Source organism: Triturus cristatus, chromosome 3_2, assembly GCF_964204655.1.
Source record: "Triturus cristatus chromosome 3_2, aTriCri1.1, whole genome shotgun sequence".
Lineage (NCBI taxonomy): Eukaryota > Metazoa > Chordata > Amphibia > Caudata > Salamandridae > Triturus > Triturus cristatus.
Genome location: NC_140584.1, coordinates 64,016,263 through 64,088,351, shown reverse-complemented (window position 1 = coordinate 64,088,351; position 72,089 = coordinate 64,016,263).

Below are 72,089 nucleotides of genomic sequence, written 5' to 3'. Positions count from 1 at the left end.
ACAGACTGACACATTATGAAACCACTTTTTTTGATTTATTTAAATGCACATGTCCAAACTGTTTTTTCAGACCACCACCATGTGTATTCTCGGTGACTGCCTACACTTCAGCAAGGGCAACCAGCCTTAGTGATGCTGAATGTATTTGCATTACAGACTGAAACCTGAAAACCCCACTCGCTTGTAAATACTGTGCATGATTATACATGGCAAGCACATTGGTGTGTGCTAAGAGTCTGCTTCTTCCCCCAAAAATTCGCTCCCCCTTTCCATCTAATGCAACTGTGAAATCACCAGAGCAATACGCAATAAATCTCTGCCTATAATTCCTCTCTGCACACAGAGTCATGTTTTCACATTAGTCCCAAAACGAAATTTCTTTGCCAATTTGAAAGCACACTTACTGCTCTTTTTTTTTCGGGGCAAGTGAAAATCACTTTTACAGACTGACACATTATGAAACCACTTTTTTTGATTTTTTTAAATGCACATGTCCAAACTGTTTTTTCAGACCACCACCATGTGTATTCTCGGTGACTGCCTACACTCCAGCAAGGGCAACCAGCCTTAGTGATGCTGAATGTATTTGCATTACTGAGTCCAACCTCAAACCCTTAAACTATTCTTTTTTTTTCCAGTACACCTTAATTTATTGTGAAAACATACTCCATATTATTTTACATGTTCCTCACATTTAAATTTCTCCCAAAACAGAAAATGATAAACGCAACTACAACAAAAACAATTTCCATTTCTATTATTCATTTCTTAAGTTACCACATACATCCCCTCTCAAACTGTAAACTCACCTTTAAAATTAGTTAGTTGTGAAAGAAATGTGACACTCAAACAGCAGATTATCAGAGCCAGGATCTCTGTTGTGTTCACCTCTCTCCTCTCAGCAGAACCAGATAATGGCAAACTTTCCCTCTATTTTTCCACACATATACATGTAAGTTTCAAATCTCAGTGCTTCCCCCTTTTTTTCAAATGTAATCACACATTTCTATTGGTTGAAAACCAACCCTTTTCCAAAAGTACCCTTCCCAGAACTTGACTTCTGCCTAGTACCCTTCCCCCAACTTGACTTCTGCCTGCTACCATAGCAACAGCTCATGGAACACTGCTGTGTTGAGTTAGGTCAGAAGTTCGCCAAACAATGTTTCAATTCCACAGAGCAAGAGTGCTTGACTTTTCAAACCTAACAGCAAATCCATAGTACTGTTCTTTGGTTACACATTTTTTTGTACCAATACAAAACATGCTTCTATTAATTTACACATACAGCCTAGTTTTTATTCTAGAATGGTATGAAACAGCCAATCAGTTCTTTTTGTTTTGAAAAAAATATGTATGCCTCCATTTCCAAACTGTCTTTCTTTTCATATTGCCATTCTACTGAAAGACACCTCCTGAGTGCATCCAGATCTCCTTTGAAGATGTTCACAGTGTGGATTGTAGGGCACAGCTATGTCTTCTGGAGTGAAAAGTTTGCAGAGAAAACAGATATGGTGAGAGACCTTGCTTTGCCAAATGTAGACATTAAATGGATTGGTCAGAGAGGGTTAAAGTGGCACCAATTGATGCCATTGGTGAAATCCTTCATGCAAATCCAACACCCTGACCTCATAATAGTGCACTGTGGTGGCAATAACCTAGGCACTTTGACTGGGGTAGGTCTGGAAATGCTTATGAAGGACACCTTTGCACAACTGTTTTCACTTTTCCCTAAAACTGCCTTTGTGTTTTCCAACATATGCCAAAGGCAAAAATGGAACTGGTCCAATCATTTCTGTCCACAGATTGACAAAGCAAGAAAGCACGTCAACAAATCTGTTTCTGCTTTCCTCCGTGACTATGGTATGGGTGCCATTTACCACAACAACTTGCGTTATGACATGCAAGACATTTATAGAGGAGATGGTGTGCACTTCAATGATGAAGGGAACAGAGTCTTCCTTTTGAACCTTAGACTCTGCATCGGTACTTACTTGTAGGTACCACTAAAAAAATGACTTCATAAACACAACAGCTCTTTTTAGAGCTCCCTAATATCTAAACTCTTAAATCTGCTTTTCATTTATTTATTTTTATTTTTTTTACCGTACGCTTACCGTAAGCTTACCGTACGCGTACCCCGTGATTTTTTTAAAAATCAATAAATGTTTTTTTTGTACTTTTCTGTCCTTCTTTGACCCCCTTACAAATGTTAGGGGGTCTGTAACTCTCCTCATTGCCCCCTTTTCTTGTTTTCACTCTTTTTTTTCAGAGTGAAATACACAAAATGGCGGCCGCCGCTTCCTGGTTTCGACCGATTCGAATGTTTACTAAGATCTAAGAGCCAATCAGAATCGCGCTCGCGCACGCCACCGTACGCTTACGGTAAGCATACGGTAAGCGTACCGTAAGCGGGCTCAGATATATATATTGATTTAAAGGCTATTTTCTCAGAATCTACTGAACAGATTTACACCAAACCTACAAAAGGCACTTCCTTGACCTAGGGACTACCTCTCTGCCAAATTTCGAGTAATTCTGTTCAGCCGTTCGGGCTGTAGCTCGTTCTAAAGGTCCTATGGAAAAATGCATGGGAAAAACGCGTTTTGGGACCCCCCTTTTATCTCAGCCCCCGCTTGACGGATCCCCCCGAGACTTTCAGGGTAGGAGCGGAGCGTAGCGCCCCACCTATTTTGAGAAATTCGCGAGGATTCATCGACCGGCGCCAAAGTTATTCAAAATAGAATGTTGCGGATTTCCTATGGAAAAGGGGTCCTAACTATAACTACCTACTGGCGACCGCCAGTAGGTAATACATATATATATATATATATATACATATATATATACATATATATATATATATATATATATTCACTGAAAAAAACATAGGTTTCAGGCACGTTATAGTTAGGAATTAGCATTTAAAAAACCTTAGAAATTCACTGAAAAAACCATAGGTTTCAGGGGCGTTATAGTTAGCTGGACTTTTCACTCGTACAAAACCATTGAAATTCCCCCGTTATAATTAGTTCAGCTAACTATAACTCGCGCGCCCGCAATGCACTGCTGATGACGTCACATATTACATCACTCATGACATGGTCAGTGACATCACTCATGACATCACTGATGACATCTCAAATGACATCACTGATGACATCACTGATGACGTCATCCATGTGATAAATTAGTGCATCTTCTCACACCCTAATATAACCTTTGATACACCGACTCAAACCAAGTCAAAGTATCATTAAAGTGTGCAGACAGACCTTGCTATGGCTACTTGTGCAAATTGCACAACAATGTGCTGCAGTGCACTGATGGCATTTAATATACAGTTAATACAGGCCCTGGGCATATGGTATAGCACTTTAACCTCTTCAGTGCCCATGACGAGATAGTCTCGTCATGGAGCACGGTTGCGCTGTGCCCATGACGAGACTATCTCGTCATGAACCCCACCCACTAGCGCCGTGGGGATTGCACCGCCATATGAAAGTAAAATGGTCCGGGAGCTCTCGACGAGGGTAGCTTCATCGGTCCATCTGTTTGGCAGATATTAATGATGCAACGCAGTCTACAGCTCACGTGGAGCCCACTTATGGCTGGATTGATTTTAATATTGGAGATGGCAACATGAGTTCCAATACGAACTATGGTAATATTATAAATGACTACGGACCCCATAATGCAATCTGAATTTGAATATCATGTGGCCTCACCTGTGGCCAATAAAAAAAAAGGGACTTGCAATTTGTCCGAGTCTTTTACCAGTTAATTTTGTTGCTGCTCATGCCTGTGAACAAGGATGAAATATCTGAAACGCGTAAGGCTTTGTTATGTACCCGTGCGCTTGTTGGCTGCGCTGCTGCCGTATGGAACTAAGGTTTACAGATGGAGAGTGCATCCTAAGCCAGTGGCACTTGTGAAACAGTTTGTAAATGCGCGGCTGCCTCGCCGTGGGGATTGCACCGCCATATGAAAGTAAAATGGTCCGGGAGCTCTCGACGAGGGTAGCTTCATCGGTCCATCTGTTTGGCAGATATTAATGATGCAACGCAGTCTACAGCTCACGTGGAGCCCACTTATGGCTGGATTGATTTTAATATTGGAGATGGCAACATGAGTTCCAATACGAACTATGGTAATATTATAAATGACTACGGACCCCATAATGCAATCTGAATTTGAATATCATGTGGCCTCACCTGTGGCCAATAAAAAAAAAGGGACTTGCAATTTGTCCGAGTCTTTTACCAGTTAATTTTGTTGCTGCTCATGCCTGTGAACAAGGATGAAATATCTGAAACGCGTAAGGCTTTGTTATGTACCCATGCGCTTGTTGGCTGCGCTGCTGCCGTATGGAACTAAGGTTTACAGATGGAGAGTGCATCCTAAGCCAGTGGCACTTGTGAAACAGTTTGTAAATGCGCGGCTGCCTCGCCGTGGGGATTGCACCGCCATATGAAAGTAAAATGGTCCGGGAGCTCTCGACGAGGGTAGCTTCATCGGTCCATCTGTTTGGCAGATATTAATGATGCAACGCAGTCTACAGCTCACGTGGAGCCCACTTATGGCTGGATTGATTTTAATATTGGAGATGGCAACATGAGTTCCAATACGAACTATGGTAATATTATAAATGACTACGGACCCCATAATGCAATCTGAATTTGAATATCATGTGGCCTCACCTGTGGCCAATAAAAAAGGGACTTGCAATTTGTCCGAGTCTTTTACCAGTTAATTTTGTTGCTGCTCATGCCTGTGAACAAGGATGAAATATCTGAAACGCGTAAGGCTTTGTTATGTACCCGTGCGCTTGTTGGCTGCGCTGCTGCAGTATGGAACTAACGTTTACAGATGGAGAGTGCATCCTAAGCCAGTGGCACTTGTGAAACAGTTTGTAAATGCGCGGCTGCCTCGCCGTGGGGATTGCACCGCCATATGAAAGTAAAATGGTCCGGGAGCTCTCGACGAGGGTAGCTTCATCGGTCCATCTGTTTGGCAGATATTAATGATGCAACGCAGTCTACAGCTCACGTGGAGCCCACTTATGGCTGGATTGATTTTAATATTGGAGATGGCAACATGAGTTCCAATACGAACTATGGTAATATTATAAATGACTACGGACCCCATAATGCAATCTGAATTTGAATATCATGTGGCCTCACCTGTGGCCAATAAAAAAGGGACTTGCAATTTGTCCGAGTCTTTTACCAGTTAATTTTGTTGCAGCTCATGCCTGTGAACAAGGATGAAATATCTGAAACGCGTAAGGCTTTGTTATGTACCCGTGCGCTTGTTGGCTGCGCTGCTGCCGTATGGAACTAAGGTTTACAGATGGAGAGTGCATCCTAAGCCAGTGGCACTTGTGAAACAGTTTGTAAATGCGCGGCTGCCTCGCCGTGGGGATTGCACCGCCATATGAAAGTAAAATGGTCCGGGAGCTCTCGACGAGGGTAGCTTCATCGGTCCATCTGTTTGGCAGATATTAATGATGCAACGCAGTCTACAGCTCACGTGGAGCCCACTTATGGCTGGATTGATTTTAATATTGGAGATGGCAACATGAGTTCCAATACGAACTATGGTAATATTATAAATGACTACGGACCCCATAATGCAATCTGAATTTGAATATCATGTGGCCTCACCTGTGGCCAATAAAAAAAAAAAAAAAAAAAAAAGGGACTTGCAATTTGTCCGAGTCTTTTACCAGTTAATTTTGTTGCTGCTCATGCCTGTGAACAAGGATGAAATATCTGAAACGCGTAAGGCTTTGTTATGTACCCGTGCGCTTGTTGGCTGCGCTGCTGCCGTATGGAACTAAGGTTAACAGATGGAGAGTGCATCCTAAGCCAGTGGCACTTGTGAAACAGTTTGTAAATGCGCGGCTGCCTCGCCGTGGGGATTGCACCGCCATATGAAAGTAAAATGGTCCGGGAGCTCTCGACGACGGTAGCTTCATCGGTCCATCTGTTTGGCAGATATTAATGATGCAACGCAGTCTACAGCTCACGTGGAGCCCACTTATGGCTGGATTGATTTTAATATTGGAGATGGCAACATGAGTTCCAATACGAACTATGGTAATATTATAAATGACTACGGACCCCATAATGCAATCTGAATTTGAATATCATGTGGCCTCACCTGTGGCCAATAAAAAAGGGACTTGCAATTTGTCCGAGTCTTTTACCAGTTAATTTTGTTGCTGCTCATGCCTGTGAACAAGGATGAAATATCTGAAACGCGTAAGGCTTTGTTATGTACCCGTGCGCTTGTTGGCTGCGCTGCTGCCGTATGGAACTAAGGTTTACAGATGGAGAGTGCATCCTAAGCCAGTGGCACTTGTAAAACAGTTTGTAAATGCGCGGCTGCCTCGCCGTGGGGATTGCACCGCCATATGAAAGTAAAATGGTCCGGGAGCTCTCGACGAGGGTAGCTTCATCGGTCCATCTGTTTGGCAGATATTAATGATGCAACACAGTCTACAGCTCACGTGGAGCCCACTTATGGCTGGATTGATTTTAATATTGGAGATGGCAACATGAGTTCCAATACGAACTATGGTAATATTATAAATGACTACGGACCCCATAATGCAATCTGAATTTGAATATCATGTGGCCTCACCTGTGGCCAATAAAAAAGGGACTTGCAATTTGTCCGAGTCTTTTACCAGTTAATTTTGTTGCTGCTCATGCCTGTGAACAAGGATGAAATATCTGAAACGCGTAAGGCTTTGTTATGTACCCGTGCGCTTGTTGGCTGCGCTGCTGCCGTATGGAACTAAGGTTTACAGATGGAGAGTGCATCCTAAGCCAGTGGCACTTGTGAAACAGTTTATATATATACATATATATATATATATATATACATATATATATATTCACTGAAAAAACCATGGGTTTCACACACGTTATAGTTAGGAATTAGCATTTAAAAAACCTTAGAAATTCAGTGAAAAAACCATAGGTTTCACACATGTTATAGTTAGCTGGACATTTTACTCGTAAAAAACCAATGAAATTGCCCCGTTATAGTTAGTTCAGCTAACTATAACTCGCGCGCCCGCAATGCACTGCTGATGACGTCACATATTACATCACTCATGACATGGTCAGTGACATCACTCATGACATCACTGATGACATCTCAAATGACATCACTGATGACATCACTGATGACATCATCCAGTGAATGTGTGTTTTTCTGAAAATTAAATATGTTTTATATATGTATATCTCAAGGTCGATGGAAGAATAAATGGGTATATAAGTGTCTAAATGGATGATTTGTTTTTGAAAAATTGATTGTGTAACTGACTGATTAAGTGTATCTCTCACTTTGTGTATAAGTGGCTGCATGGGTTGGTGAGTAGCTACATGGGTGTCTATATAGGTTATTAGTTGTTTTTTTGAGTATCAGTCTGAGTGTCTGTATGGTACGGTGGGGGGTATTACGTAGTGCAAAGATGCGTGAATGAGTGACTCACTGTTTGTATGTGTTGAAGACAGTATGTGTGCAGGACTGTATGGGTGGATGAGTGTGTGTATGGGTGTGTTAGTGAGTGAATGACTGTCTCAATAGTGTCTTCAGGAGTAACTACATATGTTTTAAACTAGTATATGTGACTATTGGTGTATATATGTGAGTATATGTGAGAGGGAGAGATTGAAAGAGTTCCTGTATGAATAAGTATGTGTTTCTGTAAGTGATTGTTTAAAAGACTAAGTATGTGTAAGTTTCCGTAGAAGTAAGTATGGTGGTGTGTGTATTACTGTATATGCAAGTAAATGTATGTTTTATTCTTTATTAGCATGAGTGACTATGTGTGTGAGTAACTCTATGGATGAGTGGCATTGTGTAACAGGATGTATAGATGTATGAGTACATATGATGAGTGAGTACATGTATGAGTGACTGTATAGGACTGTTGGTGAATGAGTGGATGTGTATGTGGATCTTAGAATTACTGAAGAGGTTGTTGTAACTGGTATTGGTATGTCCATTGTTTTGAAATTTTTAGTCTCTATTTTTGAATGTGTGTATCAAAGCTTATATTAGGGTGAGAGGAGGTCTGCCACTCTATCACAAGGATGATGTCATCAGTGATGTCATCAGTGATGTCATTTGAGATGTCATCAGTGATGTCATGAGTGATGTCACTGACCATGTCATGAGTGATGTAATATGTGACGTCATCAGCAGTGCATTGCGGGCGCGCGAGTTATAGTTAGCTGAACTAACTATAACGGGGCAATTTCATTGGTTTTTTACGAGTAAAATGTCCAGCTAACTATAACATGTGTGAAACCTATGGTTTTTTCACTGAATTTCTAAGGTTTTTTAAATGCTAATTCCTAACTATAACGTGTGTGAAACCCATGGTTTTTTCAGTGAATTTCTAAGGTTTTTTAAATGCTAATTCCTAACTATAACGTGTGTGAAACCCATGGTTTTTTCAGTGAATTTGCAAGGTTTTTTAAATGCTAATTCCTAACTATAACGTGTGTGAAACCCATGGTTTTTTCAGTGAATTTGCAAGGTTTTTTAAATGCTATTTTTTTTTTTTATTTTTCATTTTTTTCAAACATATTTTTAATTTAATTTTCTTATCTTTTATAAAGACTATGCTTAAATTTTTTAAATCCTTAAATATTTTTTTTATATATATTTTTTAAAATAAACATGTAAAATTTATTTCCAGATTTTTTTTTTTCTTTTTTTTTTTTTATAGTACGCGTACCGTAAGCTCACGGTAAGCGTACGGTTTACGCAACGTCCGTAATCTATCTACGCTGCTTGCGTATAGTTACGTACTTTGCGTAGCCGCGCGTACTGCGCGTGGGACGCGTGCGCGCTTACGCAACACGCGCACGTTACGCGGAAGTGCCGGGGAGTGACTGTTATGCGCATGCGCGCAAGCGCGTGTCTTTTTTACGCGCACGCGTACTTTTTGCCGTAAGCGCACCGTAAGCGTACCGTAAGCGTACGGTAGGTCATGTGATCATGAAACACAACTTTTGATTGGTTGAAAGTACTTTCAGTTCTAGAACTCTCCTACACCACACCCATTCCCCTCATTTCTGCTTGTGATCCCTTGGGAGAAGGAGCTGGTTTGTCTTTGGGATACGATGGCAGAACAGCAGAGCTCTTCTGAGAGTGAGGCTAGCACCAGCAGCACTGTCTTGAGGCAGAGAGCGAGGAAAGTAAAGCCTTCTTATGTTTGGGATTATTTTACTTTTCCAGAAGGCCAGCAAAAGGTGAATGCACCCTTAGTTACTTGCAAGCTGTGTCAGCGTGTACTTTCTAGAGGTAATCCTAACAGGAAGTATTCCTTTGGGAATCACACCATGAAGAGACACCTCCAGGATGTACACAGAAGGACACATGGTCATCTTTTTGGAGGTAACTCTTCAGAAAGACGAGCCAGTACATCCACAGCAGCTCAGCCTGGACCATCACCTGCAGGGCAGACTCCTTCTTCTGCAGGTCAGGTGAGCCCTTCATCTGTGGGGGGAGAATCTCCTTTTGCTGGCCCTCTGGAAATTAACCCTCGGTTTGCGAGGGTTGAAGTACGGTGCGCCACTTGTCACGATCTAATTACTTATAGGGAGACCAGTGTTTCCCTGGTGAACAGTAAAATAGATCAGCACACTTGTCGTACCGTCTAATATTCCCAATCTTTCTTTCCTCTGTCCCTGCATGAACACAACGGTTCTTTTAAGAGCCAACCTTATCTTTCATCTTTTTTTTACATATGTTTTTAAAAACTTTTTTTTTTTTTTTTTTACCGTACGCGTACGGTAAGCGTACCTTTTTTTTTATTTTTTTAAAAAAACACTAAAAATCATTTATCACATTAGAAGGTCCTTGAGAGACTACAATTATTATTATTGACTTACCATACTCACTCAAAAAAATATTTATTCATTTGTTTTTTTTAAAAATAGTTTTTAAAATGGTTGTAGTTTCCGAAAATTTTCTATATCGATCTGAAAAAAAAGAAAAAAGTATTAATATTTTTAAACCATTTTATAATACAGTACACATATTTACATTTTTTACCAAAAAATATTTTTGCCTTATTTTTGCTGTTTTCAGAATATATTGCATTTCACTATAAATTGTGAAAGCAATTGCATTCATCATTTTACAGCGGGCAAAAAAAAATAACAATCTCAAAGATTGTATTAAAAAAGCCCAGAATCTCTTCTCACTTAAACTTATCATTACAGACATGCATATTATTCTAAAAAAATATCATCTAAAAACAATACTTTTTTCTTTAAAATACCGTCTGATATGTTTGTTTCAGAAGTATAATCACAAAATTATATCTCAAATAACTCCAAAATACATCTGATTTTATTTCCTTTAGGCCAAATAGTATTTTTTTTTTTTCCTGGAATAAATTTCCAAGGGAAAACCATTAAAATTCTAAAGTTTAATCTGTCCAGATCTCACCAATTCTCTGTAACATTTTGGTTCACGAAAATTTTTTGAATAATTTATTTAGTCCACAATAGAATTGCTTACTTTTCCACATGGCCAAATAGTAATTTTTTAAATCATTTTTGAAAAAATTTCCAATGGCAGTCCAATAGCATTCCAAAATTTAAAATGTGCAGAAGTTACCGATTATCTCTAAATTATTGGTTTTTCAAAATTGCATTAAAAATTAAAAAAGTCCACATTACAATTGGTTATCTTTCCTTTAGGCCAAATGATAATTTTAAAAATCTTTTTTCTACAAAATTGCAATGGTAATCCAGTAAAATGGTAAAATTATTTTGTCCAGATCTTGCCAAGTCTCTCTAAAATTTAGGTTTCAGGAAGATTAGATAGGAATTTGCTAAATCAAAAGGCAAACGTTGTTTGAAAATCAATTGGGAATCATTACACAGTGTCCAGCCTTTTTCACATTTTAGATAAACTGTGTAATGTCCAGAAGTAACAGTAGGTCCATCATGGAAAATTATTGCAACAGTTACAAAAGTTTTTCCTGAAATTGATAATTGCTGTCCTGTAAACTTCTTTATTAAAGTATCCAATTTTGATCCATCAGCTCTACATCGTTGCATCATTAAAATTACATACTGTCCGTATTCCCTTAAAATTAATGTTGATAACATGTCAGAATTACACTCACCACATTTCATGCTATGATTAGCATCTTTAACTAATTTTGCAAAAGTGACTGTTTTACTCTCTGGCAATGTCAAATAAATAAACCTTTCATTATCAACAATAGAGCCACATATATTATAACAATTATCACAACTATGTTCCCATTTATAAGAGAGACCAAAAAAAATGTCAATGGGAACTCCTTCTTCTTCCACTACCTGAAGAAAATACATCAAAAATTCGTGTGCATCTTGCTGTTCATTTTGAGAAAACTGTGTTCGTCCTGAACATACATCTAAAAGTTTTCTAATATCAGTAGCACTTTCTATTTGAGTTTTATCTTTACTCAGCTTTTGAAAAAGGAGACTGAGCTCTGAACAGAATCTTTTTCCCTGATTTACTATTATCTGCTCTTGCAAACTTTCCAGATAAAATGCAACATTCAGCACTACATTAGCGTAGCAGTTGACACCAGAGCTATTTTCAAAATGACATCCTACAACCTGTTCTTCATTGTCCTTTTTCTTTTTGTTTGCAATTACATCACTCCACTTTTTTTTCCTCTTCTCTACATCCTCATTACAGATATTCTCATTTCTCCTTTTACGAGAAACTACACGTTTCTCCAACACAGGATACTGACCTAAATGAGGAGCATAGCTTCTTCTTAATCTATTATACTCCTTTACACAGTTTGTATCAGCACTAACTTTTGAGTCATCAAAGTCTATCATGAATAAACTTGATAATGTTTTGACTCGTGACAAAGCTACATATGCCATACCTTCTTTGAACACAGTTGAACCAATGTTCACAAATGCACAATCTACAGTCAATCCTTGAGACTTGTGGATAGTTACAGCATATGCTAGTGAAAACGGAAACTGCTTCCTACGTACATATAAGTCTTTCACAAGCATGAAACGAACTGAACAACGTCTTTAACTTCCTCTATCTGATCAAATTTTATTTTTAAACATTCAATTCCATCTTTTTTCTGATAATTAATAAAACCCACAACTCTTCCCATCGCTCCATTCACTAAGCCTTTCTCAACATCCAAATTTCTCCTTAAAAACACTCTACAGTTCATGCAAACATATAGATTTTTTTCTAATCCTGCTGTTTTGGAGATGTTCTTCTCTAGTGAGTCCAATTTATTTTTCAGTTTGCCTGTTACTGTGACAGTAATTCTTCCATCCTCAATTTTGTCCACTGCTTCCAATTTCCTGATGTCTTCCTTTTCCAATTTCAAAAGCTCCTCATTAAATATTGAGCATTCACGTAGAGTTGGCATTAAACAGATGACACTTTTGTTTTCTGCAATATTCTTGTATATTTTCTCTGCAACTATTTCTTCCTTTGGAAATAAATTATGTAGCAGCCGACTCTGTAATGCTTTTTTCCCAACTTCTGTGAGTAGTCCAATCCTGATATCTTTCAGAATACTTCCATATTCTTCATCGTTTGCTTGCCTCATATTAGTTGTAAGTTCCTTGTACTCAAAGAAGGACCAAATATTTGTATTTCCAATGCTTCCCAATGACTTCTTCGTGTCTTCATGTGTCACAGTATTAAACACTGGTTGTCCTTTAACTGGAGTAAGTTGCAAAAGATCCCCAAAAACTATGACGTGTTTTCCACCAAATAACACGTCATAGTCTGTCTTCAAAATTTGCTGCATTCTTAAATGCACAAAGGCAAGCATTAAGTTTGATACCATGCTCACCTCATCAATAATGAGAACTTGCATCTTCTTCAATACTCGTGAAACTTCCAAGGATGCTTCTCCAGTTAGCTTGTTGAATTGTATTTTGTTCTCATGCTCCACTGGTAACATTAGCAAACGATGTAAGGTGATTCCTTTTATGTTATATGCTGCTAACCCAGTTGGAGCAGTAACCACACAAGACAAAGTAGAATCCGTTTTTTGCTTTAGGTAGCTTCTGATGACTTTAATTAGGAAACTTTTTCCAGTGCCAGCTTGTCCGCTTACATACATCCTGATTGGATGAAATGATGTGCATGAGCACTCTTTTTTGATATGTAGAAATCCGTGATCAATTTTGTTTTTGATCTCTTCATAAATTTGTTGCTGCTCTTGATTCAGTTGTCTTTCCAAATTTTCTAAGTCTATAAATTCTTCTTGAGCTTGATTCATAGCCGTTTCCACTTCATTCATGGCTATTGATGCTTCATTTTCAACGATTGGTTGTCCTAGGGGATCTTGACTGTGTGTTCCTGAACTTTGGCTGTCCTGAGAACTGTCTCTAGCTATTTCTGCTGCAATTGTAGTTTCCTGTTCAATTTCTTCATTTAACATTTGCAGATAAGTTGAGAATGTACTGCATTGTATGCTGTCTTTGCAAGCATTAAAAGAATCTTCATAGCTCTGGAATTCTCCCAGTAGTTCATCCTCTGTACGCCATGGTTTAAACAACTGTAAAAGAGCCAAGTAGTAAAATTCTTTCTTGTCGGTAGTGTCGCAACTCAGCTTCCGGTGATTTATCAAACTTCCTTTGGTTTGCTTCACCAAACATCCTTCTTCACCAACAACTTTATATTTTCCACTGTTGATGTCTTCTGCAGCTTTCCGTGAATAAATGTAGTTCTGTAACACTTCATAGAGACACATGTTCTCCAGATGATGACTTCTCTTGGGATAATATGTGTCCAACATGTTTGTTTTCAATATGTCTGTACTTTCTGGGTCATTCTCAGCCAAATATTCAATTTCTCCAACAGATTTCAGTACCCGATTTCTCATTGCTGCAAGGCCTAAACTTGCCCAAATTATTCTTCTTGACTTCGAGTAGAGACTTGCAGAAGATAACCTATCTGAACATTCGTAGGATCCAATTTCTCGATGCGATAACATCTTCAAACTGAAACTGTACAGCTTCTTACTGACAGTCTTCTCGTGAGAAATCTCTTCCCACATTTCCTTCAATTCTGTTTTTTCTGATTTCGTAATGTAAGACGTTACATATCGAGCAACAGCAATGGAATTGTCAGCAACATACTGTATATCCATGTTAGCGTTCCACATGGATAAAATGACTGGGTTGTAGTCATTTATATTTTTTGATTCTTCTTTTCTTTTAAGGTTGTAGGTATTCTTAGGTGATTTTCTTGTGATAGTATGTCTCACAGCTGACATAAAACTGTTGACTCTTCCATTTGTAAGAACAGGTCTAGGAAATCCAAATCGACATTTAGTGTAGTATTTTTCTTTGCTCTTGTATTTCCGTCGACAGTATTTTCCACACCGATGACTTTGGAAACGTAGAACTTGCTCCTTTAACTTGTTCTCTTCTGTGCTTTTAGGTATAGCACATGTTGCATATTCTTCAATGTAAGATAACACTGCTTCATCAGTATCAGTTCCAAACTTTGGGGCATCCTTGATCCACAGCAGCATATGAATATGAGGAGCACCTCTTGCCTGGTACTCTTTTCTCCAAAAGAAATCCACTACTTCTCCAAGAGGTGGATTTTTTTTATTGCAGATGAAGGACATCATAGCCTCAAATCTATGATTGAAATATCTGCAAACATTAACCGGATCCAATGAGCACAGTTCTCCTGCTGTCTTGTATTCGATGTTTTTAATGTTTGAATTGGCCTCTCGTAGAAAATCCAGTAAATCATCCCAAGCGTACTCGGCACAGCTTAGGGTAAGGAACCATGTTGGTGTTCCTAAATTGCGTAACATGCATTTTAGTTCACCATGGCGTCGGTACCAATATTCATTTGTCCCACGCTGACAAGCCATCAGATTGATCAGTTGTGTTTCCAAATGATCATCTCGGTGCTGCACTTTCTCCATAAAATCCTTAGCAGACACATTTTGTAAATGTACTCCACTTTTTAAAATGTGATTTACTGCATAAGACAGTGCAGACAAGTCGCTTTCAAATAAAAGATGGAACAAATAAGGAATACTTTGTCGAAATCTGGGATCTTCAGCATATAGTCTTGTAGTTCGATACTCTGAAGCTGGAATCTGTTCTGGACGTTCATCGTATCGTCCTCCTTTTCCTTTAGGAAACAGCTGGGGAAAACATCGAGCTTCCAAGCTCTCCTCCCATACACTCACGGGATTTCCTTTTGCTTTCTTCATCTGAAAGAGATCAATATTGTCTCCCATAACTTCTTTCGAATGGAGAGGATGTATGCTAAAATGTTCATAAATTTCTTCTTCCTTTGACTTGTCCACTTTTTCAATTTGTCCAGTTGGTGTTTCTGTGTCTCCTTGTAAATCTTCTTCTTCTTCTTCTTCTTCTATATAAATTGATTCATACCATTTGTTATTTTTTTTCAAATACAAATTTGCTCTTTGTACTTTCCGCACATCTACCAGCTCCTGCCAAATCTTCTTATTCTTTGTAGGTACACCATTAACCAGAATAATTAATGGTTCAGTTTCCAAAGTATCCGCATCAATAGTTTCCATATTTTTTTTCAAATCCAAGGGCAAATACACCACTCTACCTTTTAAACCTCTCAGTAAATCTGAAGGAGGTAATTTACCAGTTTTGGGCTCCATACGTACTATGGTCTGGAACGGATGAACACATTGAATGAGTATAGACTCATATGTATTTAATTCAGAAAGTTCAGCAGGAATAGCATCCAATTCTAAATTATTATGTACAGCTCTGGTCGGCATTCTATTTTCCTCTAACTTGTTGTAGCAGTATTTACAAATACGCTGATCTTCACCCAATTCAAAACAATTTTCAAGAAATATATATGTGGCAAAATCCATCCACTTATAATTATCTTCATTTTCACTCTTTCTGTAGAGATCAACATTCCTAGTTTGTTTTCTATAATGAGTTCTGCGGCAACAAATACAAGTAACATTTGGTCTTTCATTAGAGATTATTGCAAATTTTGTTATGTGATCATTAAATGTCTTACTTACACAAGGTTCTACATTCTCTTCCACTTCTGCCTCATTTACTGTGTCCTTCTCTGCACTGTTTTGTTCAGGACCAAAGTAACAAAACTGAATTTCATCAACAACCTTCTCTACATCTGATACCGTTCCTCGGAACAGAGCCCTATTCAATTCATTTAACTTTATTGCTGGACTTTTGGCAAAATACAACCGTCTCACAAACTTTCTCATTTCAGTATGATGAACAGCCAGCATCCTAAAATGATGGAAAACACTATTGCACACTTTTCTAGATAGACAAGCAAGAGAATGACCCTGCAAACCAGTATTCTCTCTCACTCTGCATGGATCCAGACTTTGAAGCACCTTAATCTTTTGTTTTACACTTTTTTTACTATATTCTCTTAGAAACTCTCGAAATCTGTCAATAGATTCCTGACGCACAGTGCAAATACTACTACAATTCCAAGTGTACACTGGGGCTTTAGGACGTCTCCCCATTGCCTCATCTGCCATCACTTGTACCTCATCTCTTGGAACCATTATCTCCTTCTCCATTATGCAACCATTTTTTACTTCGTATGAACGACCTCTGGTGTCAACTGCATGCAGCAAACTATTACTTTGAAAATAGCTCTCTTCATTAAAAAAAGGTTCACTACTTGAACTATGCATCCACTTTCCTAAAAACACTTTACAAAAGTTTGTTCTGTTCACTACTCTTTTGCTTTTGCTTTGTGATTTCAGTACATTAACCATTTTATCTAATGTACGCATCCTATTCAAAATTAATATGAATAGTTTCCTTTTTAATTCTAATGCTTTTGCTGCAATGGCTTCAATTTCTTTTTTTCTCTTGTAATATTTAGCCTTTTGCTTATATTTCTTTATATCCTTTATCAAATTGGACATAACTCTTGTCTGAAACATTTTTCTACGTATCTCTTTAAATGCTGTTTTTCTGTTTATGTTAAACTTTTCAATTGCAGAAGGTATATTTGCATTAACTAAATTCTCATTTTTTTGCTGTTCTCTATGTTTTGTTACATTTTTCCGAGAACAGACATTTTGTACATTTTTCTTTGTTTTGAATATTTTGTTTAGAAATTGTTTTTTTTGCTTACCAGAAGATTTTTTCTTTTTCCCAACATCAGCATCTTCTACTAACTTTGGTCCTCCAGTTGTCTTCAAATATAGCTTTTTTTTTAGCGTTTTTTGAACTCGAGATTTTGTAGGCATCTTAAATTTTGTTCACTGTTCTTCAGTAATACCTGAAAAAAACTAAAAAAAAAATCCTTTATTGTATTTAAATATATTACTACATTTCTTTTCACAATAGTCACAAAACGAAATTTCTTTGCCAATTTGAATGCACACAAACTGCTCTTTTTTTTGGGCAAGTGAAAATCTCTTTTACAAACTGTCACATTATGAAACCAAGCTGTTTTTTCAGACCACCACCGTGTGTATTCTCTGTGACTGCCTACACTCCAGCAGGGGCAACCAGCCTTAGTGATGCTGAATGTATTTGCATTACAGACTTAAACCTGAAAACCCCACTCGCTTCTAATTACTGTGCATGACTATACATGGCAAGCACATGGGTGTGTGCTAAGCCTCTGCTTCTTCCCCCAAAAATTCGCTCCCCCTTTCCATCTACTGCAACTGTGAAATCACCAGAGCAAGACGCAATAAATCTCTGCCTATAATTCTTCTATGCACACAGAGTCATGTTTTCACATTAGTGCCAAAACGAAATTTCTTTGCCAATTTGAAAGCACACTTACTGCTCTTTTTTTTTCGGGCCAAGTGAAAATCTCTTTTTACAATTTGAAATCACTTTTACAGACTGACACATTCTGAAACCTTTTTTTTAAATTTATTTAAATGCACATGTCCAAGCTGTTTTTTTTTCAGACCCCCACCGTGTGTATTCTCTGTGACTGCCTACACTCCAGCAGGGGCAACCAGCCTTAGTGATGCTGAATGTATTTGCATTACAGACTTAAACCTGAAAACCCCACTCGCTTCTAATTACTGTGCATGACTATACATGGCAAGCACATGGGTGTGTGCTAAGCCTCTGCTTCTTCCACCAAAAATTCGCTCCCCCTTTCCATCTACTGCAACTGTGAAATCACCAGAGCAAGACGCAATAAATCTCTGCCTATAATTCTTCTATGCACACAGAGTCATGTTTTCACATTAGTGCCAAAACGAAATTTCTTTGCCAATTTGAAAGCACACTCACTGCTCTTTTTTTTTCGGGCCAAGTGAAAATCTCTTTTTACAATTTGAAATCACTTTTACAGACTGACACATTCTGAAACCTTTTTTTTAAATTTATTTAAATGCACATGTCCAAGCTGTTTTTTTTTCAGACCACCACCGTGTGTATTCTCTGTGACTGCCTACACTCCAGCAGGGGCAACCAGCCTTAGTGATGCTGAATGTATTTGCATTACAGACTTAAACCTGAAAACCCCACTCGCTTCTAATTACTGTGCATGACTATACATGGCAAGCACATGGGTGTGTGCTAAGCCTCTGCTTCTTCCACCAAAAATTCGCTCCCCCTTTCCATCTACTGCAACTGTGAAATCACCAGAGCAAGACGCAATAAATCTCTGCCTATAATTCTTCTATGCACACAGAGTCATGTTTTCACATTAGTGCCAAAACGAAATTTCTTTGCCAATTTGAAAGCACACTTACTGCTCTTTTTTTTTCGGGCCAAGTGAAAATCTCTTTTTACAATTTGAAATCACTTTTACAAACTGACACATTCTGAAACCTTTTTTTTAAATTTATTTAAATGCACATGTCCAAGCTGTTTTTTTTCCAGACCACCACCGTGTGTATTCTCTGTGACTGCCTACACTCCAGCAGGGGCAACCAGCCTTAGTGATGCTGAATGTATTTGCATTACAGACTTAAACCTGAAAACCCCACTCGCTTCTAATTACTTTGCATGACTATACATGGCAAGCACATGGGTGTGTGCTAAGCCTCTGCTTCTTCCCCCAAAAATTCGCTCCCCCTTTCCATCTACTGCAACTGTGAAATCACCAGAGCAAGACGCAATAAATCTCTGCCTATAATTCTTCTATGCACACAGAGTCATGTTTTCACATTAGTGCCAAAACGAAATTTCTTTGCCAATTTGAAAGCACACTTACTGTTCTTTTTTTTTCGGGCCAAGTGAAAATCTCTTTTTACAATTTGAAATCACTTTTACAGACTGACACATTCTGAAACCTTTTTTTTAAATTTATTTAAATGCACATTTCCAAGCTGTTTTTTTTTCAGACCACCACCGTGTGTATTCTCTGTGACTGCCTACACTCCAGCAGGGGCAACCAGCCTTAGTGATGCTGAATGTATTTGCATTACAGACTTAAACCTGAAAACCCCACTGGCTTGTAAATACTGTGCATGACTATACACGGCAAAGACATGGGTGTGTGCTAAGCCTCTGCTTCTTCCACCAAAAATTCGCTCCCCCTTTCCATCTACTGCAACTGTGAAATCACCAGAGCAAGACGCAATAAATCTCTGCCTATAATTCTTCTATGCACACAGAGTCATGTTTTCACATTAGTGCCAAAACGAAATTTCTTTGCCAATTTGAAAGCACACTTACTGCTCTTTTTTTTTCGGGCCAAGTGAAAATCTCTTTTTACAATTTGAAATCACTTTTACAGACTGACACATTCTGAAACCTTTTTTTAAAATTTATTTAAATGCACATGTCCAAGCTGTTTTTTTTTCAGACCACCACCGTGTGTATTCTCCGTGACTGCCTACACTCCAGCAGGGGCAACCAGCCTTAGTGATGCTGAATGTATTTGCATTACAGACTTAAACCTGAAAACCCCACTCGCTTCTAATTACTGTGCATGACTATACATGGCAAGCACATGGGTGTGTGCTAAGCCTCTGCTTCTTCCCTCAAAAATTCGCTCCTCTTTTCCATCTACTGCAACTGTGAAATCACCAGAGCAAGACGCAATAAATCTCTGCCTATAATTCTTCTATGCACACAGAGTCATGTTTTCACATTAGTGCCAAAACGAAATTTCTTTGCCAATTTGAAAGCACACTTACTGCTCTTTTTTTTTCGGGCCAAGTGAAAATCTCTTTTTACAATTTGAAATCACTTTTACAGACTGACACATTCTGAAACCTTTTTTTTAAATTTATTTAAATGCACATGTCCAAGCTGTTTTTTTTTCAGACCACCACCGTGTGTATTCTCTGTGACTGCCTACACTCCAGCAGGGGCAACCAGCCTTAGTGATGCTGAAGGTATTTGCATTACAGACTTAAACCTGAAAACCCCACTCGCTTCTAATTACTGTGCATGACTATACATGGCAAGCACATGGGTGTGTGCTAAGCCTCTGCTTCTTCCCCCAAAAATTCGCTCCCCCTTTCCATCTACTGCAACTGTGAAATCACCAGAGCAAGACGCAATAAATCTCTGCCTATAATTCTTCCATGCACACAGAGTCATGTTTTCACATTAGTGCCAAAACGAAATTTCTTTGCCAATTTGAAAGCACACTTACTGCTCTTTTTTTTTCGGGCCAAGTGAAAATCTCTTTTTACAATTTGAAATCACTTTTACAGACTGACACATTCTGAAACCTTTTTTTTAATTTTATTTAAATGCACATGTCCAAGCTGTTTTTTTTTCAGACCACCACCGTGTGTATTCTCTGTGACTGCCTACACTCCAGCAGGGGCAACCAGCCTTAGTGATGCTGAATGTATTTGCATTACAGACTTAAACCTGAAAACCCCACTCGCTTCTAATTACTTTGCATGACTATACATGGCAAGCACATGGGTGTGTGCTAAGCCTCTGCTTCTTCCCCCAAAAATTCGCTCCCCCTTTCCATCTACTGCAACTGTGAAATCACCAGAGCAAGACGCAATAAATCCCTGCCTATAATTCTTCTATGCACACAGAGTCATGTTTTCACATTAGTGCCAAAACGAAATTTCTTTGCCAATTTGAAAGCACACTTACTGCTCTTTTTTTTTCGGGCCAAGTGAAAATCTCTTTTTACAATTTGAAATCACTTTTACAGACTGACACATTCTGAAACCTTTTTTTTAAATTTATTTAAATGCACATGTCCAAGCTGTTTTTTTTTCAGACCACCACCGTGTGTATTCTCTGTGACTGCCTACACTCCAGCAGGGGCAACCAGCCTTAGTGATGCTGAATGTATTTGCATTACAGACTTAAACCTGAAAACCCCACTCGCTTCTAATTACTGTGCATGACTATACATGGCAAACACATGGGTGTGTGCTAAGCCTCTGCTTCTTCCCCCAAAAATTCGCTCCTCTTTTCCATCTACTGCAACTGTGAAATCACCAGAGCAAGACGCAATAAATCTCTGCCTATAATTCTTCTATGCACACAGAGTCATGTTTTCACATTAGTGCCAAAACGAAATTTCTTTGCCAATTTGAAAGCACACTTACTGCTCTTTTTTTTTCGGGCCAAGTGAAAATCACTTTTACAGACTGACACATTATGAAACCACCATGTGTAACTACAACAAAAACAATTCCCATTTCTATTATTCATTTCTTAAGTTACCACATACATCCCCTCTCAAACTGTAAACTCACCTTTAAAATTAGTTAGTTGTTAAAGAAATGTGACACTCAAACAGCAGAATATCAGAGCCAGGATCTCTGTTGTGTTCACCTCTCTCCTCTCAGCAGAACCAGATAATGGCAAACTTTCCCTCTATTTTTCCACACATATACATGTAAGTTTCAAATCTCAGTGCTTCCCCCTTTTTTTCAAATGTAATGACACATTTCTATTGGTTGAAAACCAACCCTTTTCCAAAAGTACCCTGCCCCCAACTTGACTTCTGCCTAGTACCCTTCCCCCAACTTGACTTCTGCCTGCTACCATAGCAACAGCTCATGGAACACTGCTGTGTGCAGTTAGGTCAGAAGTTCGACACACAATGTTTCAATTCCACAGAGCAAGAGTGCTTGACTTTTCAAACCTAACAGCAAATCCATAGTACTGTTCTTTGTTTACACATTTTTTTGTACCAATACAAAACATGCTTGTATTAATTTTCACATACAGCCTAGTTTTTTTTCTAGAATGGTATGAAACAGCCAATCAGTTCTTTTTGTTTTGTAAAAAATATGTATGCCTCCATTTCCAAACTGTCTTTCTTTTCATATTGCCATTCTACTGAAAGACACCTCCTGAGTGCATCCAGTTCTCCTTTGAAGATGTTCACAGTGTGGATTGTAGGGCACAGCTATGTCTTCTGGAGTGAAAAGTTTGCAGAGAAAACAGATATGGTGAGAGACCTTGCTTTGCCAAATGTAGACATTAAATGGATTGGTCAGAGAGGGTTAAAGTGGCACCAATTGATGCCATTGGTGAAATCCTTCATTCAAATCCAACACCCTGACCTCATAATAGTGCACTGTGGTGGCAATGACCTAGGCACTTTGACTGGGGTAGGTCTGGAAATGCTTATGAAGGACACCTTTGCACAACTGTTTACACTTTTCCCTAAAACTGCCTTTGTGTTTTCCAACATATGCCAAAGGCAAAAATGGAACTGGTCCAATCATTTCTGTCCACAGATTGACAAAGCAAGAAAGCACGTCAACAAATCTGTTTCTGCTTTCCTCCGTGACTATGGTATGGGTGCCATTTACCACAACAACTTGCGTTACGACATGCAAGACATTTATAGAGGAGATGGTGTGCACTTCAATGATAAAGGGAACAGAGTCTTCCTCTTGAACCTTAGACTCTGCATCGGTACTTACTTGTAGGTACCACTAAAAAAATGACTCCATAAACACAACAGCTCTTTTTAGAGCTCCCTAATTTCTAAACTCTTAAATCTGCTTTTCATTTATTTATTTTTATTTTTTTTACCGTACGCTTACCGTAAGCTTACCGTACGCGTACCCCGTGATTTTTTTTAAAATCAATAAATGTTTTCTTTGTACTTTTCTGTCCTTCTTTGACCCCCTTACAATTGTTAGGGGGTCTGTAACTCTCCTCATTGCCCCCTTTCCTTGTTTTCACTCTTTTTTTTCAGAGTGAAATACACAAAATGGCGGCCGCCGCTTCCTGGTTTCGGCCGATTCGAATGTTTACTAAGATCTAAGAGCCAATCAGAATCGCGCTCGCGCACGCCACCGTACGCTTACCGTAAGCGTACGGTAAGCGTACCGTAAGCGGGCTCAGATATATATATTGATTTAAAGGCTATTTTCTCAGAATCTACTGAACAGATTTACACCAAACCTACAAAAGGCACTTCCTTGACCTAGGGACTACCTCTCTGCCAAATTTTGAGTAATTCTGTTCAGCCGTTCGGGCTGTAGCTCGTTCTAAAGGTCCTATGGAAAAATGCATGGGAAAAACGCGTTTTGGGACCCCCCTTTTATCTCAGCCCCCGCTTGACGGATCCCCCCGAGACTTTCAGGGTAGGAGCGGAGCGTAGCGCCCCACCTATTTTGAGAAATTTGCGAGGATTCGTCGACCGGCGCCAAAGTTATTCAAAATAGAATGTTGAGGTTTTCCTATGGAAACGTGGTCCTAACTATAACTACCTACTGGCGACCGCCAGTAGGTAACATATATATATATATATATTCACTGAAAAAAACATAGGTTTCAGGCACGTTATAGTTAGGAATTAGCATTTAAAAAACCTTAGAAATTCACTGAAAAAACCATAGGTTTCAGGGGCGTTATAGTTAGCTGGACTTTTCACTCGTACAAAACCATTGAAATTCCCCCGTTATAATTAGTTCAGCTAACTATAACTCGCGCGCCCGCAATGCACTGCTGATGACGTCACATATTACATCACTCATGACATGGTCAGTGACATCACTCATGACATCACTGATGACATCTCAAATGACATCACTGATGACATCACTGATGACGTCATCCATGTGATAAATTAGTGCATCTTCTCACACCCTAATATAACCTTTGATACACCGACTCAAACCAAGTCAAAGTATCATTAAAGTGTGCACACAGACCTTGCTATGGCTACTTGTGCAAATTGCACAACAATGTGCTGCAGTGCACTGATGGCATTTAATATACAGTTAATACAGGCCCTGGGCATATGGTATAGCACTTTAACCTCTTCAGTGCCCATGACGAGATAGTCTCGTCATGGAGCACGGTTGCGCTGTGCCCATGACGAGACTATCTCGTCATGAACCCCACCCACTAGTGCAACGCCCGGCACAGGAGGGGTAAAGGGCGTGGCACTGAAGGGGTTAAAATGAAATTTCAAGTAAACTCAATATGTCAATAGTGTATACACCATGTAAAATAGTTAATACAAATAGGAAAGTTAAGTTGAATTTATCCTTAAGGTGGCATAAATTAGCTTCTCTTTAGGTAGATAATATTGAATATTAAAGGGATTCACGTTATGTAAGTGGCTGCTGTGGGGGTGAACTGCTGAACAAAAGCGTGCTCCTTTTATCGCACAGCAAAAAATAGATGTTGACTGGCTTGGAATGCTTGGTTTTCAATAGAATAAACTGAGCTCATTCTCAGCACCAGCAAGAGAGCTTTAACAGCTGCTAAGCTGTCCGTCCAAAGGGGTACTTCTGAGGAGAGGTTTATCGCCCTTTTGGCGTTTCTGTGCGGACATTAGAATACAGCACATTGCTGTCATTTGGACAGCTGGGAGACTTGTATTTAAATGGCAGCAGTGCAATATATACCTTTCCGATCTGGGAAACAGATAGCATCATAGATGCCCTGTGTCATTAATTGTCAGGCAGGATTCATGAGCCCTGGAATGGGGTGCATTCTTTCCTGCAAAGCTATGAAAGCTGGCATCTGTTGGTCTTAAAGCACAACTAGCTAGATGAAAGGCAAGACTTTCTTCCCTATTTCTTCCCTTGGAAGTACATTTGTGAGCTTGATGGTAAATACTTACTTATTTACACAGGGAAAAACAAACATTTCCATGTTTCAGTAAAGCTTACTTAGGGGTGACAATGATTTTGTGCTTAGCCTCAAAATATGTTTTGTAAGTGGCATAAATAAATGACTTTAAAGGCAGATGTTAGCTTTGCATGAAATAAAACTCCACAATAGAATTAAAACTTAATGAAAGGAATTAAATATTTCATATAAAGAAACAATAAAAGTGTTAGTGATTATTATTAAATAATGACTACATATACAATGTTATTATAATTAATTGTGCTAAAATAGTTTTGTCATTTTTATGATCTTTATAATGTCTAATAACCTTACTATAAAAATCAGCAATGTAACAGCTCAACATGTGCAAATTGCACACTCAGATTTCTCTGTCGAAATGGGTAAATATGTTGTGTACTAAATTAAAAGGGCGAGTATTCGTTTCTCTAACAATGCCAATGTTACTGTATCTTAGTCACAAACTAAAAATATGATTTTTAGTATGGCTCATGTCTGCAGTCCCAAATACAATGTCTATTAAAAGTTATGCAAAGAGAGTAGCTCTAGAGACATATGAACTACATTGCATGCTTTTATGCACAAGATTTATAGGTGCATTCTCGCATTCTAAATCTTTTGGGCAAGTTCTGTAGGTGCGAGAGAGCACACTACACGGGAATAAACAATAATGAGCAAAAGTTAAATTCTACCTTTAAAATATTAGCATGGAAGCACCCTCAATCATGCTTCTGGAGAATTACATTGAATTGTGATGGCCACATGGGATAACCATGCTCAGACAGAGGACGTGAATTTATGACAACAGGTTTAAGTGTCTGTGTTTAGCACTAACTAGCACTGCTGGAAGCAAAATGTCTACGCAGGGGGTTGTGAGCATTTTTTAAAATCTGAAGTGAGCCACTGTGACAGTCCTTATTTTACACCAGTTGTTAGCATTTCACTGATAAAACTGATTTTATCTAAATGATTTTAAAAGAGTCACACCACGCTCACTGGTGCAAGCTAAAGGCAGTATTTGTAGAAAAATAAAGTGACTTGTGGTTCCCTTAGAGCCTTTTGTGTCAGACGACAACACTATATTCTTATTTATACCAGTAGAGGCAAAGTATTTTTCTCTCCCCAGTGGTTTTAACATTAAAGTCTATCTACAGAGTGAAAGCCTCCTTACCATCGTGCTAAAAGATACTCAGTACACGTCCTTTCCCTGTGAGTCTCAAGGTCAATGCGCAGGCACAAAAGGGAGACTTGGACCACCTCTGCCTGGAAGATGGAAGCATCATCTAGCAGTCCACTGATGACCTCCTTTTGACATCTCCATAACTTGAGACCTTTGAAAGTCTGTGAAAAAGACACTGTAGCTCTGCTGAACTACCTCCAGGAAAGAAGACACAAAGGGGCATATGTATGAAGAAACCGTTTTGCGTGTCCTTAATAGTGAATTTTAGCGACCTGCTATTAAGGACTCGCAAAAGGGAATGTATGTAGTTTTCGAAATAATAATTGCGATTCCTACATGTTCCTTAATTGCGATTCGCAAATTAGGATTTACAATCAAGGAATACCTTCCTATGGGCCTAAAGGCCCATAGGAATGAATGGGAAGAAATCAGCAATTTGCGAGTACCCAATAGGTACTCACAAATTGCGAATGCAACTGCAAGGGTGCCAGAAGGACACCCTATTGCACCCCTGAAATAAGCATGTGTGCTCATGTGGTGCACATACATGCCCTATAGGGCATGTATGTGCGCCACATGGCACTTTGAAAAACTGCAGAAAAGTGCATTTTTCTATGAAATCGCAAATTACCACCAACTTGAAGTTGGTGTTAATTTGCTATTCCTTAAGGCTGAATCGCAAATTTTGGGTGCTTCCAGAATAGCATTTAAGGAATCGCAATTTGCGATTCCTTAAATGCATTTGCAAAATAGGGAATCACAAGTTTTGCGATTCCCTATTTTACGATGGCCTTTTGGGATGATACATCCCAAAAGACTTTTTCACGTTCGCAAACAGTCCAATTCTGAGAATCGGCCCATTTGCAAATGGGAAAAAGGCTTGATACATATGCCCCAAAGCGTCATAGTCAAAATGCCAGTGCTGCCAAAAAGAGGTGACTTATCTGGGTTATATGATATTTCAACGTACATGTGGCATGTCACCTGATAGAATAAAAGTAATTCAGGGCATGCAGCTCCAGGCCACCAAGAGAGTAATGATGTCACTCATGGGAATAATGAAGTACTTCATTTTGGTACTCTCTGTTATGTTCCCATCATTATGTACTTAACAGTACTGACACTTGTTTATTTTTCCAACGACAGGACACCTGTCAACAAAGAGGAAAGAACGGTTGAAAGATCAATCTGTCCCTCAGGGTCATTGATGAGATCGCCTTGCCTTAAAAATAGTTATGGTGCCCTTTTCCTGACTGGTGCTTGGACTGCATCCTGACATAGAGCCCAATTATCACGTTGGGTGGATCGCAAGCGACAGGCCATCAGTGGCGGTCCATCTGACAAGTGAAGCTGCGGTCCGACTTCTGCATAATTATACAGTTGTTCACACAGCAGCGGACGGAGGGACCGACCAACGGCTCCGACAGGATTGAGGAGCCCATCGTAGCTTTGGGTGGTGCGTAATCTCTACAATGGGGGTGGTGCCTGAAGAGGCACTGCCATAGGAATCAGATGTCCCTTTTCCTTCTGCCTTTACATGGCGGTCCGGCCAGCATGTGAAAGCAGACAGACTTGGATTTTGGAGGCCCCCATTGGCCTCCGCTGTGTGCCCAGGGAAGCATTTGTGGTGCCCCTCAAACATCCATGCACCGTGTTTCATGCACCACATGGTGCCTGCCACTCGGTGCATGGATGTTTGAGAACTGCCCTTTTTCAGTGCGGCTCGCACAAGCCGCAATGGAAAAGTTCAGTTTTCTGACCACCTCTCCAGCGGTCGCATTGCAATCGGGCAGGTGGGACCACCAACATATAGTTGGTTGGACACCTACCCGAGGCGATGGCGGTCGGATGCTGGTTCGACAACCATCAAAATGAGGCCCATAGTGTTTTGGGGGGGCATGGGTAAGTCATCATCATTCAAACCATCATCAATAGAAACAGTTGGTAATCTTTTTCTTATTGCAATACTATGCAACACTGCAGAGCATGTAATGACTTTACAAGATGTCTCTTAGCCATGCTGCAATACCCCACCACTTGTGTCGACATCAGATTTCTTCTTTGAGGAGTCCAAATGTGCATGCCACATCTGAGTGAGTTTGTCCATGTGCAACATTATTTTCCCTCTAATTCAGAGTATGAGGATTGAGGTATGATGTGAGTAGGTAGGGATGGATGGCATAAGCACTATCACCTACAACAGTCATATAGATAATGGAACGCTTATATGTATGTTGACTGGCAGATGTACATTTCCAACATTGCCCATATGACTTACCCAATATACATTGATCACCAAGTTCTGCTCAGTGAAAACAATTGTTCAGACCACGCTGCTTATACATGTTTGGGTAGCGCGTACTGCCTACAGAACCTGCAACAATGTCTGCTAAGAGACATTCTGCATTGCAGACCAGTTGTATACAGAGGCGCAACCAGAGCCAAATTTCGGGGAGGGCTAAGAAAAAATTTCGGGGGGTGCTGAATCTTTAAGCATTAGGCAGAGTGGAGCTGATTTCGAGGGGGGGTGGGGGAGGGTGGGGCTGAATCTATAAGCAATAGGCAGAGTGGAGCTGCAGGGGCTCTTAGAAGGGGTGAAACAACAGCAAGGCCTCATTAACATGCAAATGGTCTTTTAAAAAACCTGTGAAGGGCTCGGGTGTGGCTGTGTGTGTGCCCGGGAAGCTGTCTCATCCCAGGCTGCCACAGACGACGGGGGGGGTGGGGGGCTGAAGCCCTTTGAGTCCAATGGGTGTTGCGCGCCTGGTTGTATATGTAGGTTGTGTTGAAGTTTGTGATCACTGTGAATTGACTTGTGAAAAATGTGCAACTCGGTGAAAATGTAGCCTCATGTCATGTGATTCTTGAGGTGTGTTTGAAAAAACTATGTGAGTGCTTATGTGAATCAGCATAGCATTAAGGAAGTTACACAAAACCCTGGTAAGGGAGCAGTGGGAACATGACCTGCATATCTATTGGCATAGACTGGCTATTATGTGTTTGTCTTTTGAAGACTGGATCAAGTTTTTAGATGAGCTCAAATATGAACCGCCTGCTTAGACAGTACTTATTGCAAATATCCTCTCTCTTTGTCCTGTCAAAAAGTCTGACACAGCCTCTAAACATTCTCTTTTGTCTCCTCCTTCTCTTCTGTTGTGTCTAAATTCTCATTTACAAACCAAAGCAAACAGTACTGCCGTTTTGGAAAAATCAGGTGCATTATTGGACCTTTTTTTTTTTGCTTTGCATCTGTTTACATCCTGCTGCCACTTGAGGGTATTTTGCAAGTGCATGTGCAAATTGTGAATTGTTCGTACATTTTCCTGTTAGTTATTTGGAAATCGCAAATAGGAAATGTCACAAAATTACTGACTCAATATTTGTTTGGTTTGCTATGTAATTTTTGTGATTAAGAACATTTTAGCCCTCAGTACACTTCTTCATGTTAATGGTTTGCAACTGAATTGCGATTCACAAAACTTTAATACATCAGACCAAAATATTTGTTTTTTCGAGTACTTTGAAGCTAATATTTGGAAACAAAATGATTGAACTTCCATTGTGTATTTAAAGCTGATATTTGAGTGATGACTCATAATGAACTCATTTTGCTGTTAAGGCTGCTAATTCATATGTTGTTATTTCTTTGATATCATCATTTCCTCACACTGCTCCCTCCATGTTTATCCTTAGCCATAGTATATGACTGAAAATTAGGCCTGGCAGAAATTTCAATTAGGGCAGCCTAATTCACATACTTTTGGGAATTTCGTTTTCTGCTGCTACTGCAAAATTCCATTACCCCACGTTCTATAATTACACACCATCCACATTTAAAAAAGCTTCATGACCGCACAGTATTAACAGAACAAGAGTAGCTGTTTTTGTGGAGCTTTTAATTTTTTATACTTCTTTTGGCACAGGACGCAAGGACGAATTGTGATGTAAATACAGCTAAAAAGGATGCTTTTACATTTTGGGTAAATATGCATAATTTTTCTTAATTTTGCCAAATTTCGCACAGTCCTGTTAAATTTAAAGACTATCTGGTACCCCAACAAAGTTTATATTAGAATAGTTCGAATTATTTAGTTTAAATAACATCTGGTGCAAATTCAAATTGCTTGAAAATGCACATTTTCTTAAAAGTGGAACTGGTATGAATTATTTAGTTCGAATCAAACATGTATTCAGCTGTTTTACCAAGTCCTTAACCCCAACCCTTAGCTCTAATTCTAGCTTCTCCCTTTCTCTGACTCTTACTTTCCCTAAAAAAAACATTACCTCTAACCATCACCTTACGCTCACCCTCACTTTAGCGCTCACCTTGAGTCCTAACTCTCAACCAACCCATACAACTAACTCTTGGTCTACTCTAATCCATCCCACTTTTAGCCTGATGCTAGTTATCTCGCAAAACCTCAGTACACTACCCTATGACTACCAGGCATCAGGCTAAACAACACAGAGTACGCGCTGTTCACATTCAATATCGATAACCAACGCAAAATAAACAACTTTAATGAGATATGGATGGAAAAAGCTAGTGTTTCAACTTGGCTATTATGAGGGTATAAGTAATTGGGGATGGTTGGGGGTACCATAAAACACATTATGGTAGAGCAATATTAATTATCTACTGGCGGTCGCCCGTAGATAGTTATATTTAGAACCTTGTTTCTATTCAAAAAGCGTTTTATCTTTTCCTAATAACTTTGGCGCTGGTTGACGAATCTTCGCGAAATTTCAAAACGTTGGTCCCGCTCCGATCAGTTCCTATCCTGAAAGTTTCGGGGTGATTCGTCAAGCGGGGGCCGAGAAAAAAGGGGGGTCCCAAAACGGGTTTTCTCCATGTTAATTCCCATATGAAACTTTAGACACAACTACAGCCCAAACTGCTGAACGGAATGACACCAAATTTGGCAAGAAGGTAGCCCTTGGTTCAGAAAGAGACCTTTTTTATTTAAATGGTGTAAATCTGTTCAGTAGTTTCCGTGAAATTTAAAAAAATAGAGGTCGGAAAATAATTTTTCCCATAGGAAACTTTAGACAAAGTTACAGCCAAAACTGCTGAATGCAATAACACCACATTTGGCAAAAAGGTAGTGCTTGTTTCAGAAAGCGCCCTTTTTTTAAATGGTGTAAATCCGTTCAGTAGTTTTCGAGATATTATAGGAAAAAACCTTTATATATCTGGGCGGGACCTAACTACACAAGAATGAACTTTGCTTTAATTGGCTGCCAACACTTCAATCCAGGACGTGTTGGCAGCCATCTTGGTACAATGCTTTTTAGATCTCGCCTAGCGATGCAGTGCATTCGCTGTGCACTACACAAACACCACTGCACTGCCCTGAACCCTAAAACACTACCCCAGCACGACCTCCTACACTGCACGAAAACCACTGCACTGCCCTAAACCCTAAAACACTACCCCGGCATGACCCCCTACACTGCAAGAACACCACTGCACTTCCCTAAATCCTAAAACACTACCCCCAGCACGACCCCTACAGTGCCCGAACACCACTGCACCGCCCTAAACCCAGAAACACCACCCCCAGCATGACCCCTTACACTGCCCGAACACCACTGCACCGCCCTAAACCCTGAAACACCACCCCTAGCACAACCCCCTACACTGCCCGAACACCACTGCACCACCCTAAACCCTGAAACACCACCCCAGCACGACACCCTACACTGCTCAAACACCACTGTACTGCCCTAAACCCTGAAACACCACCCCCTGCAAGACCCCCTACACTGCCCAACACCACTGCCCAGCCCTAAACCCTGAAACACCACCCCCAGAATAACCCCCTACTCTGCCCGAACACCACTGATCTGCCCTAAACCCTAAAACACCATCCCCAGCACGACCCCCCACACTGCCCGAACACCACTGCTCTGCCCTAAACCCTGAAACACCAGCCCCAGCACGACCCCTACACTGCCCGAACACCACTGCCCTCAACCCTGAAACACCACCCCCTGCAAGACCCCCTACACTGCCTAACACCACTGCTCTGCCCTAAACCCTGAAACACCACCCCAGAAGGACCCCCTACTGTGACCGAACACCACTGCTCTGCCCTAAACCCTAAAACACCACCCCCAGCACGACCCCCTACACTGCCCAAACACCACTGCCCTTCCCTAAACCCTGAAACACCACCCCCAGCACGACCCCCTACACTGCCCGAACACCACTGCACCACCCTAAACCATGAAACACCACCCCCCTGCACGACCCCCTACACCGCCCAAACACCATTGCACTGACCAAAACCCTGAAACACCACCCCCTGCACGACCCCCTACACTGCCCAAACACCCCTGTACTGCCCGAAACCCTGAAACACCACCCCCAGCAGGACCCCCTACACTGCCCGAACACCCCTGTACTGCCCTAAACCCTGAAACACCACCCCCATGCATGACCCCCTACACTGCCTGAACACCACTGCACTGCCCTAAACCCTCAAACACCAGCCCCAGCACGATCCCCTACACTGTCCGAACACCACTGCACTGTCCTAAACCCTGAAGCACCAGCCCCAGCAAGACCCCCTACACTGCCCGAACAACACTGCCCTAAACCCTGAAACACCACCCCCTGCAAGACCCCCTATACTGCCCAAACACCACTGCCTTGTATCCTGAAACACCACCCCAGCACGACCCCCTACACTGCCCGAACACCACTACACTGCCCTAAACCCTGAAACATCACCCCCAGCACGACCCCCTACTCTGCCCGAACACCACTGCTCTGCCCTAAACCCTAAAACACCACCCCAACACGACCCCTACCCTGCCCGAACACCACTGCTCTGCCCTAAATCCTGAAACACTAGCACCAGCACGACCCCTACACTGCCCGAACACCACTGCACTGCCCTAAACCCTGAAACACTAGCCCCAGCACAACCCCTTACACTGCCCAAACACCACTGCACTGCCATAAACCCTGAAACACCACCCCCAGCACCACCCCATACACTGCCCGAACACCACTGCACTGCCCTAAACTCCAAAACACCACCCCCCGCACGACCCCCTACACTGCCCGAACAACACTGCACTGCCCTAAACCCCGAAACACTACCCCCAGCACGCCCCCTGCACTGCCCGAACACCACTGCACTGCCCTAAACCCCAAAACACCCCCCAGCACGACCCCCTACACTTCCCAAACACCACTGCACTGCCCTAAACCCAGAAACACCACCCCCAGCACGACCCCCTACACTGCCCGAACACCACTGCATTGCCCTAAACCCTGAAACACCACCCCCTACAAGACCCCCTACACTGCCCGAACACCACTGCAATGCCCGAAACCCAGAATCACCCCCCCAGCACAACCCCCTACACTGCCCAAACACCACTGCACTGCCCTAAACCCGGAAACACCACCCCCAGCACGACCCCCTACACTGCCCGAACACCACTGCATTGCCCTAAACTCTGAAACACTACCCCCAGCAAGACCTCCTTCACTGCCTGAACAACACTGCCCTAAACCCTGAAACATCACCCCCAGCAAGACCCCCTACACTGCCCGAACACCACTGCCCTAAACCCTGAAACACCAGCCTCAGCACGATCCCCTACACTGCCTGAACACCACTGCCCTAAACCCTGAAACACCAGCCCCAGCACGACCCCCTACACTGCCCAAACACCACTGCACTGCATTAAATCCTGAAACACCAGCACGACCCCCTACACTGCCAGAACACCACTGCCCTAAACCCTGAAACACCACCCCCTGAAAGACCCCCTACACTGCCCAAAAAACAATGGCCCAGCCCTACACCCTGAAACACCACCCCCTGCACAGCCCCCTACATTGCCCGAACACCACTGCACTGCCCTATACCCTGAAACACCACCCCCAGCACGACCCCCTACAGTGCCCGAACACCCCTGCCCTGCCCTAAACCCTGAAACACTAGCCCCAGCACAACCCCTTACACTGCCCAAACACCACTGCACTGCCATAAACCCTGAAACACCACCCCCAGCACCAACCCCTACACTGCCCGAACACCACTGCACTGCCCTAAACTCCAAAACACCAACCCTCGCATGACCCCCTACTCTGCCTAACACCACTGCTCTGCCCTAAACCCTGAAACACCAGCCCTAGCACGACCCCTACACTGCCCGAACACCACTGCCCTAAACCCTGAAACACCACCCCCTGCAAGACCCCCTACACTGCAGAACACCACTGCTCTGCCCTAAACCCTAAAACACCACCCCCAGCACGACCCCCTACACTGCCCGAACACCACTGCTCTGCCCTAAACCCTGAAACACCAGCCCCAGCACGACCCCTACACTGCCTCAACACCACTGCACTGCCCAAAACCCTGAACCACTAGCCCCAGCACGACCCCCTACACTGCCCAAACACCACTGCACTGTCCTAGACCCTGAAACACCGCCTTAAACCCTGAAACACCAACCCCAGCATGACCCCCTACACTGCCCGAACACCACTGCACTGCACTAAACCCTGAAACACCACCCCCAACATGACCCCCTACACTGCCCGAACACCACAGCACTGCCCTAACCCCTGAAACACCACCCCCAGCACGACCCCCTACACTGCCCGAACACCACTGCCCTGCCCTAAACCCTGAAACACCACCCCCAGCACGACCCCCTACACCGCCCAAACACCATTGCACTGCCCAAAACCCTAAAACACCACCCCCTGCACGACCCCCTACACTGCCCGAACACCACTGTACTGCCCGAAACCCTGAAACACCACCCCCAGCATGACTCCCTACACTGCCCGAACACCACTGCACTGCCCTAAACCCTGAAACACCAGCCCCAGCACGACCCCCTACACTGCCCGAACACCACTGCACTGTCCTAAACCCTGAAACACCAGCCCCAGCAAGACCCCCTACACTGCCCGAACAACACTGCCCTAAACCCTGAAACACCACCCCCTGCAAGACCCCCTACACTGCCTGAACACCACTGCCCTGCCCTATACCCTGAAACACCACCCCCAGCACGACCCCCTACACTGCCCGAACCCCACTGCACTGCCCTATACCCTGAAACACCACCCCCAGCACGACCCCCTACACTGCCCGAACACCACTGCACTGCCCTAAACCCTGAAACATCACCCCCAGCAGGACCCCCTACTCTGCCCGAACACAACTGCTCTGCCCTAAACCCTAAAGCACCACCCCAACATGACCCCTACCCTGCCCAAACACCACTGCTCTGCCCTAAACCCTGAAACACTAGCCCCAGCACGACCCCTACACTGCCCGAACACCACTGCACTGCCCTAAACCCTGAAACACTAGCCCCAGCACAACCCCTTACACTGCCCAAACACCACTGCACTGCCCTAAACCCTGAAACACCACCCCCAGCACCACCCCCTACACTGCCCGAACACCACTGCACTGCCCTAAACCCAGAAACACCACCCCCAGCACCACCCCCTACACTGCCCAAACACCACTGCACTGCCCTAAACCCCAAAACACCACCCCCAGCACCACCCCCTACACTGCCCGAACAACACTGCACTGCCCTAAACCTCGAAACACCACCCCCAGCACAACCCCCTGCACTGCCCGAACACCACTGCACTGCCCTAAACCCCGAAACACCCCCCCAGCACGACCCCCTACACTGCCCAAACACCACTGCACTGCCCTAAACCCCGAAACACCCCCCAGCACGACCCCCTACACTGCCCAAACACCACTGCACTGCCCTAAACCCGGAAACACCACCCCCAGCACGACCCCCTACACTGCCCAAACACCATTGCACTGCCCTAAACCCTGAAACACCCCCCCAGCACGACCCCCTACACTGCCCAAACACCACTGCACTGCCCTAAACCCGGAAACACCACCCCCAGCACGACCATCTACACTGCCCGAACACCACTGCATTGCCCCAAAGCCTGAAACACCCCCCCACAAGACCCCCTACACTGCCCGAACACCACTGCACTGCCCTAAACTCTGAAACACTACCCCCAGCAAGACGTCCTTTACTGCCCGAACACCACTGCCCTAAACCCTGAAACACCAGCCTCAGCACGACCCCCTACACTGCCCGAATACCACTGCCCTAAACCCTGAAACACCAGCCCCAGCACGACCCCCTACACTGCCCAAACACCACTGCACTGCATTAAATCCTGAAACACCAGTCCCAGCACGACCCCCTACACTGCCAGAACACCACTGTCCTAAACCCTGAAACACCACCCCCTGCAAGACCCCCTACACTGTCCAAACACCACTGTACTGCCCGAAATCCTGAAACACCAGCCCCAGCACAACCCCCTACACTACCAGAACACCACTGCCCTAAACCCTGAAACACCACCCCCTGCAAGACCCCCTACACTGCCCAAAAAACAACAGCCCAGCCCTAAACCCTGAAACACCACCCCCTGCACAACCCCCTACATTTCCCGAACACCACTGCACTGCCCTATACCCTGAAACACCACCCCAGCACGGCCCCCTACAGTGCCCAAACACCCCTGCCTTGCCCTAAACCCTGAAATACCACCCCCAGCACGACCCCCTACTCTGTCGAACACCACTGCTCTGCCCTAAACCCTGAAACACCACCCCCAGCACGACCCCCTACACTGCCGGAACACCACTGCTCTGCCCTAAACCCTGAAACACCAGCCTCAGCACGACCCCTACACTGCCCGAACACCACTGCACCACCCTAAACCCTGAACCACCACCCCTAGCACGACCCCCTACACTGCCCGAAGACCACTGCACTGCCCTAAACCCTGAAACATCACCCCCAGCATGACCCCCACACTGCCCAAACACCATTGCACTGCCCTAAATCCTGAAACACCACCCCAGCACGACCCCTTACACTACCCAAACACCACTGCACTACCTTAAACCCTAGAAAAGTAACCAGCACCCCTTGCCCAGTCCCCCTTACCTCTCACTCCTTGTGGTTCCTCTCTCCTCATGGTTCCTGCTTCATGTCGTCTCTGAGGGGTGGTGCACATTGTTGTGAGGAAACGGAACAGCCTTTGTTTCCTTACAACGACGTGAATCGTCTGCATGTTTTTTTAGAACTCATGGTCATTTACCATACATACCTTTACAACAAAATTCTTTGTAAAGGCATGCGTGGTAAATGACCAGGTGTTCTAAAAAAATGCGTAGTACAACACATGCGTGGTAATGTATGCGTTGTAATGGTATCACGAAGTAAAAAAGTCGTTGTAACGGCTATTTACCGATCGAAGCTGGCCCCTGTTCTTCAGTGAGTCATTTATTTGATAAATTAGGAGGAAGGAATGTGTTTTTTTAACCAAAAAGGTCATTCCCAGCTGTTGTATTGTGAAAGTGTCCGTGTGGCCAGGTTTCACTTCCGGTGAGAGAATAGAAGAGTCTGTTTGGATCTAAAGGAGTTCTGCTGTTGGACGGGGCTGGCGCAACATGTCATCAGCAAAACACAGCTAATGGAAAGCATTGTCCCTGAAGTGTGGAGCAGTGCCATGAGAGGTCAACGAGTGTGCGTCCCACCTTAGTATGACCGTACCGCGTGACACATGTGCCGCCTCCAGTGTACGGAAGGCAGAAGCGGTGTCCATCGCAGGTCCTCTTGAAGACCGTTCTAGCACTAATTCTACATTTTGGAACTAGGGCATTTTAACCTTGTTGTTCCTGCCAGATACAAAGAGAAGATCCTGTGTTATTCAGTGCCCTTGTTATCTTTTCTGTGGGTAGTGGTGCTTGTCACTTCGCTGCCCCGCCGGTGCACACAAGTGGGCTCCCCACCTCGTGTGCCATCTGCAGAGCCTCTGCCCTCGGATCACTGGTTTTGGTTTCTAGAGTGGCAACATAAACAGTTGCTCTCAAAGGACTAGCCTGAACACTTAGGTGAATATCCCTGTGCCAGCATTCCGTGGAAATTCTTTCCTAGCTCTGCCACGTCGATGACGATGTCATAATAGCACGGCTCCGCTCGCGACACTGTATGACGTCATAGGAGCCATAAGAGGACCTCGTCGGCGTGCTGACGTCAGTTCCACCCATTTTGTCCGTGCCACCGAGGTAAACAGGTGGACCGACACATTTTCACATGTATACATAGTATACTAAATATATATTACCTACTGGCGGTCGCCAGTAGGTAGTTATAGTTAGGGCCTATTTTCCATAGGAAATCTGCAACATTCTATGAGGAATAACGTTGGCGCCCGTTGACGAATCTTCGCGAAATTTTCAAAACTTCAGGCCAGCTCCGGTCTGCTCCTATCCTGAATGTCTCGGGATGATTCGTGTAGCGGGGGCTGAGAAAAAAGGGGGGTCCCAAAACATGTTTTCCCCATGCAATTTCCCATAGGACCTTTAGCCGCAGCTACAGCCCGAACTGCTGAACGGAATTACACCAAATTTGGCAGAAAGGTAGACCTTGGTACAGAGTCGTGCCAGTTGCTTAAATGGTGTAAATCCGTTCAGTAGTTCCTGAGAAAATCTAAATCATATATATATTCACTGAAAAAACCATAGGTTTCACACATGTTATAGTTAGCTGGACATTTTACTGATAAAAAACCAATGAAATTCCCCCGTTATAGTTACTGTAGGCAACTATAACTCACGCGACCGCAATCCTCTGCTGATGCTAATACTGTATTTAGACACTTATTTGCCCATGTCTTCTTCCATTAAATTTTAGCTCTACATATATTACAAATATTTTTTTTTCATAAAGACACATATGTCATCAGCAGAGGATTACGGTCGCGTGAGTTATAGTTGCCTACAGTAACTATAACGGGGGAATTTCATTGGTTTTTTATCAGTAAAATGTCCAGCTAACTATAACATGTGTGAAACCTATGGTTTTTTCAGTGAATTTGCAAGGTTTTTTAAATGCTAATTCCTAACTATAACGTGTGTGAAACCTATGGTTTTTTCAGTGAATTTGTACGGTTTTTTAAATGCTAAGTTACTTTACGCCATTTGTGGCGTGCGCGCCCACTTGACGCAGTTCGTTCCGTGCGCGCACGGTGATCACGCGGTGCGCTTCGCGCACTGCGTGCCCACGTTACGCTAGATGGGCCATGAACGCACGATGCGCTTCGCGCACCGTGCGCACATGGAGGACATATGATGAGCATCGTTGTGACAGGTAAAATATATGTTTAGCTCTAATATGCCATGCACGGTAAGCGTAATCGGCGAAATTTTCGAAAAAATTAAAATTGCCTTTTTCCACTTGGGGGATCGTTGGGGACTCCCTCGACATGGCTAGGTGCTTGGGAGCTGTGTAAACAGCCCCTTTACATGTTTTTGCACTTGGTTTTTCAACCCCCTGTCAGAGTGCGAGAGAGAAAATGGTGGCCGCTGCTTCCTGGTTTCAACCGATTCGAATGTTTACTAAGATCTAAGGGCCAATCAGAATCGCGCTCGCGCACGCCACCGTACGCGTACGGTAAGCGCACCGTAAGCGCACCGTAAGCTGGCTCAGATATACATATTGATTTAAAGGCTATTTTCTCAGAATCTACTGAACAGATTTACACCAAACCTACAAAAGGCACTTCCTTGACCTGAGGACTACCTCTCTGCCAAATTTCAAGTAATTCTGTTCAGCCGTTCGGGCTGTAGCTGTGTCTAAAGGTCCTATGGAAAAATGCATGGGGAAAATGCGTTTTGGGACCCCCCTTTTATCTCAGCCCCCGCTTGACGAATCCCCCCGAGACTTTCAGGGTAGGAGCGGAGCGTAGCGCCCCACTTATTTTGAAAAATTCGCGAGGATTCGTCAACCGGCGCCAAAGTTATTCAAAATAGAATGTTTCGGATTTCCTATGGAAACGTGGTCCTAACTATAACTACCTACTGGCGACCGCCAGTAGGTAATATATATATATATATATATACACAAATGCATAACCAATAAAGGCATAAAGAAATAGCAACAGATCAAGCATTTCTCACTATTAAAACATAAGCATGATTAAGACATATTAAAAACATTGATGCCAAACAGTAAAAGCATCTTTTTGGTAGAAACAGGTGAACAACGGTGAAACGGGTGGGACAGTAAGGAATCCACAGGCACAAACTGTATCCACCAGAAAAAGCGTTACCGAAGGTAAGTAACTTGCTCTTCTGATGGATACTTCTGCCTGTTGATTCCTCACCTTTTGAATAGAATCCTCAAGCCGTACCTCACCGGGAGGACGGTGTCCACCTGACTAGACCAAACAATCTTGCAAAACTGATCGAGCAAAATGGCCATCCCTCCTAACCTCCGAATCCAATAATAATCGCATAATTTTTAGTCGAAATTATATTGAAAATAATACTTTAAAAATACTCTTATTAATAAATTTAGACAAACACAAAGGAAAACTTTTATTTATAATTAATTTAAAGATATTTCATACTTTACAAATTACGTTGAAGTCGCGACCCCCTGCGCGACTTTTCAAAATGGCTACCGGAATGCGCGCAGCCTTCGTGTAGGGTGCGCGAAGGGTGCGCGACTTCTGTATAATATATTTTTTTTTTTTAAAGAATGACTATAGTTTTTCTAACTAAAAATTATTCAATTTTTTTTAAATATATATGTATATATATATATATATATATATATATATTCACTGAAAAAACCATAGGTTTCACACATGTTATAGTTAGCGGAAATTTTACTGATAAAAAACCAGTGAAATTCCCCCGTTATAGTTAGTGCAGGCAACTATAACTCACGCGACCGCAATCCTCTGCTGATGCTAATACTGTATTTAGACACTTATATGCCCATGTCTTCTTCCATACATTTTTAGCTATACATATATTACAAATATTTTTTTTTCATAAAGACACATATGTCATCAGCAGAAGATTGCGGTCGCGTGAGTTATAGTTGCCTGCACTAACTATAACGGGGGAATTTCACTGGTTTTTTATCAGTAAAATTTCCGCTAACTATAACATGTGTGAAACCTATGGTTTTTTCAGTGAATTTGCAAGGTTTTTTAAATGCTAATTCCTAACTATAACGTGTGTGAAACCTATGGTTTTTTCAGTGAATTTGTACGGTTTTTTAAATGCTAAGTTACTTTACGCCATTCGAGGCGTGCGCGCCCACTTAACGCAGTTCGTTCCGTGCACAGTTTTTATCAACTTTCATAAGCCCTGTACATTTGGTGGCCTTCGGCCACCAAAAGCACAGGGGGTGGGGTCAATGTGAATAGTGTTTTTTTTATTTCTATTTTATAATTTCATGTTGCCAAAATTTAGATTTTTTTTACCTGGTAATAAGCCCTGTATATTTGGTGCCCTTCGGGCTCCAAAAGCACAGGGGGTGCGGTAAGTGTGGATAGTGTTTTTTTTATTTTTATTTTTTTACCGTACGCTTACGGTAAGCGTACGGTAAGCGTACCCCGCGAAATTGCCGAAAAAAAAATAAACCCGTTTTTGCTCTTGGGGGATGTTTGTGGACTCCCTCAACATGACTATGTGGGAGGGAGTTGTCAAAACAGCCCCGTAACATGTTTTTGCACATCATGTTTGATAAACAAGCCTCAGTGCGAGAGACAAAATGGCGGCCGCCGCTTCCTGGTTTCGGCCGATTCGAATGTTTACTAAGATCTAAGAGCCAATCAGAATCGCGCTCGCGCACGCCACCGTACGCTTACCGTAAGCGTACGGTAAGCGTACCGTAAGCGGGCTCAGATATATATATTGATTTAAAGGCTATTTTCTCAGAATCTACTGAACAGATTTACACCAAACCTACAAAAGGCACTTCCTTGACCTAGGGACTACCTCTCTGCCAAATTTTGAGTAATTCTGTTCAGCCGTTCGGGCTGTAGCTCGTTCTAAAGGTCCTATGGAAAAATGCATGGGAAAAACGCGTTTTGGGACCCCCCTTTTATCTCAGCCCCCGCTTGACGGATCCCCCCGAGACTTTCAGGGTAGGAGCGGAGCGTAGCGCCCCACCTATTTTGAGAAATTCGCGGGGATTCGTCGACCGGCGCCAAAGTTATTCAAAATAGAATGTTGAGGTTTTCCTATGGAAACGTGGTCCTAACTATAACTACCTACTGGCGACCGCCAGTAGGTAATATACATATATATATATAACTCCTCACCGCACATCCAAGTACGTATGCACTCCTTCCAATGAATATGCATGATTTCAATGAGCTTGAAGAAATTTATTTAAAGCATCAAGCCAACTGTATACTATCCTATTTTGGACTCTGAGAGAACAATTGAGAAACACCTTACTTGTCTCTCTGACCACTGTGTTTACATTCTAGTCTGCCCGTGTGCTAAAAAATATGTGGGAAGTACGATGCTTGCTGCGAGAAAGTGCATCCTAGAATATATGAGGGCAATACAGAACAGAGACAAACTGTCCCCTATAGCACGACATTTTGAAGAAAGCATAATAGCAATCGAAACCTGTTACGATTCTTTGTGATTGATCGGGTTCCTCCCTCGAATAGGGGTGGGGGCAGAATCCGTAGATTACGTCAGCTAGAATCCAAATATAATTTAAAGTTGGATATGAAAGTCCCAGGCGGCTTGAATTCTGATGAAGAATTGTCCTGGTTTCTGGGGGAATAAGCTTGAACATGATATGATGATTGGCCTATACTTTAAACTTCTCTCTGACCCTCTATTTAAAAATGTTAATGGTTAAAAAAGCTAATGTAACAAAAGCTAATGTCAGAGTCGTTCTTGGCCTCTAAGTATAATCAGTATTTTAATTGATTTTAATTCACTTGCAGATTTTTAATATTTTCTGATAAACTGTGTGCACAAGTCTGTTTGAGCCATAAAAATATGAATTTGTTTTTCCCTGTAGGTGATGTGACCTTTTGGATGCAGATAATATCAAGAAATATTTTGCTTATAACAATTAGAACAATGTCGGTGAAATTGGAATATATGCCCACTTGGGCGATAATATGGAAATCTCAGCGTTTTTGTTATTGCTCATGGTGCCGTTATTGAATTTACCCACTTGGGAATTATATTGGTATAGCGTTAAACAATGTTATATACATATAAAAAAATTTGATATCCGTTCCCTTTATTTTATTTAAGATAATGCATTATTGGATGAAGACCCTACAGTTTAGTGTGACTGTATTATTAATTAGATATGTTAAAATGACGGGAACCAGGTGCTATACTGTAAGACACTGTGTCGTTTATATTGATATGAATTTTTTGCGGTTCTGAATTGGCTAAGCATCTGCCTTCATTTTGGGCTGCTAGTGGTCATGGAATTTGAAGATCGAATTGATTCCGTATTTACTGTGGGTTTATCTTTGAGTATACATGAACGAACGTTCTTATTAAAATTGGGAAGAAGATCGTAATGCAAAGTATCATGAATGGTATTAACTTTGGAAGGTTGGCCTTAAATTTTTGTAACTATGATATCAATAGAATGGTTGTAAATAGACTGAGTTTACAAATATTAAGATGTATTTTCGTCCTATTTATGCATACCAACAAAGTTTTGAGCAATGAAGTTTATGCCCATATGTCCCCTGCAAGATGGCCAACAGCCTTTTGAGCAATAGTCCACATTCTATGTCATCCACTTTTTACGTTGTACATTATGAAAAAGTTTTGTTTAAATGTCTGAATGCTGATAATGACTTTACCCGTGACCAAGGCGGTTTCCGCCGAAACGCGTTGGGTTTGTGTTGGCTTGATGCTTTAAATAAATTTCTTCAAGCTCATTGAAATCGTGCACATTCATTGGAAGGAGTGCATACATACTTGGATGTATGGTGAGGAGTTATTGAAGAACAGGGTGACCTCGGACCCATATGTGCACCGCCGCTATAGTTTCCCGGCAATCGAGGAGGTGGAAAGGTGATATATATATATATATATATAATAGAAAAAACATAGGATTGAGGTACATAAGACTTACAAATTTTCATTTAAAAAATCTTTGAAATTCACTGGATAAACGATACGTTTCAGGCAAGTTATAGTTAGAAATTAGCATTTAAAAAAACCATAGAAATTCACTGAAAAAAACATAGGTTTCAGGCACGTTATAGTTAGAAATTAGCATTTAAAAAACCATAGAAATTAACTGAAAAAACCATAGGTTTCAGGAACGTTATAGTTAGTTGGACATTTCACTCGTACAAAACCGTAGAAATTCCAGCGTTATAGTTAGTTCAGCTAACTATAACTCGTGCCCCCGCAATGCACTGCTGATGACGTCACATATTACATCATTCATGACATGGTCCGTGACATCACTGATGACATCTCAAATGACATCACTGATGACATCACTGATGACATCATCCACATGAAAATCTGATGCACCTCCTCACACCTGAATATAACCTTTGATACACCCACTCTAAAATACAGACTACCATTTTTGAAAAAATAGACACATCAATACCAGTTACTAAATACGCACTGACTAATTCCTAGGCCTACACACACATCCCATCATTCACCCATACAGTCACTCATACACGCAGTCACTCATCAATACAACACTATCATATGCACTCATACACCTATACAGACACTCACACACTGCCACATATCAAGAGTTACTCACACACTTAGTCAGTCATGCAAAGAATCAATCATACTTCCATTTACTCACCTATACAGTTATACAGAGACAACCTCACTTATTCATTCAGACACTAACACATAATTACTGTCTTATAAAATCACTGATACAAATACACGCTCATCCATGCAGCCACTCTCACAATTACTGACTCTCACATATAGTTATTTATATACACCATCACTCACATATACTGTCTTTTACATATGTAGTTACTTGCACATGTACCACTGAGACATCCATTCACTCACCAACACACCCATACACACACTCACCCACCCATACAGCGATTTCCACATGCACTCTTGAACCCATACACCCAGTGAATCAACCACTCACACATCTATGCACATAGTCATATACCTCCCACCCACCCACACACACACAGGCAGCCATACAAATACTCAGGCAAGCGATCAATAACCCATATAGACACTCATGCAGCTACTCACCAACCCATGCAGCAGCTTACACAAGAACAGACAGACTGATACAGACTTTCACACAGTTTAGTCACTAACCCATGCATTCAGTAAGACACATTTAATCACTCACTTATACAGTCATTCACGTACCTACTAAATCCTCCATACAGACACTTATACATCCATTCATTCCTCAATACAGCTTGGCATATATATATAAAACAAAATTAAACTTTACAGAAACACACAGTCACTGGATGATGTCAACAGTGATGTCATCAGTGATGTCATTTGAGAAGTCATCAGTGATGTCATCAGTGATGTCACTGACCATGTCATGAATGATGTAATATGTGACATCATCCGCAGTGCATTGCGGGGGCGCGAGTTATAGTTAGCTGAACTAACTATAACGCGGGAATTTCTATGGTTTTGTACGAGTGAAATGTCCAACTAACTATAACGTTCCTGAAACCTATGTTTTTTTCAGTTAATATAACTATACACTCAGGTAGGGGAACAGAAGACCAGATTTACCTTGACTTCCTGTAACAAAACCGGAAATTCCTAGAGCATTTAGGATGTACACCAACTGCCCTAGACTATATTCAACAATATGTGCACTGCAGCAGGTTTAGAGAGCCCTGCATCATCATCAAAAAGAGCAAAAAGTGACCTGGGATGATGATGGCTTTACTAAGGTATGTATGACCACGTGCAGACACCATCCCCATAACGAGTCAGATATACACCCTGAGACAAGGGATCTGTAATGCCTACGTGGTTGCTCTCCAAAGCACATCCAGATGAAGAGGAAGTAAACTGTGCGATTGTTTGATTGCGCTTTTTGCCTATCAGTGGTTTTGTGAATCCTGTTTTTTTCAAAGAGAGGTAGATACCAAATCAATGACAGAGATAGAAGAATATTGCAAATCGTGCAGTTATACATAGACTTCCCAAGCACCAGTCAAGCTAATTAAATTATTGACCAGTCAGAAATTAAGATACAACTCCCTTTGTTTGGATTAAAATGATACATCAATTACAAACAGAGTTGAAGAACTGTCTTAACACGGAGCTGCACACACTTTTGTATTACTAGTTGCATATCAAAAGTGAACAAGCTGTGACTGACCACATAGCATGTATTGAGTGAAAATTCTGTCAATAAATTTTTGGGCAAATACTTTGTATTAGTTTTAACTGTCAAGTCATAATGGCTCAATTTATAAACCAGGTTTAGACATATGTCGCTTTTGTGTTTAAAAAAGGAGTGTTTCCATAATGAAATTTAATATCACAATTTCAGACATTCCCATTATGAGAACCGTGAATACGCTGTCTGTGATAAAACATTGGCAACCAAAGCTCTGTTAACTCCCAGGATAGACAAGTAGAGGCAGCTGAGGCAGAGTTGAAAGAAGGTGGTGCAGGGCAGAATCTAGGTATGGTCTAACATCACCACACAAGCAATGGAGATGGAAATGTTTAGTTTGTGTAGATTTTGTAAACAGACAGCACTTGAAGAATATTCCAGAATGTCTAAATGTATTTACACTAAAAACAAAAGCTAAAATAGCAAAAAGGGACACACACAATCTCAAAATATAAATTGCAACCAACACAATATGGTGATAATGCCATGGCCACTAAAGATGGATCGTGCTTGATGCAGCCTATAACTACCACGGAAGACCTCAACCAACGTTGTGTTCTTGCTCCCATCCTAGTCAACTCTATTTCTATCTGACTTGTCTCCGGTCCTTAACTCAGTAAATTCCCACCCACCCAAATTGGGTGGCTTTTGCCTCTCAAACCTACTCTATGAAGATGGCCTGGTCCTCATCAGTGATACAAAGATTGGGTTGCAACGTCTCCTGGACACAACCGCCATATTCTCCACCAGGAACGGTCTGCTGATCAATAAAAAGAAAACCAAGATTTTTGTGGTTCGAGCTGCCAGAACACAAAAGCCAACTTGGACTCTTGAGCAGGAGAAATTAGAAGCAATCAACTGCCACAAGTACTTAGGAGTCCTCTTCAACAACAATGGCAGATACATGAGTCAGATGAATGAAATAAAAAAGAAAGGTACTGCACTATCGTTCACTCTTATATCTGCATATACAAAACTAAAAGGTCCCACACTCGCGCCAATCCTCCAAGTAGCTCAGGCAAATGAACTTCTGACCTTAACCTATATGGGTGCGAGGCACTGAAAGGAGAGGAGAGTGAGATACTTGATAAAATGCTCACAAAGATTTACAGAACAGTTTTACAGCTTCCCTTCCCACATCACCAGCTCAAATAATGCTGGGATTTGGATTATGCAGACAGGTGCTGGCCCGTGAAGCGGCCTTTGTAATAAGCTGCCACAAGCTCAGGGCCTCAAAGGAAGGTACACTGGCCTACCATTTATGGACTGAACTGGCCACAAAACATAGGTCGGTGGGAAACCACTACTTCACCAAAGCCTTAAGCACACTCAGATTGGAAACTACTTGGGGCGAGTGCAGACACAGCTTAAGGAGCTCCGCGATTCGCCTGTCTAAATCTCCTGCAGTTCCCATACCCACTCAGCTGCCACATGCCTGCATGAGCGCTCCTGGCTTGGCCACTATTAGGGTCTTGAGAGAGTGAAAAACGCAAAAACAAAGTCGACTTACAGCGGAAAAAGCGGTCCAAAGAGACACCTGGGACCAGTGTGTGGACTCAGGAAAGCCATGCGGCATGTACAGAGGCTGAAAAATTGTCCCGGGTGCTGCTGTAGTTGAGGACCTGCCTTCTTGCTGTCCTGTACGTCCCCCCTGGTTTGGTAATGAGTGGGTGGAGAGACAGAGGGAGGGCCTGGATGGAATAGACGCTGGGGCCTCCGGACAGAAGTCCCTGGGTCTGTGATCCATGACAAGGAGTGACTCCATCACTACCAGGAAACTCTCTGCTGGAGTCGGATCAAGCCTGGAGGCAAGACAAAAAGGTGAACTAAGTGGAGGAAAAGGGTACCTGGCTCCCCCCACGCACAAACGCCATGCAGAAAGAATAACCCTGGTTCTGCATAGTGAGGTCTCTGCTGAAGCTGAGCCGAGAACTGGGGTGAGACAGACAGAGAGAAGGCCAAAGTGGATGGAAGAGGTATAGGGCCTCTTGCGCGAAACATCCCCTACAGGGCAACTGGGGATGATCGCTGCTAAGGAAACCATGGATCTGACAGGCATTGGTACGTGAGCCCTGCTGAAGACGGACACAGATGACCACTGTGGAATCAGTGGCATTGGTGTCATCTCATCTGTTACAATATGAATTCTGTCGATAATGTGGGGCAGTGAATGCAGTGAGTGCCATATCCTCCACCAAGCAGACCATCGATCAGTGGGGGTGGCGGAGAGGGACTGAACGCTGCCTGTTGGGCCTGGCCATGCAAGTCGATTTGAAAACCAATGACTGGAGGTGTTTCACCGAAAGCACGCTGAGTGAGACCCATTCCTCCCTCCCCCTGGCTGCCGGTGCATCTGGAGCTCCTTGGTTGTGCTGCATGACCATTGGGTGACACATTGTGCCGTGAGTCCAGACTCCTAATGCACACTGCACAGGGGACAGAATGAGAGTTCTCTGCGGCAACTACAGAGCGGAACAGCAGATCGAGGCAGCAGTTGGCTGGACAGGTGCCGCTCCCTCTGACTGGTGAACCTGGAGTGCTGCACAATCCAGGACCTGAAACACCAGAGACCCTCACAAACACTTCACCAAAGCCACAGCTATACATAAATCCCTCCTGCTCATGGAGCTAGGTACTACTGCAGACTCGCTACATACTGCAAAGCCCATCTCAATCTACCAAGGCATGAAGTCTGACTGCCATGGTGGACCTTACACACAGAGACCCCTTACAGCGACATACGCCAAATGTCCTGCCCCCTCCGGATACCCAGGTACAAAAAACATCGGCAAGGACAGACCACAAAGGGGTGCTCAACAAACGAAGATGGACCAATTTATTGCACAAGGAGACCCCACACGGGAAGCACCCACGGAGAATGAAAATCTGCCTTCAGGCCCCACAGGGGCCCAAATCTTTGCAGCTATAGAGGCCTTGAGCACAGTGGTCCAGGTGAAAATTGATGCAGTGTCCCTGGATATCAGACATCTATGGGTTGACCTTCGCACAGTGTCAGAAAGATCCTTACCCACAAAACAGAATGTTACCAAATTGAAAAGTGAGGTCGCCACTTTAAAAACAGCCCTTACCGACTTAGCCTCTAAATCAGCGGCTCTGGAACGCAGAGCAGAAGATGCTGAGGGACGGTTGAGGAGGAGTAACCTCAGGTTCTTGAGTTTCCCAGAGGGTGCTGAAGTAAGTGCCCCAGACCTTTTCTTAGAGCAATGAACTAGAGATACCCCCCACAGCAAGATTGCATGCAATATTGTGATCGAGAGGGCACATCAAGCTCTGATTGCGAAACCTCCCGTTGGTGCCCCTCCCAGAACCCTTATTGCCAAAGTTCTCAATTATAGGGACCGAGACTGTATCCTAAGAGAGGCCAGACAAGAGGGAGATCCTACTTATGAAAACCATGTGATCCGCATCTTCCCAGACTACACATGTCTGGTCCTACAACAATGGGCATCATTTGATGGGGTGAAGCAGAAACTCAAGACGATGAATCTCCAATACATGCTCCTCTACCCCGCCAAACTAAAGGTTATGCATGGTGAGCAGTCACATTTCTTTACTTCACCGGAGGCCATATGGGACTGACTCGAGGTGCGAGGGGAGGCCAGAACCGTATACAAGGGGAATGAGAGGTCAACATTGAGGAAGGCAGGTGCCAGAGGGAGGAGATCCAGATGAGCATCACGCTTGACCCAGCTGGGGGTGGTCCAACAGGATGGCTCCCTGGACTTAGAACGTGCAGACAGCAGTGGCAATGACAGGCAGACACTCTGTGTAGACCTGCTCATACAACAATCTGAACAAGAGGCTGCAAGAGCTTTGGTGGAAGAAGTCACAGACTAAAACTTGGATGTCAGCATGGGAGATGTAGTAAAAGACACACAACATCCAGATGAACATTGAAGTGATGCCAATTGAGACAAAAAGAGTATATTGCTGAGAAGGGGGGAGTGGGAGGGGCGCCTGGAGCTAGTGTTGAGTGATCAAGCCTAATGTGGAGGTTGCGAGCCAAAGAATGCTACACTTCAGTGACCAGTGTATGGAGGCAGCTGAGTCGGGCAGATCCCACCCCCTCATCATTCCCTCCACTTCTTATTATTTCCTCTCCCACAGCTGCATCACATCCCACCCTTATTCTTTCTCCCATATCCTCTTACTTAATCACCTGATTCTAGTCTGCGTATCGTTAGTGATATGTGTGTGGTATGAATGGGAGTGACGGATAACTGATGAGAGAGAAGTTTGGTATGCATGGAGGCTGAGGAGGGATAGCGGATAGTTTCGACTTGATGCATACCTGCCCACTCTGGCTCGAATTACACAATTGTATTTCGGAATGTGTGTTACATAAGGACCCCGATATGAGTAATGATTGTTGTTGTGCATGTGATCAGACGATATTAGCACTATTCTCCCTTGTCTGGAGACCTTGGTTTATTGGTTATAAGACATTGATGTTAATACTTTCTCAATGGGTTCAAGTAATGTTTGGGGCTTGGAGATTGGGAAGGGAGCAGGGGGGCGAAGATAGGTGGGAATGCACAAATTGTTGACATAGTGTTTACCCAGGGATGGGAATGTTAAGCATTGGTTTATATATTTGTTTTTTAAGCAGCGACAGTGGCGGAACACAGGACAAGCAGAGCCAGCTATAGGCATACGTATAGATGGGACAATTTAAATTTATAACATGGAACGTGAGGGAGCTCAATTATTTCAGGAAGCGATATAGAGCCCAGACCTACCTATGCAGACAGGGTGCACATGTAATGATGCTACAAGGAACTCACCTATTAGAACCTGAAATTAAAAAACTGCATAAGAAATGGAGAGGACAACTGTATGCCTGTACACATTCCACATATGCTGGCGGGGTAGCAGTGTGGATAGCGCCACAAGTCCTGTTTCAGATGCACAACTATACAGAAGGCATAGAGGGCAGGTACATAGTGATACACGGTACACTGGATGGGATGGAAGTATGTCTGGTAAACACCTATGCACGGAACTTATATGATGGTGATTTTTTTTCTTGGATTTGAAACACTGCTCATTCCATATGTAGGAGTGCCGCTAATATGGGCAGGAGACTTCAACTGTATATTAGATGACAGTCTTGACAGACACCCCCCAAAACTATTTACCAAGCCAAACATGACCAAAGACCTGAGAGAAGTAATGTACTGCTTGCAATGTGTAGATATCTGGTGCGAAACACATCCCGACATGCGGGGATACACATTCTACACACCGGCCCGAGACGTATCCTGCAGATTAGACCGATTTTTCCTCTCAGGATAGGCTTTAACAGCTGCACTACAGACCCGCTTGCTCGTTCGTTTTCTGTTTGACCATGCCTCAGTTTTGCTGGAGTGAGGTCCGGCTCGCAACAGACCGAGGCTACCCTTATAGAGACTGAGACCAGATGCTCTCAAAGACACAGTGTTTTGTGAGGAGCTCAGAGAAAGCCTTGCGGGGTGCTTCGACATGTATTGGTTAACCGCCACCAGCTGAGGAACAGAATGGGACACTCTCAAGGTGGTGGTTCTGGGCGAGTGCCTCTCTAAAATTGGGAGGATGTGAGGGAGACTGAAGCGTGATCTGACCGAGGCCAAAGATGAGCTATCCCGACTACAGCATGGAGCGCGCTCACCGGTATTACACAATGACTCCCTACTGCAAGCCCAATGTAAGGTGGACGAGGTTTGGGATAGACTTGACTGCCTTACAAAGCGGGAATATCACCAACTATTACATAAAGAAGGAGATAAATCGGGAAGACTCTTAGCGTGGTTACTGAAGTGGGAACGCCCCCATCAACTAATACCGACGTTAACGCATACAGACAGGACTACAGTCAACACACAAGCAGGAATCACTATATGTCTGTTTGACCACGTGGCCACAATCTACAGTGAAGCCACCGAGTCTACCCACACTGCAAATTTGGGGTTCCTAAATAATATACCCATTCTCCGAATTAATGAGGGACAGGTAATGGCCCTAGACGCAACAATTCAGTTGGATGAACTTGGAGAGGCAGTGCAGAGCATGGGCAGATGTAGAGCACCAGGCCCAGACAACCTCCTGGTAGAATTTTACCAGACATATGGTGACCTGTTACACCCTCGACTACTGGAGACTCTACAAAAGGCTTAAAAAATAGGAGTCCTGCCACAATCTATGAGGGAGGCACGTATTAATATGCTCCCAAAACCAGGTAGAGACATGTAAGACACAGGATCATACAGACCCTTTTCAATGCTGGCGGTTGATGCGAAAATCCTAGACAAGATTCTTGCAACACGCCTAAGCAGAGTAGTAACTCAATTAGTCCATGCAGACCAATGTGTATTCATTCCGGGAAGGGGAACACACATGAATATCCACAGCCTCTCACATATACTACACTCAGTGACCAACGGTGATGTCAGGGCGGCAGTGGTCACCCTAGATATCAAGAAAGCATTTGACACCCTGCGGTGGGAATACTTGTGGGAGGTCCTTAGCACAATGGGACTAGGCTGTAGTTTCTTGACCTGGCTCCAGTTGTTATATCAGAAGTCAAGTACAATTGTGCACACGGGTGGCCAACTATCTAAGGGCATAATTATCGACAGAGGTATGCGGCAGGGATATCCCCTTTCTCCATTATTATTCGCCTTGGCAATGGCGCAACTGGCAATCCGACTTAGGAGAGATATAAACAGGTGGGGTGTTACCAATGATGGCCGCACCCATGTAGTTTCCCTTTATACAGATGATTCCTCTCCTATATATTCATCAGCTAGAAGATGCGATACCAGCTTTACTGGAAGTACTTCACTCCTTCGGAAAAACTTCAGGCCTCCATATCAACCACCGGAAATTGTTCATCTTCCCCCAGGCCGCACTGGCATGGGCGGACGTGCAGGACCTCCGAGTGGTAGAGTTCAGCTGGGTGACCGATCATTTCCAATATTTGGGTATGCAGGTGAAGCACCGGCCAGATGCCCAATATATGCTGAACATGGGAGAGGTCATCACAGGGCTGAAAGAGTCGATCTAGTTTTGGAATAGACTCCCCCTCTCGGTCATGGGAAGCGTGGCTCTAGCAAGGATGGTCATGCGCCCTCTGTGCCTCTATGCACTCGAGAATACGTTCTGCAGCATTCCGAACTCCAACTTCCACACCTTGAGCAGACTATTGGTCTCACTAGTATGGGCCGGGGGACATAGTAAGGTAAAGTTGGATGTACTCAAACTGGACCTGGATTCTAGGGGGTTAGGACTCCCGGACTTCAGGCTCTATTACCTCGCTGGAGTATGAAAGTATGCTGCACAATGGCACGTGGAGGGTCACAACATGGAGAAGGCACTGCTAGCAGACTGGAACAGGGAAACAGACCTACCAAGGTACCTAATGATGGGCGCACAGGCCCCCAGAGAATGTCCATTTCTAATCAGACAGGTGACGGCGGTCTGGGAGCAAGCTGTTACCCAGGTTATCCGTCAGGCACCATATACTAATTTACTCCCATCACAATGGCTGCAGGGGTTCCTTGAAATCCAAACAGTCATGGATATTTCAAAATGGTATGACGGGGGATGCACGACAGCCGGGGATCTATATATGAACTGGACGTTTCAGACATACAATGAAGTGATGGAGTGGTTCCAAATCCCCGTAGGCCACTTCCTCCAATATACCAAAATTTCACACACAGTCGGTTAATATGGCCTTAATTTCCAGACGAGCCGACAGAGTCACACACACTACCTTTGCTACTAAATTCGGGGTTTACAAGAGGCCTAATTTCCCGCATCTATAAGGCCCTCAAGGAAGACCGCACAATCAAGATGTCCCTGACAAAAGACAGATGGACAGCAGATCCAACTGTACCACTCGCAGAAGGAGTGTGGAAAGTAGCGTTTGTGCAGGTTAGGGAGGTAGCTAGCAATGCCACATTTAAACTTAATCAGTTCCACTACCTACACCGCACCCACCTGACGCCTAAGAGACTGGCCCGTTTTAATCCGGAATGCCCCTCACACTGCCCCCACTGCGGCACAGACCCAACAACTTTCCTGCACATGACTTGGACCTGCAACAGTACTGGCGGCTGGTGCTCCAGATACTTCATCCTGCCGCAGCAGCTAAACATTGCCTCTTGGGTGTTCTTCATACGGCACCAAGAAAGGGAACACGCATAAAACATAAATTGGACCCAATCCTTTCTCCCAAAATTGGACAAATGGCAGTCGGACGTGGTAGAATGGGGGGTGGCGGAAGAGGGACGCTTGAAAGCAGTACGTACAGATGAGAATTCAGAGGGGGATTTGGAGGACTGGGGACATATGATGGAAGCGCTGCACTGACCAGACCCTCAAGAAGAGGGAGACATGGATGGGGTACAGCTGTCGTAACACACCACCACCACACCAAGCACGATGCCTGTAGATGGTTCTGACCCCCACACATAGTGTACAGTCGTGCGCAGGCTAGTAGTTGAAGGGGCGGAGTATCGGGAGGAAGGGGAAAAGGAGGAGCGACTGCTGAGGCGGGCAGTTAGAGTAGGGACGGCAAAGTGTGAGGAGATATGCAATAAAGCTCCGTAGTTAATGATCACGGTGTCTGTCGTCATTGGGGGAACCACGATACGACAGCTGGCGACGAGGGTGGGATGAGCGGCATGCTCCCCCTGAACCCTGAAGAAAACCGTGGTCTGTCCCCTGGGCGAGGCGCAAGAGAAGAAGCTTGAAAGCAGCGCTGTCCGCGCTGAAACTGGAGCCTGTGCTGGATCAAGTGCCCTAAGAGTGCAGGGCGAAAGCGAGACCCTGGCCCCTGCCCTGACCCCTGCTGCGGGGACTAGGGTGCAGCGTCGGTCCCAGGCGAAGAGCAATTCGCCGAGTGGAAGTCAAGCCCAGTGTGAAACCAAAGTCACGTGCGTGCCAAGAGAAGTGGCAGCAACAGCGCGCGCCTACCCTGTGGTGAATGAGGTCCCACGGAGCTGAGCCAGTGAGTGAGGCCGCCGATGTAGCGTGATTCATGTGGGGAGGAACCCGAGGAATTGCTGAGCCTCGTGTCAAGCCCCGTGTGTGGTGCCGGTCCGGCGGCCATCTTTAAACCAGGCGGCTGCTCTAGGACACCCCTTGTGAAACAAGTAAGCAGCCATTTTGAAGTCAGGCACCAAACAAGCACTGGCGAAGGCAAGAAACAAACCCAAGCAAAGGCAAGGAAGGAACTAAATAAACCCAAGCCGAGGCAAGAAATTAACTAAACAAGCACAAGCAAAGGCAAGAAAGAATTAAACAAACCCAAGCAAAGGCAAGGAAGGAACTAAACAAACCCAAGCCAAGGCAAGAAAAAAATTAATTAAAACAAGCACGAGCAAAGGCAAGAAGAGAATTAGACAAGCACAAGCAAAGGCAAGAAAAGAATTAAGCAAGCACAAGCAAAGGCAAATTATAAGAAAGCAATCAAGCCCAAGTAAAGACAGGAGAGCAAACAAGTAGGAATTAAAACGATCGCAAGTGAAGCACGATGTCAAACCACGGCTCGCCCGCACGTCAAGAGGTGAAACCCGTTGTGATGGGACTGTCGCACTTGCGCCCTCCAGAGCCTCTGGCGCTCGTGGTTGGGAGTAGCATGGGGCCTCGATGAGAGGAATGGATTAAAGATTTTGAAGACTACATCAAAGGCTCCAAGGTGCTTGGTGATGAAGACCAACTAATAGCGCTCCGCAACCTTGTGGGAAAGGACATCAGCAAAATGATCAAGGAAATTCCAGCTGCGGATGCAGGGACGTACGCCAAGGTACGAGAGGCGTTGGATAAGAAATTTCTACACAAGAAGAACGTAGACTACGAGAGGTATGTGTTCCAGCGGGCGCACCAAGGAAAAGATGAGATGATGAGTACATACATGCCTCGTCTACGCCGGCTAGCACGCCACTGCAACTTTGAAGCGTTCTCGACGGACGACGCCATCCGGTTGCGCGTCATCGACGGGTGCCAGTCCGAGACGCTCAGGAGAAAACTGTTGAAGAAAAGTCACACCCTTGACGAATTCGAAGAAATGACGAGAGTGCACGATCAGGCTGAGGAACACGCTAGGACCATGGAAGCAGGACGTACGGAACGCAGGGAACAGGTATGCCATGTGCGAACCAGTCGCTCCCGCCGAGGGTCCAGGGAGCGAGGGCGGCACTCCCGGCCATCGTCGCGCCGCCGTCATTCTGGACACCGTCGGCCGGAAGCAAGCAGGAGAAGCAAGCGCCATGATCATGTGAGAAAAGCACCAGCACGGAAATGCTACAGATGCGGGTATGATTTCCCGCATACCGGAGCATGCCCAGCCATGGGACAGCAGTACCGCAAGTGTGGGCGGAGCAACCACTTTGAGGCCATGTGCAGCGAGTATCGCCGGGAGAAGGACAAGAACACACACGGGACGTCCCGCGGCGACACCCGCCAACACCACGCGCGAGCGGTGCATGACTGCCCAAAGTCGTCGTCAAGATCCTCTCACTCCAGCCGGGAGTCGCAGACATCGCGATGGTCAAGGAGGTCACCATCTCGGGATTCCAGATCACCATCAGACGAACGAGAATATTCGGTTGAATATGCCAACATGATCGCTGACCCAGATCAACTTAAGAAATATCCCCGACTTGATATCAGCGTCGGCGAACATAACACAAAATTTGTAATGGACAGTGGTGCGTCACTGAACTACATCCCTGTGACAGAGTATAACAAAATGAAACCTCGTCCTCGACTGAGTCCAGCACATGTCCGGGTCTACACCTGGATGTCCAGGAAACCACTTCCTTGTCTCGGGAAGTTCTCGACCATACTTAGACACCAAACAATATCAGTTCCTGCCGTGATACATGTCATAGAAGGGCCAGAGGCTGACTGTCTTCTTAGTTTGCCGACGGCTGAACGACTGCGGTTGGTAGAGATCTTGTATCGCGTCAGCAATGACTACAACATTGTCCACAAGTTCCCAAAGCTGTTCATGGGACTTGGCAAAATGAACAGGGGCCAGATCCGTCTACACATTGATGACCAAGTCCGGCCGGTTGCCCAACATCCTGGGAAGGTGCCGTTCCATCTTCAGCAGGCCGTGGAAGATGAACTGCAAGATCTGCTAACGGCCGACATCATCGAGCGGACGGAAGGTCCCACACCATGGGTGTCACCAGTGGTAATTGTTCCAAAGAAAGGGACTCCGGGAAAGGTGCGGTTGTGTGTGGACATGCGGATGCCCAACACCGCCATCGAGAGAGAGCATCACCCAGGCCCCCACCCGAGTGACATGATAGCCGCACTGAATGGTGCTCGAGTGTTTTCCAAGCTCGACCTCAACAAAGGGTACCATCAGCTGGAACTTCACGAGAGCTCTCGGTACATCACAACATTTGCAACACATCTGGGCTGTACCGATATAAAAGACTGAACTTCGGCATCTCCTCAGCCGCCGAAATATTTCAAGAGGCCATTCGCCAGACCATCCATCACATCCCCAACACACTGAACTATAGTGATGACATCCTGGTGTATGGGGCGAATGTCCAGGACCATGACACTGCCTTGGACCGAGTCTGCCATGCCCTTCTGGAAGCAAACTTAACGCTTAACAAAGATAAATGTGAGTTTCACCAATCGAAGCTGAAGTTCATTGGGCACGTCTTCTCGGGGGTCGGGATGAAGCCCGACCCTGATAAAGTGAGCACATTGAATGACACCGAGAGCCCACGAGACGTCAGCGATGTGCGGTCCTTCCTGGGAATGGCGAGCTACTGCTCGAGGTACATCAAAGACTATGCCACCCTCAGCCACCCACTCCGAACACTAACCAAGCAAGGACAGCCATTCGAGTGGACTTGTGAGTGCGAGCACGCCTTCCAGGAGATTAAGCAAGCGGTAGGAGCAGCTGAGAGTCTGGCATACTTCAGCCCTGACCGCAAGACTGAAATAACGGTGGACGCAAGCCCTGTCGGCCTAGGTGCCATCCTAGCTCAATACGACAATGACACAGATCAACGCCACATAGTGGCTCATGCCAGCCGGAGTCTTTCCGACACGGAGAAGGCATACTCCCAACCCGAAAAGGAGAGTCTGGCGGTAGTGTGGGCCTGTGAACACTTTCACGTGTTCATATATGGGAAACACTTCACCATGGTGACGGATCACCAAGCACTCGTCACCATCTTCGGGAAACCACGCTCCAAAATGCCGCCTCGCATTGAACGCTGGGGACTGCGCTTGCAAGAGTATACATACACCATCGTACAGTTCGTGCCATCCACCAGCGCTGCCACCACCATTAAAGTGTTGGACGAAGTCTTTGCAGCCTGGGGTGTGCCCAAGGAATTAAAAACAGACAATGGTCCCCCTTTCAACGGACAGGAATTCAGTGACTTTGTGAAGTTAATGGATGTGCGACACCGGAGAATAACGCCCCTATGGCCGCAAGCCAACGGCACCGTTGAAAGGTTCATGGCCACCCTAAAGAAGACATTCCAGCAAGCCACGCTTGACAAACGAGACTTGCAAATGGCTCTCAATGATGTGCTTCGATCATATCGAACAACACCCCATGCCACCACTGGCAAATGTCCGGCCACACTCATGCTAGGGCGCCCCATTCGAACACGGATACCCACCTGGGAGGGAGCTTTACGATCAGTGTCCCCAAGCCGCATCCATCACGAAGTGGTGATCGCGGACAGAGCCGGCAAGGAAAACATGAAGGCATATGCTGACGGCAGGAGACGAGCCAGATCCCTCTCCCTTCAGGAAGGAGACTGTGTTGTGGTCAAGCAAGAACAAGGCTGAAAGACAGACTGCAGGTTTAGAGCGGAGCCCTTAACAATCACTCGACGAAAAGGCACCATGCTGACTGCGGAATCAGAAAATCGGCGCATCACTCGGAACGTGTCTCACTTCCAAAAATGCAGTCCAGCGATGCAAGAAGCACTTGTGGCGGGGCCAACGACAACTGGAACCGAGCACTGTGAAGAACAAGGTGAGGCTACCACCAATCAGGAAGGGGATGATGGAGGCCCCTCCGGAACTGTGGCTGAAGGCCGGTCCCTCCGACCGCGACAGACAATTCAACGGCCCAAGAGGTTAATAGAAGAAATATAAACTTATGTCACATTGTTTTGTTAACAAAGGGGGAGATGTACAGTCGTGCGCAGGCTAGTAGTTGAAGGGGCGGAGTACCGGGAGGAAGGGGAAAAGGAGGAGCGACTGCTGAGGCGGGCAGTTAGAGTAGGGACGGCAAAGTGTGAGGAGATATGCAATAAAGCTCAGTAGTTAATGACCACGGTGTCTGTTGTCATTGGGGGAACCACGACACGACACATAGGAAAGACATTTATGGTAAGATGGCGAGAGCCAACAGTCCCCCACTGATCAGCTCTACTAGAATAGCTGTATGATGCCCTGCACTAACAGAACAGCCATATGGTAATCATGAGTAGGCAATTCTGTCGCTAGTCGCTGCCAAGAGTTGTTTTTCTCTTCTTTTCTTTTCTTCCCTTTCTTCTATATTGATATGTAACTTCTACATTCCGATTGTAATGAACATTGCTGCACAGGTTAGCGCCAAGACTTGCGGCCTCTGTGCACCGCGCAGGGACTATATGCCCATTGCCGAGAGTCAGTAACAGGAGAGTGAGCGTTTGAATAACGCGCCAGGATGTAAACCTCTCAAAAAGCCTTATGAGCAGATTGTGAACCCTGTCAGATGTACATGTTCTGTGACAATGATGTAGCGATGCAAATAAAAATACGTTTTTAAAAAACGATAAGATCTTGCAGAGAAGCAGCCTGGCCTGTTTTGACACATATAATATCATGTTAAACTGGGCCTTGGTTATATTCATTTACCTCATCTCCAAGAAGATCGAGGCCCAGGATCATGCAGGCTAAGGGCTGTGACTCGAATGGACCATTCCTAAGCCCTGCAGTCCCCTGCCTTTGATTACATTCCCCTAATGACATTCCCCCTTCCTACCTGAGACTATTAGACACGCCCTAGCTGACACCATTGGGTTTGGAATTGCAGGTGTCTAGTAAAGTTCACAAACCTTTTACTTAAACCTGTCTCACTCTTTTCTCAGCGTAAAGATGTTAACTCCTCGGCTTCTTTTACTTTTCTTACACAAGCATGCACTTTACATAATAGCACCAACATATTAGTAATAGGTAAATCCGGCGACTTTTTTACGTGCCAATGTTTTTTAATTTATATTGTTTTAAGTATGTTTTTTTTATAAAGAGGCAACTTTTATGAAACATGTAAATTTCGACATGCTGCCATTTCCTTATGCTGCAAAGGTTTTAAATAATCGCACAATAAATTCTTCCTACACTAGAGATAAACACTATCGGTAGTTCTGAAAGAAGCTCTAGTTTTAAGTTTCAGTAATTGGCAAGGGGTAAAAAAGTATAGTACATGGGAAAACGCACACTTCCGCATCACTTATTTATGATTATTTTTTCACCTAATGAAAAATCTACATGACTAGGTTTGGTAAGCAAGATTACTTCTGTAAATCCACGACTGGCCTAGATTTTCTAGACTAATACTAGGATTCTTTGTGACTTCTCCTGATCCTGGACCTATACTCTAACTGTGGGAAAAGATTTCTGATTTTGTTACTGGGGCCCACTGAAATCACCTTCCATAGAATACATTCGTCCTTTTTGTCGTCCACCAAACGCAGGCCTTGTATCAAATTTTTGTTTATTTTACCTCCCTCTGGAGCCACCAAAGTAAACTATTCCTCGGCCTGCTTTTTGCTGTTACAAAGATTTTTTATTAAGAATGACTGAATGAATTTCCACACGAACTGTGATAGGTTCTCCAAATGTTTTCTTTATCGAGTTCATTTGCTAAAAACGTTTCATTTCCCACACAAACTTCTGATGCATTCATACAGTTATTACCACAACAAAGATGGAGTACATTAGTGTGCATGATAAAAGTGTCTCCAAAATCCCATGAAGCTCAGACTTTACGAACTGCTGTAGCAACAGATGTCAGATATATTCGGAAGAAGTTGTATCTCACCATACTTGATCAATTGCATTGTCTCTCAGAGAAAGAAAGAGTGTAAGTCTATTTCCACAAAATGGTTCAGATGAAGTGACATTGTAGTAATGAGGATATGTCGAGTTAGTATAAAATACCAAAACATATTCCACTATGAAATCACAAACACTTTTTAATATCAACTTATTGAAGGATCATGCATTGCAACTTATTTGTGTCAGACTTAACATCTAGAATATTCTCCACGTTTTCAGACACATTCCAAACCTCTCACGATTCAGATCCGCTTCGGTATATTTATTTTATTTGGTGCTTTTGTAAAGTGCTGTAAAGCACTTTAAGGCAGCCTGATGCACTTGAGGCTCAGAATCTAAAGAAGGGAGGTAATAATTGAATGATCATAGGAAAGAGTAGCCCAGCACAAGAGAGAATCGAGCCTATAGGAACGTCATCCATAAGTGCCGGTGAATGAATGCAAAGCATCGGAGTGGCCGTACCACAAAGTGTTAGCACATGGCCGGAGATTACTTTCTAAACATTGCAGCCTAGTCAGGCAGTAAGCATTAGACAATATAACACTTTACGTAACCCTAGAACCTCTTAGTGCTTGAAGGGACCCAGTACCTCTTAGAGCAGCATTACAATGAAGGGGACTATTGTCTTAAAATTAAAAGCCGTTAAGGTAGAACAGCTAAAATTGGGGCCAAGCTAAGGACTTCAACTAGGTCACAAAGCTGAGACAAGAAACTGGGAAACAAAAACCAGGAATTGACTGCAAAAAGTGGAAAGAAAACACAGAAAACGTTAAAAGGGTGAGAGATGAAAAGGGATACAAATTGTAGGACAAAGGCAACAGAAAAACAATAAAAAAGTCGAACAGAGAGCAGTACAGTAGAAGAAAAAGAATGAAAAGAGAATGGAGGAACAGAGAGAAATTAACCAACAAAAACCATGCAAAAACAGATAAAGGACCAAAAGGGTAAAATAAAAATGGGAAGAAAACAGCAAAAAAGGAAAATGCATTGTATGGTTTCATCTTATGTATAATCTTAACGACAATGACTAAGAGTCAAATTGTGAGTTTGATGGACTGTACTCTGTCAGGATACTTACTTATGCCTACTACCCCTCCAGGGGAATAGCCCATCAACAAGGACTCTCAGCCATCTCTGTCCTGGGCTTTTCTTTCAATCTGGCTCCAGGTGTCACCCATCTCATTGCAGTCAGCCTTGAGGCCCGGATGCCAGGGTTTTTTTGGCATTTCTCTTTTCTTTTTCCCTTGAGGGTTTGGTGAGAGTTTTTCTGGTGGTGTTTGATGAGGGCTTGCTATGACCTATTAAACCTCAGCTTCATGATTTCTTCATAAGCAGGGAGTTGAAAACTCTTCTGCCATATATCTTTGTTGATGATGGTGTTTAGCCAGCAGATTTGGAGGATTATCCTCAGGGAGGGATTGATAAAGGTCTGGACCTTGTTGGTGGTGGTCACTGTTGTCCTCCAACTTTCTGCTCCATTTAGAAGGACTAATTTTACATTGGTGTTAAAAAACCCGATCTTGGTATGCAGCATTGGGTCTTTGGAGCTCGAGATCTTCTTTAGCTGAGTAAAGGCAGCCCTTGCTTTGCTGATTCTTGGTCTGACGTTGGCGTCTGTGCTGCCCTGTTTGTCTATGACAGTGCCCAGGTATGTGAAGGCCCCAATCTCCTCCAGTGCATTGCCTGCAAAAGTGATTGGAGTTGTGTTGGCATTGTTTGCTTTCGAAATAAATTTTTTTCTCCTCTGGTTATTGAGGCCAAGTTGTGCTGATGTGGCTGCCACATTGTCGGTCTTCTCTTGCATCTGCCGATGGGTATGGGAGAGCAGGGCCAGGTTGTTTGCAAAGTCCAGGTCATCGAGCTGTGTCCAAGGTGTCCACTTGATCCCATTTATTTTCCTTGCTGTGAATGTCTTCATGATCCAGTCCATGGACATCAGGAACAAAAAAGGTGAGAGCAAACAACCCTGGCGGACTCCGGTCCTCACTTCAAAGGCTTCCATGAGTGTACTTTATGGACTATCTTGCAGGTCGTTCCCTTGTAAGTGTTCCTGATGATTCTCACAAGTTTATCTGCCACACCGTAGAATGAGAGGAGTTTCCAATGTTTGCTGGTCTCATAAGTGAGTGTTGACATGTACCTTCATTCTGTTCAGGATGACTCTGTTTAACGCTTTGCGTGGGGTGGACAGAAGAATTACCCCACTATTGTCTTGGTCAGTAATATTTGTGGGGAGGGGAGGGGAGCTTCAGATTTTCCAGCAGTATAATGTTAAAACACACTATAACACAAGCAGGGCACGTGAGAGGGTCTTAAAGGGCAGAGAAAAAGGAGAGGAATGTGAATCGGTAGATGTAATAAGTGAGAAAAAACACAATATTTTGTCAATTAACTAGCATTTTCGAAGACTTTTACAAACCAAGAGATGCACAGAATGTGTTTTGGTTTTTGTCCGTGTATGTAAAAGGTTCTTGTGAAATCCAAAAGACACCTCACCAAATGCGATAAAAAACAACTTTCCCCATAGCTGCTTACGCATTATTCACTATAAATGTTTGCATCTAGATACATTATACTCCAGCTAAAATGTATAAGTTTAAACTAAGAGACAACAATAGATGTGACAGATGTGGTGCTGAAGAGGCGGATTTCATGCACCTTGCATGCGAATGTAGTACCGTTAATTAATACTGGCAACAAGTGTTCACAGCACTCGTACAAATGACATCAATACTAATACTGACATCCCCACTGTTGGCTCTCCTAGGGCTTATGAAACCGATAGATGCAGGATGTAGGAAATATGTGCCATTGGGGCTTATTACTAGCTAAACGAAGAGTTGCATGCAAATGGGGGAGAGGAAGAGCCGCTATGCTTTAAGATTGGATCCAAGACCTTGTATTCTGGCAAGAACAATCTTTGACATATGCAGAATTGCTTCCATCATCACGCCCAAAGGATATTTGGGACCCATTAAAGGCGTATTTAATAACGCAGACGCTAGATGATGTATAGATCCTCATCATCAAGAAGAGATGAAGCTGCGCAGATAGAAATTATAAATATGGGGCGCAATGCTGTACCCGCTTTACTTGGTCTACTAACCTCCCCTACTGATACTCTTTTCTGGACTTTCTGTTCCCTATTGTAATATATATTTGCAAGTGGATATTCATGTAGGAACTTCCCTCTTGTGTTCCTTTGTTATTCATAAAAGAGAAAAATGTAAAAACAAGAAGTGAATGTTGTATTAATGTAGTCAAGCGAGACATGTGTACTAGAAGGTGTACAAATGTACAACACATAAAAAGGTAACACTTATATGGAAATGTGACCATTGAAAAATGCATGTAAGATATAAGACTGAACGTGTGCTATCACTGTATACTTGGTATGCATATTTGCTAAATGCCAATAAAAAGATTTAAAAAAAATAAATAAAGCACCTGTCCCAAACTATTTACCCGAAAATACATTTATTAATGGGGTGTAACACCACAAACACCCTCCTGAACCTACACCCCTGGTTACTCAGGTAACCTTTCTTGGGGATCTTGATTAGGGGTGTGCGAAGAATTCCGCTCCGCCGGCAGAGATCGTGGAGTTTTGCGCACTCCGCGGCCTGCAGGGAGCGCGAAGATCCGCAAATCTCAGTGAATTGACGTGAAGCACATTTTTTTCTCTTAATCAGCTCACCAATGTTCATGGGAAAAAAATCACACGCTAGACCTTTTCCCAGTGAGATTTCTCAATGTGAGTGGTTACAGCTGTAGTGCTAGAGGCATCCTATGGTTTGAAACCGCTTGATGACCTTTGACTACCATCTTTTTAATTGACTTTTCGTGTTTTATTTTACCCTAGCTTGAATGTACGTCCTGCATATGCCTTTTTTCCTTTGAAGAGTCCTTTGTCTCTCTTAGTTTTAAAGTGGGAGTTGTCACAGAGTAGAACAGTTTGCAAAAACAGAATGTGTGAGATGTGCATTTCAAAGCATGAGAGAGAGATGTGAAATTTACTTTTTGGTCCAGAGGGGCAGTGTTATGAGCAGTGGTGCTCAAATATGCATTATGTTGTACATTGGCAGATTAAGTATATGATGCTATAGGCAGTGGTGCTCAAATGTGCATTGTGTTGCACATTGGGAAGTATTATGAAGTTCTTACTATTGGCTTTGACATGCCCTCATGTCATCTTGAATTCCGACTCTGTCTTGCAAGAGCTTTTTGTGCGCACAGGCAGGCCCCCAGAGTACTCAAGTTGTTTGGGTTAATCACGTTCAAGGTTGCTTTGTTTTTAGAGAGGAGATTGTTGAATGTACTGCTGGAGACTTTCATTAGCTTCGTTAAGATAAAGGCTGGAACACGTGAGGATGCAGAGGGAACTCCTTTTGCAGAGGGAAGGTCTCTCAGAACCTTCTAGTGTGTTTTGAGACTATAGAGCTGCGGTTTGTTTACTTAAAACCGGGATTGTTTGATCCTGAAAGGTGGACGCATTGTCAGTGCAGGCATCTGGGCTCTGAATCCCCCATTCTGGAGTGGGTCAGGATGAAGACTGGACCAGGTGAAGTGTTTGATATCTGATTGTTGCCATTGTGATGCGTGGCTGTTTGCATGCATATTCAGTTTCCAGGGGCTATAATCCTCTGAGGTGTTTTTTTGAGTATTGACTTTGTGATGTGTGAATGAGTCTGATTGCACATCCAAAGTAATCATTTGATGTAATTAGTGTTATATGCTACTTATGTATTATTCTTGTGTTTTATTTCCTAATATTATCTATGCATTTTACAGTTGCATTTGCCAAGTATGTTATTATTGCGCATATATATCTATATATCTATATCTATATATCTATATATCTATATATCTATATATCTATATATCTATATATCTATATATCTATATATCTATTCAATGAAAAAACCAAAGGTTTCACACATGTTATAGTTAGCTGGACATTTCACTCGTAAAAAACCAATGAAATTCCCCCGTTATAGTTAGTTCAGCTAACTATAACTCGCGCGCCCGCAATGCACTACTGATGACGTCACATATTACATCACTCATGACATGGTCAGTGACATCACTCATGACATCACTGATGACATCTCAAATGACATCACTGATGACATTATCCTTGTGACAGAGTGGTAGACCTCCTCTCACCCTAATATAACCTTTGATACAAACATTCAAAAATAGACACAAACATTTTCAAAACAATGGACATACCAATAACAGTTACAACAACCTATTCAGAAATTCTAAGATCCACATACACATCCACTCATCCACCAACAATCCTATACAGTCACTCATACATGTACTCACACATCATATGTACTCATACACCTAAACATCCTGTAACACAATCCCACTCATCCATAGAGTTACTCACACACATAGTCACTCATGCTAATAAAGAATCAAACATCCATTTACTTGCATATACAGTTATACACACACCAGCACACTTACTTTTACAGAAACTTACACATACTTAGTCTTTTTAACAATCACTTATAGAAACACATACTTATTCATACAGGAACTCATCCTATCTCACACTCTCACATATACTCACTTATAAACAACAATAGTCACATATACTAGTTTAAAACATATGTAGTTACTTAAGAAGACACTATTGAGACAGTCATTCACTCACTAACACACCCATGCACACACTCATCCACCCATACAGTCCTGCACACATGCTGTCTTCAACACATACAAACAGTGAGTCACTCATTCATGCATCTATGCACTACGTAATACCCCCCACCGAACCATGCAGACACTCAGACTGATACTCAAAAAACCAACTAATAACCTATATAGACACCCATGTAGCTACTCACCAACCCATGCAGCCACTTATACACAAAGTGAGAGACTGATACAGATATTTACATATTTAAACATTACTCACTAAGCCATGTATTCACTATGATACACTTAATCAGTCAGTTACACAATCAATTTTTCAAAAACAAATCATCCATTTAGACACTTATATACCCATTTATTCTTCCATCGACCTTGAGATATACATATATAAAACATATTTAATTTTCAGAAAAACACACATTCACTGGATGATGTCATCAGTGATGTCATCAGTGATGTCATTTGAGATGTCATCAGTGATGTCATGAGTGATGTCACTGACCATGTCATGAGTGATGTAATATGTGACGTCATCAGCAGTGCATTGCGGGCGCGCGAGTTATAGTTAGCTGAACTAACTATAACGGGGGAATTTCAATGGTTTTGTACAAGTGAAAAGTCCAGCTAACTATAACACCCCTGAAACCTATGGTTTTTTCAGTGAATTTCTGAGGTTTTTTAAATGCTAATTCCTAACTATAACGTGCCTGAAACCTATGGTTTTTTCTGTGAATTTCAAAGGTTTTTTAAATGCTAATTTCTAACTATGCCTACAGAGATAGGACATGTGAAGAAAGAAGAAAAAATGCACAGAAAGAAACAAAAGAAGAGCAGAAAGAAGCAACAGAAGTCCTCAAATACGAAGATAAGTGCAGGAAGAAGGATAACGTGCAGAAAGAACAAAAAGAAGAGCAGAAAGAAGCCTTGTTGCAAAATCATCCTGTACCCTCAACTTTTTCAGACGGATACTGGTGGTAACTGAGTCTGACTAACCAGTCCTAGAGCCAGTGCTATGTTAAAAGACACTTAGAATACAGTGAAAACACCTACATACACTAGGGAACATTATGCGTTGGGGTCCCCCTGTGATTAGCATGACCTCCTCTGTAAGCCCCTAGTGTATAATAGGGCATGGGGATTAAAACTACCTCTTAAAACAGGCCACAGGGCGTTTTTGCACACGTTAACTCAGGCCCCGTCCCCTCCCTTCACCACTGTGTAAACACGCCCTGTGTCCATTTTTAGTTGGGAGATTAAGTTCATTTGAATCCTGAGGGTCCCTAGGGTCCAACTAGCCCACTAGGTACCTCCAGTAAGTGCCGCAGAGCTGCGTTGCAGAGAGGTGTAAAAAGTGGCACGGCCTGGACCACCTCTCTGCAATGCAGCTCAGTGGCGCTTACTGGAAGCACTTGGTGGGCTAGTTAGCCCCCAGGGGCCCTCAGTATTGAAGGGAAATTATATCCCCAATTTAAAACGTGCCATAGTGCGTGTTTGCACACGTCACCTCAGGCCCCGTCCCCTCCCTTCACCACTGTGTAAACGCGCCCTGTGGCTGTTCTAAGTTGAGAGATTAAGTCCCCCTGAATCCTAAGGGTCCCTAGGGTCAAACTAGACCACTAGGTACCTCCAGTAAGCGCCACAGAGCTGCGTTGCAGAGAGGTGTAAAAAGGGGCTTGGCCTCAGAACACCTGGCTGCAGCGCAGCTCCCTGGCGCATACTGGAGATGCCTGTTGGGGGCGCGTTTGCAGAGTGCTGCACGGAGGGGGCATGGCCTCCGGCACGATGCCAGTCTTTTATTTATTTTAGTTTTTTAAGAAGGGGGGCTGTTTGGTTCCCCTTCTTATTCTAATTTATTGGCCCTGATGACCCCATCCCCCAGGGCCAGTCTCCTAATTATATTTTTTTGACCCCAATCCCCAGGGCCGGCCACTGTTTTTTATTATTTAAAAAAAATATATATTTATAGACACACCTAGGACATGCTGGACAAACCGTACGTACCTATCACCATGACGATTTGCGTGATATTCATTAAAAGGCGACTATGCATGCAATGAATCCACGTGGAATGTATTTACACCACTAGTGAAGCTCTGACATGTCTGATGCCCTACCGTGCCTAATCCTGGTAGACACCCTTGTCGTTTATTTATACAAACATGGGTAGCTATTGACGGGCACATTTAATACACATGCACACCAAGCCATTCAAAGGGGATTCGACAAAAATTCGACCAAAACTATGCAAGAAACCCCCCACACGGTTAATAAAACACACATCCACTGCCGGATGTGTAATACTTTTTATTTTACTCTCTGGAAAGGGGACGAACATCACTTGAGAGTCACAGCGTGCTCCTGACAGAGCCCAATGCTGTGTTACACCCACCATTGCCTGCCGAGTGCCACACACCTCTGTGTTGTATTCCACTAGCTAGTGCATATGCTATGACACTCTCTAGCCCATGTGCACTGTAACACCACCCCGTGAATATGTCATGCCACACTTGTCTTCGCACGGGTTATATTGCCCCATCTAACGTGCCTTTCTCGATGCCTATGTTATAACGCACAGTGCTATGCCATACATATTACAATCTGGGATCCATATCTTTGTCACAGTGCATATGCAACGTTACACTCCCCAGCACATATTTTATATTACAACTTTAGAGACTAGTTAGGTTACACAACACTGCCCTGTGCATATTACACTCCAAGGCGCATATCGCATAGCACGCGCTAGTGCCTGTGCTATCTCGCGCTCTCCAATGAATCTGTCATTGCGCACAATGTATTGCATATTATATTTCACGCCCGGTTCATCTTATATCACACTTTTTGGTGCATAGTTTATACCATACACTATATCTAGTTTTCATTTTTAATCGTGCTCTCAGGACTATGTTCTATATAACACTGTGTTCACCTACCCTTTTCACGGGCATTACATTTTGCGATAGGGGGTGGAGGGTCAGGGGGTGTTTCTGCCAAGTGAGCCCGGAGTCACAGTCACAAACGTCCTCTTCTTCCTGAATAAAAGTGAGATTATGCTGCATACTTGTTCATATTTTAAGTAGTTTGCACAGACACAATGTTTTAAAAACAATAAAGTTCCTAATACCCGCCTTCTCTGAACAGTTAGCTTGCTGCCCCATCCCCTTCCTCCCTATCCTCTGTTGTGTGAATCCATGGACTAGCCTCCTCCCTCCTGCCATGCATGGTCTGATGTGCTGCCACTGCCCGCAATTTAGTATGATGTACCAGTCCACTCCTCCTGCCCTCCATTGCCCAATTCTATGCTCCATCATTGACCTCCTGCTTAAACTCTGTGCTTAGCTTGCTGCCCCTATTCTCCTTCCCCCTGCCCTCCGATGTCTTTGTGCATGCCCCTGCTCCATCCTTTTTGCCCACCATGTCCCATGGACCTGCCACTCCTATCTACTCTGAGTGTTCTGTTGAGCTGCCACTCCCCTCCCACCTGCCTAGCATTGTCAGATGACTGTAACCTGTCCCTGCCACCTCCACCCTGCCTGTCCACATGCCATGCCCCTATCCTCTTCCTCCTGTCCTACATGGTCCATTGTACTGCCACACCCTTCTGCCCTCCCTGGTCTGTTGTGCTGCAACTGCTCCTCCTGCCTGCCCCGTGTGGTCTGTTGTGAGGTCCCTTCCCCTGAACTTTCTTGTCTGTGCACAGGTCCTGACCCTTCCTTCTATCCTCCATCGTCCTTTGTGCATGCCCCTCCACCCTCCTTCTTGCCCATCATAGCCATTGTGCTGCCACTGACCCTCCCACTTGCCATGCATGGTCTTCTGTGCTGCCATGGCCCCTCCCACCTTCCCTGTGTGGTCAGTTAGCTGCCCCTGACCCCCTCCCACCTTCCCTCCATGGTCTGTGTGTATGCCATCACAGTCTCACTGTTGCTCTTCATGGTGTGTCTTGCTTCTAGTGCCCATCCTGCCTGACCTCCATGGCTATCTTGCTGCTCCTGCCCTGCCCCCTTGCCCCCAGCCCTACTCCCTCCCTCCTGGCTTGTCTGTTCCATTGTAATGCCCCTGATCCGTCCCTCCTGCCCTTTATGGTCTGTTATACTGCAGCTTTCTCTCCTGTCTGTCCATTATGGTCAGCTAGCTACCATTGCCTCTTGCCCCTCTGTTCTCTGTTGTCCATGTGCATGGTCCTGTCCCCTCCCTCTTGCTTTCTATGGATTGTTGTGCTGCACTCCCGTCCTGCATGCCCTGTGTGGTGTATTGTGCTGCTGCAAACCCTGATGCCTGCCCTGCAGGGTCAGTTTGGTGCACCTCTCCATGTCCCTCCTGTCCTCTGTTATCCAAGTCCATGTCCCTATCCCATTTCCTTCCATGATCCAATGTACCATACTTGCGAACATTTTGAACTTGGTAAGAGGGAGATTTTGAAAAAAAACTGGGGTATTGATTTTCCCCTTTGAGTTACATTGAAAAAGAGGATATTGTAGACAGGAGACAGATCAAATAAAGCCCATTTGAGCTTAAAAACATTGGACGTTTCCTGGCTGAATCGGGTCTGTTGGCATGTATGGTTGTACTACCATTGCCTCTTCCTTCTGCCCACAATGGTCTATTACATTGCCACAGCCTCTCTTGCAAGTCCTGTATTGTTGGTTTGTTGCCCCTGCCCCCCTTTCCACTGCCCTCCATAGTCTGTTGTGCTTCCACTGCCCTTCCTGCCTGCTCAGTGTGGTTAAATTGTTGCCTTTGCACCCTCCTACCTGCCGTCAATTTTCAGAGTCCGTGCCCCTGGCCTCTGCCTCTCAACAGTATCCTAATGAACAACTAGATTGCTAACATTCTATATTTATTACAAAAGTGTG